The sequence below is a fragment of the Callorhinchus milii genome, unplaced genomic scaffold (genome assembly GCF_018977255.1).
Source record: "Callorhinchus milii isolate IMCB2004 unplaced genomic scaffold, IMCB_Cmil_1.0 Scaffold18, whole genome shotgun sequence".
Taxonomy (NCBI): Eukaryota; Metazoa; Chordata; class Chondrichthyes; order Chimaeriformes; family Callorhinchidae; genus Callorhinchus; species Callorhinchus milii.
Window position 1 is genome coordinate 10,363,125 of NW_024704759.1, and position 72,089 is coordinate 10,435,213.

At 41.6% G+C, this 72,089-nt stretch overlaps 1 protein-coding gene across 2 annotated transcripts; it reads left to right on the forward strand.

The window, feature by feature from the left end:
* Positions 1-10,197: 10,197 nt before the first annotated feature.
* LOC103190912 (ubiquitin-conjugating enzyme E2 variant 2) lies at positions 10,198-42,127 on the forward strand. Of its 2 annotated transcripts, XM_042341709.1 has the most exons (8): positions 10,198-10,249; positions 14,755-14,874; positions 20,714-20,805; positions 21,800-21,944; positions 24,421-24,633; positions 38,322-38,470; positions 39,229-39,354; positions 40,562-42,127. In XM_042341709.1, coding segments are annotated over exons 1-8 (993 nt in total). In that variant the 5' UTR covers positions 10,198-10,248; the 3' UTR covers positions 40,709-42,127. The 2 variants fall into 2 exon arrangements, with proteins under 2 accessions (XP_042197643.1, XP_042197642.1); XM_042341708.1 differs by lacking the exons at positions 10,198-10,249; positions 14,755-14,874; positions 20,714-20,805; positions 21,800-21,944; positions 24,421-24,633 and adding an exon at positions 30,021-30,106.
* The last annotated feature ends 29,962 nt before the right edge of the window (positions 42,128-72,089 follow it).

The window sequence follows — 72,089 nt, forward strand, 5'->3', positions numbered from 1 at the left end:
CAGAACAGTACATACTTTTACAATGTTGCTGTGTGTTTCCATTGTTTTTTACCCACTCTTATGAATCTTAAACTTGCCATAACAAATTTACTGAGCTTAAGACACCATATACTTTTGTGACGCTATTCTATAAACAGTCTCCCGTTGCCAGGCTTTGCAGCTGTTAAATACAAACTTCCAGTCGCGAAAGAAAATGTTTTAGGAGGAAATGCGTTCCCTTACTCACTCCGTTATAAAATGGCTTACGTTCAAAGAGAAGAAGTTCCCCAAACACTGTCCTTTAGGGGGAGACAATGATATTTTTCTAGTTCATATTATTGTTATGAATATTGTAATGATATCAATCAAAAATCGTAACATTGTGGTGCAGGCCCTCAGACTTCAAAAAGTGATGATTCCAGCTGGTGTAAATCCTTCAGACTTTCTGGCTGGATTTAATAAATAATCGAGTTTTACTGATATAACAAGTAAACACTAACAGCCGGTTTATAACTGAACAAACACACACAAAACATTGTGTGTTTATGAATGAAAATGAGAAAAATTAAGATGGTTGCATTCAAGCTTGTTTTCAAAGGATTTTGTTTGACAATCGAGATGATCGTGTAACAATACTAATAATAATCCTTGCATTTGATATGGAGTCTTTCTCTTCGGGAGGAAATCGCAAAGTGCATCACAGAATTTTACTGTAAAGTGTAGGCAGCGATAGCGGCAGCCAATTTGCGCACTGTCAAATGTCCCACCAACAGCCATGAAGTGAATGACCAATTTTATCTGGGAGGTTGTCGGCCAGGACACTGGGTGAAACTGTCTTTTCAAATAGTGCCAATGGGATCTTTAACATCCACCTGAACAGGCAAACAGGACTTCAGTTAAACGTCTCATCCGCCACCAACAATGGAGTACACCATCGCCACTGTATTGGAGTGTCAGCCGAGACCATGTGAGTTCGAAGCCCTGACGTGGGACTTGAACCCACAACCTTCTTTCTCGGAGGCAAGAGTGCTATCGGGCTTACACCTGTAGAAAAGCAAACTCACTCATTCATTTAAATGGATACATTAGTTCTCCCAACTCATTAAATTTAGAAAACTTAATTACCGTGACATGTTACAGTATAATATTTATCTGTCTCCCAACTCACACCTTTATTAAAAGATTGCAGCGTCTTGTAATTCTTCATAAACAACAAGATCCCAGAATTATTTGTGCAGTTATCCGTTTTACCCATATGTACGCTTGTGTATATTTGGCTATTTTGTATAGAACTATTTGTTGCCATAAATATTTGAAATGTTTAGACCCGAGCAGAACTGAAATATTGCTAAAACTAAGGCCAACCGTTCAAACGTACAGTTTTGTCTAAACCAAGCTGCAACCATCTTCTTGGATTTTATAACCGCTGACAAAGAGAAGTTTGCCCACGATTCAATGTATTAATAAGGAACTTAACTTTCAGGATACGAAGCGTGGGTTTGTAAACATTCATAGTCATACTGACATCTCTTGGTAATCTGCTGTCACTGCACAAAGCCAAAGGCAAGCTTGTACAGGCCTCGTCTCTTCTGCGGTGCCCAGCCCCCTTCTCAGTAAATACACAGAGCTTCAGGCTCGCGCTCAAGACTCGCACATGAATAGGAACATAAAAATTTGCTAGGAGAAAGAAGACCAGGATCCCATCCAGTTCACACGACGTGCTGTGCCCAAAGTATATATCGTAACCCGGCAGATTATTTCCTATAAGAATAATAGCCACTTGGATGAGACACCAGAAGGCAATGGCAGAGTTTTGACTCAAACTTGAATGTGAGCGATCGGAGTGCACTGCTGGATTCTAAACAAGTTTAGACAGCCCTGTAGGATTACGTTTTAGATTATCATAAATATGCAGTCAATTCACTTTGCAGTCTATTCTGTGAAGCGCTTTGAGACGTCTAGAAGATGTGAAAAGCGCTATATCAAATGCAAGGATTATTATTATTATTTTTATTATCAAATCAATTTACCAGAATATTGAAGCTAAATGACCGAAAGTGCGGTCAAAGAGGTACATTTTGAGACATGCCTTGCAAGGGGGCAGGGTGTGAGCGAGCGAGTGGGAGGGATTCAAGGATGAAATTACAGAGAACAGGGGTTAGATCAGCTGAAACCCTGCCTGCTGATGGTGGTGCGGATAGGATGAAGACAAGAAGTGGGCTGGTGCTCGCTGAGCAAAGGGAGTTGCTAGTTCAGTGGGATTAAAGGAGGTCACAGAGGTTGGGTGGTCCAAGACTGTGGAGGGATTTAAAGGTCACCAAAGCTATATACGTATAATAATAATATCAAATTGATGCTCCTTTTGATATAGTGCCTATAATCTTGAGAATAACTCAAGATGATATAGTGCGCTTCATAGAGTTTTTGTGAGGTGCAGTGGGAGCAATGATTAAAATAATATTGATAACATTTTTTAAAAAGAGTGGTTATGGCAGAGAGAGAGGTTGAAGGTTAGAAGTCATCTATCAGACGAGGCTTTTTATATCCTCTCCAGGAGAGCGAGAGCAATTCTAGAAGAGATTCCCAGATATGGGAAAAGTATTCCAGGCTTGGATGGACCTGAGAAGGAGTTAAGAATGGTTTAGGGAAAGAAACGTGCTTGGACCAAAAGAAAAAAACAAATTTGTTGGAGACAACTTTGGCAACAGAGATGCGAGCATTCAGATGAGAGATCCAAAGAGATAGTCAGGGCCCAGAATGGAGAATATCTAAAAGTGGAACACTAAAAACTGAGTGGTGATAGCTGTTCGCACATGTGGGCCACCTTTAGGGAGCATCACTAAGAGAATCACTTTGGACGCAAAGAATATAGTAAAGGGAACGCATTTGGCATTGCGATATGGTATTGACATCTCAGCCCTCCACAAAAATCATCTAAAATATTAAAGCACTGTAGAAATCAGCCGACCACCTGAAGAACTGATCCATTTTCGTACGTCAACAACTTTACAGAATGCTGTTCACGAAAGAAGAACATCTCGAAATGCTTAAGGAATATCAGGGACGCACTACAAATGCTTTCATATCATTGATAGGATGAGTAGACCGCCTACCCAATTTGCTATGTGTTTTGCAAAATCCGAGCTTGATTAGGATTTGAACCGTATTTTATTGATAAGATGGCTCCCTCACCAATCAAGTACCACATCCGGAATCCCGATGCTGGTTTGGGTACCAATACCACTTATGAACCTGAACGGACAGCCAGTGAGTCACAAACTCGTCAGGTTAGTTCCGCGTGAGGGTTCACAAATGGAATGTGTATATACGTGCACATCGACCAGCCAGCCGGCCTCGGGCGCTGCAGGCACCACTGATAGGATCTGCCACCTTATTCAGATTTTTAAGATCCTAAGAGATTGGTGATGTCTGAAGAATGTACAAAAAAAACAGGAACCGTGTAGAAGGCAGAGTCATATGATGTTATCTGGTTGAGTGACTACAGAGGAAGTGGTTCCACTAGTATTGAGAATTTTTTTTGTGGGGGGGGGGGGGGTGGGGGGTCATCATCGCTATTGCTGCAAAGTATTCTGTGGGAATAGTGGCTGCTTGATCAGCATGAGCTGTCGGACAGCAGTTGGACAATCTGTTTGTTCTGTTGCATGCTGACGATCTCATGGTGCTATCCGGAAAAAGAAGGGAATTTCTCCCGGTGTTCTGGTCATCAGTGCTTCGGAAAACGTTGGTCATTTGCTTCATGGCTATTTATGGGAGTTCGCTGTACGCAAATCGGTTGTGACATTCACTTAAAAATACAGACGCACAGTCACTGGACTTCACGGTACTGTGAAGTGCTTTGAGATTTATTTTTCGACATGATTTTAAGGCACTAAATCAAATCAAGGATTATTTATTTATTTATTTATTGCGGTTTTTATTGTGGAATGTAACGTTGGTAGTGATGTTACACTCGTGCCTAACGAGGGCCACTAAAATGCTGGACTGCAGGGCAAATGGTATACAGCACTTTCATGGATGACATTAATAATAATAATAATAATAATAACATTGGTAAATTGGATCATTTGCTTCAATTACGCACAGTGGCAGTCGCAGCCGGTAATGTCCAACCATGAAATAAACAGGCGTCCTTTGAACTAGAAATCATTTCCAATGCACATTGGCTGTACCAGGAATAATATCACGTTAAGAAAACAGTAGCATGATTCCTCTACACTATTTATCTATGAATGCCCCCTTGTGGATAAACTCCGGAACATTTTTAAAACAAAATTTTGCTGCGCACAGGACAAGGTGGAATATCGACAGGGTTAAGGCGTTGCAGGCTGGAGTTCTGTACACACATCCCCGATCCATTGCCATGAAAAGGAGGATATTATGCTCTCTCAGTGGTGGCTTCATTGATTTTCACAACAGTAAGCAATACCGCAAGAAAGAGAATTCTGCTCAGAAAAGAAAATGTTTTTATTTAATCTGTTGCACTTTATGCAACGACCAGGGATGTTTGATGCTCCAGCTAACTGATATAAAGTGGTGATATCGATAAAGATACATTGATATGAGAAATACACTGCTCAGTAAATACGCTGTTAGATTAAACAACAACAACAACCACAAGATTTCATTTATAGAGCGCCTTTCACGTCGGGAGGACGTCCCAAGGCGCTGGACAGTTGGGTCGGGACCCGAGCCGGGGGGAAATGGTCAGGGTGAGGGGAGGGAAGGGAGGGAGGGAGCGAGGAGGGGGTAGAGAGTCAAGAGGGGAGCTGAAGGCACGGTCGAAGAGAAATCCCTATTACAGAGAGCAACAAACAAACTGCATAAAACGAACTCTTTTTATCACGTTCTCGCTTCAGGCCAGCTGCATCCAAATTAGTGAATTGGTGCGAGATGGGTTTTATTATTGCCGTTATCTTGTATGCAGATTGATTTCTCTCTTCAAATGTCACCAGTGATCGCACTTGGGTCCCTGGAAAAGGTTTTTCCAGCTATTCCTTGAATTACTGCAGGGGACCACGGGGGAGCGCTCTCGTCGTGATTCAGGTTCATTCAGCACAGACTCGATTCACTTCACTGTGGGGGAAAAGAAATGTGACAACCACAAATATTAATTAATCCCACTGGAATCTTGCCCCCCCCCCCCCCCCCAACCCCCGAATGTATTTCCCTGGTTCAAAACAGATCTTGTCTCTCCTCCTACATGCAATTGTGCTCTCGACTCCTTATGTATTCAATGCTCATATAACAAGACCCTTTCCAATAAGGCACTTTCGGGCGAATAAATAAATAAATGACTTGTCACCGTCTTTAACAGTTTTATTAATCATCTTAACTATTTTCTCATATGCTGCAGATTTGTTGCGGGTGTTGAGTAAATGAAAAGAAGGTGTACTTGATGAAAGCCTTAAGTTACAGAGATACGATGATGACTGCTGTTCCCTTTGTTTCTTAAAATTAATCTGAGCCGAGTTAATCTGTAACACGATTGACAGTATTCTTGATTAAATGTGCAGGGTTTGTTATTAAGCCTCGTAGCTAAAACCCTGTCATATTCAAAGCACAGTTATTCGTGGCTGAGATGACTACGGCGGAGATTTATTATCATACATTTTCCTATTTCTTATCCCTGAGAGGATGTACAGATATCTGGGTGCTGCCGGCCCTCTTGAACTTCATGCGATCAACAACTTGGCGAGCCAGCCAGGAGGGCGTGCATCCCGCGTCATTGCGATCGGTTGATCAAGCCGGGAGCCCATCGGGTAAACCGCTCTAAGATAACCTGGACAAAGTTAACATTGGTCGGAGCACAGGTAAATTTGTCTGTTCCAGTATAGGTTTAAATGAGCAAACTAATCTGGTCGGAGAAAAATTGCTTTCAGTTCTGTGTGTGTGTGTATGTGTGTTAGATAATTTTTGCTGTTTTACTCTTCCCCAGTTCAAGTCTGGAAAAGTTATTGACTCGCCAGTTGCAAACTGAATTTTGCTAGGTCTCCGGTTCAAGTCTGGAAAAGTTTACCGTTCGTCATAAGTCCGAAGTTTGAGCCAGTTCAAGTCTGGAAACCTGCTGACTTGGTTTTTGTTTTATTGTTTTACTTCACTGTTATCTCTTATTGCTCACCAGTTCTGGTAGATACAAGTGTTTCATTTGTTGTGATTTCCTTAGTATTTATTGCCTGCCAGTTCAAGTCTGGGAGGTACATTAGTGTTTTTATTCATTATTATTATTATGTTATCATTGTATTGCTATTGTTTTTGCTGTTTGCTGTTTTATAAATATTGTTGTTGCATTGTGCATTGGATATTATTGTTTGTTTTCCTGATTATATTTGTGTCTGCTATAATAAATCTTGTACTGTGATCACTGTACCACAACCAAATTACTTACAAATTGGCTGTGTTTGCACCTACTGATCAAGTCCAAGTTACAATTGAATCCCCGGTAAAGCTAGTAGTGCAAACATTTTGAAGCAGTAGTACAAATAAATTACATTTCTATTCTCACTGCACGTGATGGTGAACTTTACTGCAATCATATTAATCAACTGAATTGTTTAAAGAAACGGGAGATTGTCTGTTCCAGTATTTCAGTGATGCTCCAAGCCAGCAGGCAAGGATAGAGGGAAAACCCACTGAAATATTGTTAAAAATTTCAGTGGCCAGTTTATGTTAATCAGGATATTACTGATTCACTCCACTCGGAGGCTCCGCTGTTGAGATTATCCGCGTGTGAGAGTGTGTGTGTCTCTCTCTCTCTATGTGTTTGCGAGTGTCTCTGTGTGAATATGTCTGCGTCTCTCTCTCTCTCTCTCTCTCTCCTCTGTATGTATGTGTTCTAAGCGCTCTGAGATGCCACCCGGCGTGGAGGGCGCTATATAAGTGCAAGTTGTTGTTGTGTGAGCGTGTTCTGTCTGTGTCTCTTTTATATATGTGTGTGGGTGTGGGTGTTTGAGTGTCTCTGTGTGAATGTGTATGTGTGTGTGTCTCTCTCTCCGAGAATGTGTGTCTCTTTGCGTCTGTGAGTGTGTGTGTGTGTCTCTGGGTCTCTGTATCATGTGGATTCGGGGTGACACAATGGTGGGGAGGTTACAGTGGTTATTTGAGTGGGGAGGTGGGGGTAGCACAAGCGGCTTCTAGAAAGTTTGGAGGGTGGTGCGAGCTGCGTCGCGCAGCCGTGAATCAGAGAGGTTTTGGCCTCTAAGCAGAGCTGCCCGAAAAATAAAAATTCTATAAAAAATGACAAATAATTTCACAGGGCTCTACACTTTGGTGATTCATTCAAAGCCTATTGGCTCCCCATCCCTCAGAGGATAGAATTCAAAATGCACTTTTGTAGTTGCTTTCGTTATTTGTACAAGTCACACAGTGTAATGCGAATGCTTAATATTTTGGGAGGAGAAAATGTTCAGAAGAAAAGTTCAGAAGTGTTACTCAGTCATAATACATCCGAGAAAATTATTTATAGACTTTAATTTGTAAGTCCTCGTCATTAAATGTGCCTCTGACTGTCTACTTCTGATTCCCGTGTCTGCTTCATGCCTAATTGAACACGTTGAAGGGCCTCAGGTGTAATAGAAGCAATAGAGTATCACAGGGCGATTGGGAATTCTGTACTTAATTTTACAGTCAATGTCACGTGGTGTTGATCCCAGTTCCCGGATTCGTGTTTTTATGTGGATTTTTAAATGAACGTATAGGAAATGATTTCAGACTTCGTTTTTAAAAGAAGCGTCTCGCACAGTTAACCAGCGTCGAGCGGGAAGAATTCCACTCCCAAGCAACAGGAGTGCTCCTCCGAATCGTGCTAATGAATTCGTAAACTTGGTCTGTCATGTTTGTTAAACACAGCCTTGGGGAGGTGCTGCAGACCTGGCTCAGGTACAATGGGTCTATTCAGACAACAACAGGATCAAAATAACCTTGCCAGGTGCGTCACCGCGGAGCCAACCGTGCCATGAGACTCCACTTACCACTCCCTTCCGCCGCATCAACCATCTCTACTCCCATCCAACGTTAAGCGCTGCCAAAACCTTTGGAGCGTCTTTGTCACTGCTGCTCGGTAAACAGAGGCGTGCGTGGAGTAAGGAAACCTGCCCAGCATTTCGCCCTGACCGGGAATCAAACCCAGGTCCTCTCGCTTGCGGGGCGAGCGCTCCAACCACTGAGCTCCAGGACTCCGCGAACCTGCTCGGCGATGGAAGACCAAGGTCCGTCCGGTTCGCCTTCCACCAACCCGGCAGCCGCTTGACACGTCGTGTCCCAAACGTTTACACCGTTTCCCCAAGATGAATAATTTTCCAGCGGAAATCCATCTAATGTGTGCTTGACACAGAGAACGTTTACCGCTTCCGCTGTCCGTCTCCCAGGGGTGGTGGGGGGGGGGGGGGGGGGACGCCGTAAATAATTTTAAGACCAACGAGTCAAAAAAAAGCCCAGCCCAGCTCCCGCTGACGCACCACTCACTGACTCGTGGAGTCCTGTCGCTCAGCGGTCAGAGCGCTCGCCTCGCAAGCGAGAGACCTGGGTTTGATTATAATAATAATAATAATAATAATAATCCTTGCATTTGATATAGCGCTTTTCACGTCGGGAGGACGTCCCAAAGCGCTTCACAGAGTACACTGTAAAGTGAATTGACTGTATATTTGTGGGCGAACGCGGCAGCCAATTGCGCACAGCAATGTCCCACAAACAGTCGTGGATTGAAAATGACCAATTTATTATTGTTTGTGGTTTTGGAGGGATTATTATTAGGCTCTGTGTGGAGTAAGGAAACTTGCCCGAGGTTTCGCCCTCTGCCTGGAATTGAACTCAGGTCTCTCGCTCGCAAAGCGAGTGCTCTAACCACTGAGCTACAGGACTCCACGGCAGAGCGAAACCTCGGGCAAATTTCCTTACTCCACACACGCGCCGGAGAGTGATCCCTCGGGGGGGGGAAAAAAACCACAATAATAAATCGGTCGCTTCAACCCGGACCTGTTTGCGGGGGACGCGGCTGTGGCTGCCGCGTTTCGCCCCGAAAATACAGTCAATTCGCTCTGCAGTATGTCCTGTGAAGCGCTTTGAGACGTCTCGAAGACCTGATGGGGCGCGATATCAAAGGCAATAATTATTATTATTATTATTATTATTATTATTATTATTCTCTTGAGAACCTGCCCAAGTTGGGCCCCGCCCACAACCCCGCACTGAGGCCCCGCCCACAGCCCCGCACTGAGGCCCCGCCCACAGCCCCGCACTGAGGCCCCACTCACAACCCCGCACTGAGGCCCCGCCCACAACCCCGCACTGAGGCCCCGCCCACAACCCCGCACTGAGGCCCCGCCCACAACCCCGCACTGAGGCCCCACTCACAACCCCGCACTGAGGCCCCGCCCACAGCCCCGCACTGAGGCCCCACTCACAACCCCGCACTGAGGCCCCGCCCACAACCCCGCACTGAGGCCCCGCCCACAACCCCGCACTGAGGCCCCACTCACAACCCCGCACTGAGGCCCCGCCCACAACCCCGCACTGAGGCCCCGCCCACAACCCCGCACTGAGGCCCCGTCCACAACCCCGCACTGAGGCCCCGCCCACAACCCCGCACTGAGGCCCCGCCCACAACCCCGCACCGAGGCCCCGCCCACAATCTCGCACTGAGGCCCCGCCCACAACCCCGCACTGAGGCCCCGCCCACAACCCCGCACTGAGGCCCCGCCCACAACCCCCGCACTGAGGTCCCGCCCACAACCCCCCCCACTCCGCACTGAGACCCCGCCCACAACCCAGCACCGAGGCCCCGCCCGCACGCCACGCACGGAGGCCCCGCCCCGTCAGCCTCCCGCCTTCTGATTGGTTGTTCTCTGCCTCGTGATTGGCTGCCGCGGCCTGAGCTTTCACCTGGCAACAGGCGGAGCCATTGTTCCGATTGGTCGGCGCCGAGCGCGGCCGCTGATTGGGCGGTGATGCCGGTGAGGCGAGGCGGGGCGGGAGGTTGGCCGGCGGGCGGTTGGCTTCGCGAGGCAGAAGATGGCGAGCGAGGAGCGGAGCGACTCCTGGCCCGCGGCCTCGGCTGCCGAGCAGCAACGGCGGCGGCGGCGGGAGGAGGAGGCGGCGGCGGCGTCGGCGGAGGAGCAGCAGCAGCAGGAGCACTGGGCAGGGCCTGGCCGGGCCGGGCAGGGCCTGCGGGACCCCGCCGAGGTGACGCCGGCGCCCCGCTGGGGAGCGCTGCACCCCGGCGCCAAGGAGCTGGCGCAGCTGTACTCCCCGAGTGAGTGAGTGAGTGCGCGGCACCGGCACAAGGTCAACCCGTCCCGCCTCGACCTGCTTGGCTTCCCCCCTCTGTACGTTCAAACCCTCTCTGCCGCCTCCTCCCCCCCCCCCCCTCCCCCCCCTCCGAGGCCTCGGCAACCGGGCGAGTCCGGAAAACTAACTGTGTGTCTGTCCCTGTCCCCGGCGGTGAGTGTCTGTGTCTTTTAAGCGTCTCAGGCCATGAGCGTCTGTCTGTCTGTGAGTATCTCTGTCTGTCTATGTGTGTCTGAGTGTCTATGAGTGTCTGTCTGTGTCTATGTATGTGTCTCTGTCTGTCTGTGTCTATGTATGTGTCTCTGTTTGTCTGTGTCTATGTATGTGTCTCTGTCTGTCTGTGTCTATGTATGTGTCTCTGTTTGTCTGTGTCTATGTATGTGTCTCTGTCTGTCTGTGTCTATGTATGTGTCTCTGTCTGTCTATGTATGTGTCTCTGTCTGTCTCTGTCTATGTATGTGTCTCTGTCTGTCTGTGTCTATGTATGTGTCTCTGTCTGTGTCTATGTATGTGTGTTTGTCTGTGTCTATGTATGTGTCTCTGTCTGTCTGTGTCTATGTATGTGTCTCTGTCTGTCTATGTATGTGTCTCTGTCTGTCTGTGTCTATGTATGTGTCTCTGTCTGTCTGTGTCTATGTATGTGTCTCTGTCTGTCTATGTATGTGTCTCTGTCTGTCTCTGTCTATGTATGTGTCTCTGTCTGTCTGTGTCTATGTATGTGTCTCTGTCTGTGTCTATGTATGTGTGTTTGTCTGTGTCTATGTATGTGTCTCTGTCTGTCTATGTATGTGTCTCTGTCTGTCTGTCTATGTATGTATCTCTGTCTGTCTGTCTATGTATGTGTGTCTGTCTGTCTATGTATGTGTCTCTGTCTGTGTCTATGTATGTGTCTCTGTCTGTCTGTGTCTATGTATGTGTCTCTGTCTGTCTGTGTCTATGTATGTGTCTCTGTCTGTCTGTGTCTATGTACGTGTGTCTGCCCCTGTCTGTGTGTATGTGTGTTAGTGTCTGTGTGTGTGTGTATGGAGATGCTTCTTCATTTTGCCCACAAAATGTACGGCTAATTCCTCTTTATTATAGTATATCCAGTGAAGCGCTTTGAGGCATCTCAATGGTGTGATAAGGCGCTCCCATCAAATGCAAGGATTATTGTTAGTATTAATATATACACGGCTGAGGACCATTACTGTCATCAAGTGATCCACCAAGTACAGGGTGACCAAAAAGTCACGATACCATTGGAATGTCTTAAAGAGATGGTGATAATTGTTAGTTATAATATTAGTATTATTCTAATTGTTAGTTATTAGTGAAATAAATGGTATCTCAACTATTTGATCACCCTGTATTTTTTTCAGGAATCTTATTTGAGAGATGAGAAAGAAGGAGGGGTGGGAGGAGGGAAGAAATATGCCGCTTCTCTTCAGCCCCTCGTCGCCACCCCCCCCCCCCCAAAAAAAAAAACCCTCAACAACCCAGGGTAAATTTTCTGAAATTTCCAAGACTCATTTTGAAGTGACGGCAGTTCAAGAAAGTGAGCCGAATGCTGCATAACAAAAAGAAACAAACAAAACTGTTGCATTATTTGACAAACACAACAGAGAGAGAGTTGGTTTAAATGAGACTCCTCCCCCCACCCCATTGTGGATAAACAAATTTTGCTGATAATTGGACATTATACAAAAGTACTACATGAGCTGCAGTGGACACTAAAAGAATTGTTCTATCGGAAATCTTACTGTCCCTTTAGTACTGCACTGTGCCAGCCTGTGTCTGCCTTTCTGTTCACTCGCTCTGTCTCCTTTTATGATTTTTTTCCTGTCTCTGCACACACACACAAATTGAGTACTAAAGGGTTGCTTTTGAACTCCAGCCAATAATTCTAATTGCGCATATGGGGCTGAGGTTACTACAGACGCTTAAATTGTGAGCTTAGCAACCCTGCATGTGCGCATTTATATTTGGGAAATATTTGGGAAGATCTGGTTAGAGTTAAGGACCAAAAAAGGAGCAGTTACGCTGGTAGGGGTATACTGAGACCACCAAATAGTGGGAAGGAAATAGGTGAGCAGATCTGCAAGCAGATCTCAGACAGATGCAAGGCCAATAGAGTCGTGATAATGGGGACTTTAATTATCCCAACATAGACTGGCAAAACAACAGCGCAAAGGGCAAGGAGGGGGAAATATTCCTAAAATGCATACAGGACAACATTCTTGATCAATACGTTTCACGACCAACAAGGAAGAAAGCAGTGCTGGATCTAGTTCTGGGAAATGAAGTAGGGCAAAGTGGAGCAGGTTTCATTGGGAGAGCATCTGGGTAATAGTGATCACAACATCATTAGATTCAGAGTGCCTATGGAAAGAGACAAGGAACCATCTAAGGTGCAGATATTCAACTGGAAGAGGGCACATTTCAGTGAGTTAAAAAGGGACCGAGCCAAGGTGGACTGGAAAGAAAGATTGGCAGGTAAAACAACTAAAGAGCAGTGGGAAGTCTTCAAGGATGAGATAGCTCGGGGACAGAATAAATACATTCCCACAAAAGGGAAAAGTAGGGCTTCCAAACCTCCCTGGATGATGAAGGTAATTGTATCTAGAAGGAAGCAGAAAAAGGAGGTGTATGACAAATGTCAAACCCAAGATACAGAAAAAACCAAATAGAATATAGGAAGTGCAGAAGAGGTTTGAAAAAGGAAATGAGAGGGACAAAAAGATTATACGAACAAAGGCCTGCGGGTGACATTAAAGGGAATTCTAAAATATTTTACAAACATATCAAGAAAAAAAGGCTCGTCAAAGGTAGGGTGGGGCCAATTAAGGACCAAGGGGGAAATCTTATTGTGGAGGCAGAAGGCATTGCTGATGTGCTGAATGAGTACTTTGCATCTGTCTTCACAAAAGAAGTGGATGCACCAAATGCCGCAGTATCGGGTAGAGGAAATGGATAGGATAAGTATAAACGGAGAGGAAGTACTGAAAAGGTTGACTGCGCTGAAGTCGCCCGGTCCGGACGGGATGCAGCCAAGGTTACTATGGGAGGCACGGGTACAAATAGCGGAGGCTTTGGCTACAATTTTTCAATCTTCATTGGACACAGGAGTGGTGCCAGACGACTGGAGAGTGGCCAATGTGACTCCCCTGCACAAAAAGGGACAGAAGTGCAAACTTGGGAACTACAGACCAGTCACACAATCACACTTTTGAGTAATGTTTGCCTTGAAACCAAAGGTTTGAGCAGTATATTGTATCTGAGCTTGCCTTGAAAATAAATTCCAGCAGTTTTGTTTTTAAAAATTGCTGGAGCGTTTCTGGTTGCCACCAACATTCATCCCTTTTTCCTTGCAAATTTTGTGGTGTGTAGTTGCACGCTCTACAAGTGGAAAGAAAATGGTATTTTCCAGGGTTACGATGATCTTGGTTGACATAAGTCAGGGGTTACTGCTAAGTAATACATTTGGTTTATAGATGGAAATAGCCATTACAGAAAGATAATCATAAAGATTAGTGGCAACCTATGTGATGACAAGACTTAAAATAGATTGAGGCTTCATATATTATAAAAGGGCAAGATTGGCCTTGAAATGTTGCACAGCTTCTGGTGTGTTCAGTCATCTGAAACCCAGGGATGAAGTTGCAGTCTTCAAGTTGCTTAGGGTACAACGTATGCACACGACATACAGTAAGTATATTGATATAGCGCTTTTCACGTCTTCTAGGCGTCTCAAAGCGCTTCACAGAATATACTTTAAAGTGAATTGACTGTATATTTGCGCACAGCAGTGTCTCACTAACAGTCGTGGACTGAAGTGACCAATTTTATTTTTTTCTTGAGGGGCAGACTATACAGACACACTGAGGACTTAATAGTTTTAACGCAACCACTCCAAGTGTACTTTGTAGTTTCCTGGGAAATTGTGTTGCAGTAACTACTCACTCACAATAAAGCTGTTCTCAAGATTGCTCTAAAAGCAAGAGAGCAAAGTACATCCTTGTTTGTACACATTCGGCTGACATAATAATGTAAGTTTCTTTTAGAGGGGCTCTGTCAGGAGTTGGCCTTGTGTCGTTGGTTACTTCAGTTACCTAATGTCACTTCAATTCTTTATATTTGTGTGTTTGCTAGATTTTTTTTAACAAGCATGACTAGAAGGTTATGCTTGAAGGCTTAGTTGAGGAAGGGCAGGAGGAGGCTCATGTGGAGCATAAACACCGACATAGACCAGTTGGGCCGAATGGCCTGTTTCTGTGCTGTATATTCTAATGTAAGTCTTTTTTTTGTTGTGTGAGATCTGAGTGTTTGGTTTGTCTTGTATGTCACTGTAAAAAGGTGTTAAAAAAAAGTCTGCTGATCAAGCAGACTGAAACTCAACCGCTAACAATGCTATGTAATCCAGTAAATTATGTTTTATTATTCAAATGATATACGACTACTTTCTAAATTAATTTTTTTTTAATGTCTCTGCAGTGAAAAGATTTCAGGAATGGGTGTGCGTTGTTGTTAGCATTATTCTGATGAATTGCAACTTCTATCACCTGGTTATAAATTTCAGCTGGGAGCACATCCATCTGATCCTCACTGGAATTAGTAAGTAAAAGTTTCAATATTTCACAAAATGCCTCATTTAATGATACGTTGTTTTTCATAGCATAGGTTCTGCGCTCGGTTCATAGGTTTTCCTTCTGTGCCTCTATTTCCTTTTCTGTATTTTTTTCTTCTTCCTCAAGCCTGAGCCAAAAGCACGACATGTCGTGCTGTGCTGCTGAGATCAGCTAAACAGACCAGGGATTGAACCTGGTATCTTAAGTGCCTTACCAGGTGGTGCAATTGCACATTGACTTCTTTTTTTTGCTGCATTTGCTACAACTGACTCTTTTTGCTTCTCGTCAGTTATCGAGGGAGGCTTTGTTGCAACCTTGATAATGTTAATCTAATCATATTCCTGAATGCACGGATGGACCCAATATTACTTTAAATCAGAAAACGTGCGCAATCAACTGTTCTAGCAAAGGTGTTGAGAAATACTCCAGGAAATTATAATGATATTCTGAGCTTTGGAGTCTCTTCGGGATAAAAATGTTAGGCCTTGTAATATTGTGTGTTTATGTTGGTTCTTCTACAGACAATTTTTTTGGGTGCTTTGTGGTGTAATAGTGATTGAAACCCAACATTAATGTTTTCTATTGCCATTAAGGGTCAACTAAGCTGGGTAAGAGAAGTATAAGTGACTCAGATTTTTTTATTGCCTCCTGCTTACTCATACTCGACTTACTAGAACTCCCTTAGCAACATAGGCACAAACAGAGGAACACAATTTCAAACTTTGATGTTTTTTTGCTCCAGTTGTCAGTAGTAAAACTTAACGAGAAGAATGTTGTTTTTTTTTTACTGGACCTGTAAATAGGGCTGATGTTATGCAATCGACTTTGGTAACCTGCATTTACATTTCAGGGTATTTTCTTTCACTGCTATTGCTTTTACTGCGATCCTGCGCTTGTCTTTGTAAAGAGTTGCGGTCAATAAATACAAGGTAACCCCGTAATAATGGTCTGCTATACATGCTTAGAATGCGAGTTTATTGTGGATCCCGCTCACTGGAAGTGGGTGACACCAGGCTTCCAACCCTTGACTAGCCAACTTCTCATACTAAAACATGGGTGACTTCAGAGTGGCCACTGATGTTACTTCACGCACAACAAATGTTGCTAACGTCACTCCCTGTACACTGCGGATTTGTGCAACATACAGAAAATAATGTCAGCTGAGACCTGAAGGCGAGGAAATCAAACTTTTTTTTAGCACTCAGCAGGTGAGAGACATTGAATCCAGCCAACAGCGCTATAATGAAGTTTTTCTCTTATGTTTCTGCTTAATCTTGTTCTTCAGAAACACTTGCATGTCCTTTAGAACCAATCAGCTGACATACTTTCCCCCTCTCCTTTGGAAACTGATATCTGGAAATAAAACCTTTTGTGAGGTGAAAGATTCAAATCTTGTTCATGAATGAAGATGTCCAGTCGCTGAAGATATTCAAATTAGTATTGGCAACCAGCCAACAATTGCATGAAAAACTGCTTTTTTAATTTAGCTGCTTTTTTAAATATGTAATATAATAATAATAATCCTTGCATTTGATACAGCATTTTCACGTCTTCTTGACGTCTCAAAGCGCTTCACAGAATAGACTGTAAAGTGAATTAACTGTATATTTGTGGGCAAAACGCAGCAGCCAATTGCGCACAGCAATGTCCCTCAAACAGTTGTGGATTGAAAATGACCAATTTATTATTGTTTTGTTTTGGGGGGATTATTATTAGACGTGTGAAGTAAGGAAACTTGCCCAAGGCCCTGCCTGGAATTGAACCCAGGTGTCTCGCTTGCAAGGCGAGTGCTCTAACCACTGAGCTACAGGACTCCACGAATTTATGTAGTGAATTTGCCAAAATTGTTTGAGTAATCCTTCATGACAGAAACACGTGATTTATTTAAATGTGATTATATTGTGTCTTTGACCTATGTGTCAGGCATTATTGCAACGATATTGGTATCATAAACTGGTAAAGCATCTATTTACTGATAACTGTATTTGAGATGTAGTAAATACTTACACATGATAATGTGCTTTAAATTACACAGATGGTTTTTTATTATGTCTTGATTGATGCTTGGAGAAATGCAGCTTAAATAAATGAACAGGTAGTCAGCTCTTTTCTGCTGGTCGTCTCTTTCATGCAAAGTAGATGATTTATCATCTGGAACAATATAAATTGTATTGTTTAGAGTAAGGTTGAATTTGATTTTAATTACTGTTAATGGTGCCTTTTAATGGAGTTGGATATATTTTCTGGTTGGGATTGAAAGTCAGAGCAAAGTCCTGCCCCCACCATATCATGCTTTCTGATTGATCCTCTCTTCCCTTCTCCTTCCCTTCAGATGAGTCAGCTTAACACTCCTAAATTGAATATATTTGGCAGTGATGAGTCCTAGTGATGACTTCTTTTTGTGACATCTATAGAAAGCCTCCCCTTTCCTCCCTTCTCCTTTTAACGTATTTCCTTACCAGCTATCCTCTGCTTCATCCCCTTCAAACATAGACACATCTTAAAGTGGGCTTGTTTATAACGTGGGTTTGTTGGCGTGTGGACCCTGACATTTGCCTTCCCAAATATCCAAAAAGCCGTCTAGAAGGCTGGAAGCCAAACTGACCAACTTTCATGTCGTCGAAGTCAGTTCATGCACAGTGAAAGCAGAAGTGCTGACCTGTGATCTGTTAAAACACAATTTGGGATTTTATGGACAATGCGCACACAATAACGAAATTACATTTGTATAACGCCTTTCGTGTTGGGAGGATGTCCCAAGGCGCTGGGCAATCAATGTTTCGGATCCGAGATTGGGGAGGGTGGAGGGCGGGGGGTAGTGAGGGTGATCGAAAGCACAGTCGAAGAGGAGGATCTTGAGATGGGTCTTGAAGGAAGGGAGGGAGCGAGGTGGAGGAACTGCGGGATGGAGTTCCAGAGGGTGGGTGCAGGGTGGCTGAAGGCCCATCCAATGGTTGGGTGGGCGAGGCGGGGATGTGAAGCAGGCCGGAGCCCGCTGAGCTCAGGGTTCGGGCAGATTGCTGGGGGCTTAGGAGGTCGCAGAGGTAGAGGGGAGCCCATGGAGGACTGTGTGAAGGCATTTATGAGGTGAAAATTCCAAACTCTGTATTCTCTGTGTGACGGGAATCCAGTGGAGTCAGGCGAAGATGGGGGTGATAGGGTCACGGAGCCCGGTGCGGGAGGAGACATGGGCTGCAGAGTTCTGGATGATCTGCAGCCTATGGAGGGAAGAGTTGGGGAGGCCTCCAAGCAGGGAGTTTTCATAGTCAAGCCTGAATGTTATGAATGTGTGTATAAGGGTTTCGGCGGCCTGCAGTGTGAGACGGTGGCGGAGCCGGGCGAAGGTTGGGGACAGCAGAGCGGGTCATGGCACGGATGTGGCGTAGAAAGGACACACACACTACTGTGTTCTAAAGGAGTTCCACTGTATTAATCATGTCCACTGCATTATTCATGTCCATGGATAGTTTGCAAAGGAATTTTGTGTGGGAAACACCGATTCCCTTTATCAGCCTGACTACTACCCCTTACCAGGATTGTTGCTATCAAATTAAGAGGTCACCCTTAGTTGCTCGGGTGGTTGTTTTGATAAGATTACGAAGCAGGAGTATTATTATTAGAAACTGCACGGATCTAAATGTAATTAGGTTCAGTGTACAGTGGAGTGATATCTCTTATGAACACTTAAATAGTTTATATTCTTAAATATCCCTTTGCTTCTTAGAAACTGGAAGCTTTTTCCCCTTCAGTTCTGGTTTTAAAGAACACGAGCAAAAACAACTATGAGCCTTTAAGCGTACGGCCACAACCGCTGACAATTGACAGGTCAGCAGTACAAATGGAAATTGCACTTGGGTGAAGAAGTTGCCCTTGAAGGTGGTGTCAAATTTCTAGTTACTCTTAAGATCGTTGGTTGATAATTGGAACTAATTTCCCAATGTAATAGTCATGTAGGTGACCACCTTTTTGTGAAGGTATCTTGTTGCATTTAAATCTTATCTACTCGTCTAACTGGTTGCTTTTGAAGCTGCTTTTTTTATTGTAGACGGGTCAGCACCAATGTCACAACATGAGAGATAATTGTGGCTAAGTTGCATTTGCAATGCAAATGACAGCCTTTGATTGATGGGATGGTTTACAGTCCAAGCAAATATATTTCTAAAGTGTAATATAACAGCTTATTGAAACCAGCAGTCTGTGGTGTTCCTGTTTCTTAGTAACTGTTTTTATAAAGTAAAGATAGATTCTACCCAGTGATTGGACTCTTTACCTCATTACGCTATTATATACGCGTTACCTTATCTGTACATCTCACTTGAATATGTAGGTAAATACTTGGATAGTAGAGATATTAAAGAGTATGGCAAAAGGGCAGGGCATTGGAATTAAAAGATCTGTTCAGATCTTAAAAAAAACAAGTGGAACTGGTGCAGTGGGCCTTCCTGTTCCTGATTTCTTGCACAACAACAGAGGACATAGTGACATTTGTTTGTGTGTCCTGATTTAATTTTCTTCTTCCTGGAAAGCTGAGTAAAGTCTACTCTGTTCGCAAACTGCTCTTACAGCTTTGGAATAGATCTGAAGGTTCAGAACTTTCAACGAGGTCTTATACATTTTACTTTTTTTTAAAAAAAAAGAACTTGTTTGATTTGCTTTTAAGGTAGATTTTATGGGTGGGGTTGGGGCTATTTCAAGGCTACTCAAGCCCCAGGTCAGTCTAAGATGATGACACTCCAGTGCAGTTTTGGGAGCAGCACTACGTTGTTAGAGCTGCCGACCCTTTCAGTACGATATTAAACTGAGCACCTATCTGTCTGTTTAGGTGGATGTTCGAGATACCATGATGGCGTTTGAAAATGGAGAGGGGTTTCTCCCCATATCCGGGGCAAAATTCCCCCAGATAAAAAAAAAAACATTTAATGCTGTGATAGTCGAGTGATATTATTGTCCATAAATTGGCTGCCACGTTTGCCTACCAATAATATAGTCACTATTTGAAGTGTCTTTTTAAAAAATCCTTTGAAGCACTTTGAGATGTTTCAACAATGTCATAAGGTACTGCTGTATTTCAATGCAAAGATGATTATTTATTTACAAGATTAATAAATTAAGCCATTTTTCCCTTGCTACTAGAATGATTGAACATGTATTTCGGGTATTGTTTGTTTATTTAGGAGAAATGTACTACTGTAAAAGTTTATTCCGTTCCCCCTAGCCTCCGCTGGAGGAATATTTTAGGTGGGGCGCGGTGAAGGAAGAAATTAGTCACTTATATCCATGTTGGTGTTTGACTCCTGGGGCTGCAGAGTGTTTTTAAACTGGCTAAATATGCTATCCTGGGTTTGACTGTCTCACAAAGATTAATCCCAATGAAGAACTGTACTTCATTTATTTATTCATTATTAATTAACTGCAAACGTTGCTGGGCTCAGTATGCACACAGCGACAATTTGACGTTAGTTGGTGGTGAACAATTTAGATGTAGACTGAGTGGCAATTTAATACTAAAATAGCCTCTAATCATTAGATTATTCCAATCTGTATCCAGGTCAATACTTGACACTCTCTTAAATTATATTTATAGCTAACCATGCACAAATCTGTGGTTGAAGAGATTTAAAAAGAACTTGCAGTTCCTGCATTTGCTGTTTATCTTTTAATCCCACCATGTCTACTGCTGAAACCTGTTAATTCCACCTGTCCATGCAATGCAACTGTAAGAACTCACATGGAAATGCAGCTCAGTACGTTAGGCAGAGCCGTAAGACTAATTCAGTTAGTTTTGAATTGTCATTTATTCTAACTTTATGCAATTTTTTTTCCAGTTGCAGGAATGATCACTGCTGACTTCGCTTCAGGATTGGTCCATTGGGGGGCAGACACGTGGGGGTCTGTTGATCTGCCTATATTTGGCAAGGTACGCGATGTGATGTTCCTGGGCTGTTCTAGATACTAAGGAAAAATGTTCTTGTACAAAACGGTTATTGGTCTAGAGACATACGCGGCAGTCAAACATTGCCACAGTTTTGCCAAGCTCTTGTTTTCCTCTGTGCATGAAGACCAGTTCTGTTCTCAAAATATTCCCTGAATCAGTGGCATGGTTACGCAGAGCTCTCTGCTGAATGACTGGAGCTTGATTCCTGGGGGTAGGGAGGTGGAGGGAAGAGTTGCAACTTTCAGGGTAAAGGGTCTTCCTGTTACTTACCCCTACCTTAAATTCTACCATTAAAAAGGTAAATGTATGTGTTTGTGTATTACGTACGGCAAATGTTGTCACGATGCCAGATTTGGTGTTCAGCCAGATGGGAAGATGTAATCACTCTCTGTTAGAACTTTAGTGGCTTATTCATCCTCAGACATCAAATAACTCCAGCTGCCTTGCTTGAACTGTTGTCACTAATAGCAACTGGGTGGTGCCTACAGGATGGAAGATGCTCTTCATTGAGCCTGTTACACGGAGTGTTTTCTCTTCCCAACATTTTTGGAGTTAATCAGTCCCAATAGTCCCTTTGTAGTATTTCTAGATGGTCTTCTTTCACGACAGCAGGATACAAGTGCCAAGTTGCTGCTGTACTGTTCTAAAGCAGGTATTCTTGGTATTTCTGGTAGCCTGTTAGCTACCTCATTATAATGCTATAAGAATGCTTAGCTCCCTCCACCCATCTAAGAAACAGCTGTTCTAAAAATCAGTTGAGCAAATAAAATCAAAACAACAACTATGTTTTGTTACCTTAATTCTCCCTCATTATATCCCTGGTGAGATTTTTGCTTTAAGCAGATTTGACTGAAGCTGGTGCCGCATTCTGTCCATTGCCTTTGGGAATACGGGCTAAAACAATGGCAATTTCTAAATGTGCTTATATTGATATTGTTTATTCCATAATAATTTAGAGTGCTTCTCTCCCTTGCAGGCTTTCATTAGACCGTTTAGAGAACATCATATTGACCCCACAGCTATAACTCGTCATGACTTCATAGAAACCAACGGGGACAACTGTATGCTTACTGTGATTCCCTTGGCCAACATGGCCTATAAGTTTGTTACTCTGTCCCCAGGTATGTTGAACTGATATGAGTTATTAGTTGATTATTTCTAATACTTGCATTTGATACAGCGCCTTATCACGTCTTAGAGACATTTCAAAGCGCTTCATAGAATTTAGTGGAAAGTGAATTGACTGTACACTTTGTGGACGAAACGTGGCAATCAATTGCACACAGCGATGTCACGCAAACAGTCGTGGATTGGATGACCCAATTTATTTATCTTGTATGCAATTAAAGCAAGGAACGAGAGAGAAATAAATAAATAAATGTGGAAAATGTGCCTTTGCTCGCCAAAAGAGTATGTTTTTCAGGAAAATAGATTTTCAAACTTGGGCAATTATTCTGGTAGCAATTGAAGCAAACTTTGTTTCCCATTTCCAATTCAGCAAAATTGGAAATACTCGTGTAGGCTTTTAAAGGACAGTTGCTAGGTGATGCACAGCATCTGCACAATTTGTGATCGCTAACAAGGAAATTTGCAGATCACTCAACTCTTGTCTATTTATGGGCACCTTAACAGCCAGAAGAATGAAACATTTTTAGAATAGCGACGGCAGTGTCTTTTCAGCACTTTAGAGAACAATGAAACTTTCACAAATGCACAGGGAGAAGTGAAAACTGAGGTGAACATCAGTTAGGCTCCCTGGAAGGGTTACCACGATCCTGTTCCAACTTAGTCTTGTGATGTAAATATCCCAGTTACAGAGTCTTGAGTTTAAGTCCTTAACCCCAAATTCTGGGGCCCTTAAAACCAAGTTCCCTGCTGCCTTCTGGCAGTGTCCAAGTCAACAATGTCGCGATTATCTCAAATTCATCTGTTGTGTCAGATTGACTTCTATAACTAAGTGAGGATAACGCTTTGCCAAAAGGCTGAGAAGTGAACGCCTCCAGAGATGGAGAAACCTTGTCAGCAGATTCCAGCTGCCAAATCTGCTGTTTTAGCAACTCGTATTACAATTTGTGCTCTCACCACCATACACACACACACACACACAATTTGATGCATGTGTGAATAATTAATCTCCCATTGCAAAACACCATTCTCACTTTAAAAAAAGTTTATTTTTTATCGTTGTAGTTCTTCTGTACCTTTTGTATTGATTTTGCAGCAGTGCTTTTGTTACGTCACACCCAAAAAGCAGGATAACCGTAGCCTTAATATTTACCACACCACACCACCAGTTTCTAAATATTAAGTATTATTTATCTAAGCATTACAAGCATTATTTATCTTCAAGCATTAAACGGTGCCCATGGATGCAATGAGTCTGTATGCATTCACCTGCTTTTTGTTATTCTATAGCACTGTGAGCAAGTAGAATGAGTGCAGTTCTCTGCCCCTTCTGGTTCTAAAATACTATCAGATGCACTAATTGACGCAGTGACTTCAGCATTAAACCAAACTTGTAGAATATCTGAGTAACTGCTGCTTTAGGAAAGTAATTGACTAACTATTCCAGCCGGAAAATTTTAGTATTGGTGTTTCATGAACTATTTAATTTGATGAATAGAGTGGTTATTGGAATAGAGATTAGACATATTCTCTGTATCTTCCTAATTGATCACATTGAGCAAAATGTATGGCATAGCACCACCCACAGGATTGTGGAGCAGTTTCAAGCCTGTGTGCTTTTGACATTTCGCAATGAATTTGGTTGGGTGGAATCTTACGCTCTAAGTATATTGGATACGTACTTTATTTTCGAAAAAAAATACCTGCTTTGTTCTCAACAACTGCATGCTGAAAATGCTTTGTAATATCCTAACACATTAATATAAAATTGATCTGTGTTTTGCCCCCAAATAATCCCAGGACAGGCAAACCCACAAGTTGATACAACATTAATCTCCTTTAAGCTACCCATTGTGCATTAACCACTGGTTAGGAAGACTTCCTCCCACCCCGACGAAATAATAAACATTTCTATTTTTCACAACAACCATCCTTTAAAGACTTCTGAGTTTGTTTCGCTCACAAACTGTACAGTCAATTCACTTTACAGTATATTCTGTGAAAAGCTTTTAGACATTTAGAAGACATTCGTCCCATATTATGAATCGGTATTATGTCTAATGGAGACTGTCCAGACTCCAGTGCATGTTTGCAAATCTTATCTAATCAGTTTAGAGACTAATCACAGATTATATCATCCAAACATCTGTGCCATGATGAGGAGGTTGATGTGCGGTGACTCAAATTTTGCATTCTCTATTCATAAAAGTACTGTACAAGAATTCAGAAGATTCACTTCTACCAACACTGATTTCATACCACCTCAGATTGGATTGGCAAACCCTAGAGGGAAGGTTTTTTATGTTGGTTTAATAGAAACTATTCAGACTGGTTGTGTAAAGAAAAATGAAATTTAGAAAAAAGTAAATGTTTTCATAATCTTGACAAATGTTCTACCGTAAAGGTGTATACTTAATAGGCAATGTCTACCTTCCAAGATGCTTCTTAATTTAAATGGACTTTTTTCTACAGGAGCCATCCGTGATACATATCCTTGGGAGTGCTACGTCTTTGCTCTTGTAATATTTGTGACTCTAACCAACCAGATTCATAAGTGGTCTCACACTTACTTTGGGCTTCCTTGGTGGGTCATCGTTTTACAAGATTGGCAGATCATTCTGCCACGAAAACATCACCGTATTCATCATGTATCTCCACACGAAACCTATTTTTGTATTACTACAGGTAAGGAATTAGAATCTGTTATCTATACAACCTGTGTTATACTGAATGCTTCTAGTTACAAAATTAATAACTATATAAACCAGATTATAATCAGCATTATGTAGCATTATGATCATATACCAATTGGTCTGCACAGTGGCTGATGTTTTGCTTCAGGTGATTTTTTTTCCCCCTGAAAAAAGGCCCAAGATCGCAAAGATTTTTCTCAAGATCACAAACTGCAATTAACGCAGCTCATCTGCTTCTGAATATTGCATTTTAGACCCCCGTTGTAAGTTCATATCACTGATGTGATTTAGTGTATGGAAATTTTCTCTATCAGAACATTGGTGTGCACATATTCTGGTCTTTATTGAATGTAGTTTGAACCTAAATCTGAAACGAACCGGCCATTTCAACTTTAGTTGAGTTTACTTTCATGTGTTGATTCCACTATGTTGAAAAACTAATTTATGAATTAAATAATTAAATGAAATATATATGTATATAATATATGAATGAGATTTCAATTAAATGGGATGATGTAGATGTAACGTTTTGAGAGCACCTTGTACATTGTTTTTTTTCTAAATGTTTCAGGTTGGTTAAACTATCCCCTGGAGAAAATACGATTCTGGAAAACTCTGGAGGACATTATCCAAGCAGTAACTGGGGAAAAACCCAGGGCCGATGATTTGAAGTGGGCTCATAAAACAAAGTAACTTTTTGCCAATGTTTTGACTTTATAAACTTCTTTTTGCCAACTAATTGCATCAGCCAAATCTACGAAACTGTACCAGAAGGGGATCTTTTGAAATATATATCACTTCAGAAGAGAAGAGAAGTTCTTATAAATCATAATGGGTGTTTCAAGGAACTTAAAAAGTACTTGAACAAATACCTTTTTGTTCAGCCATTTCTGTTTTCAAATTGTACAGTTTGCTGTTTGAACATTATTACATACAGCATAATATGAACCGCATAGAATGTCTGTTGCACTTAAACTTAAATTAACTAGGTCAATTGAAATGAATGATCCAACTCTATGGAAGTAAGTAATAGAATTTCATGTGTAAATCATGGAGTGTGAAAAGATACAAAATTGTGGTGTCCATATGGTGCTTGCGCTTGTACTATGATATTGATAAAGCCTTAAACTGTTTGTTTGCCAGAGATATTTTATGGTATTATTTTGAATGTATATATAGTTTAAAGGAAATACTATTCATACTATTTAGAGCTGACTTTAAAGTTATACTTTACAAGTGCTTGCGAATAGTGATAGACAATCAGGCCTGAGTTCACAAATGTTTTGCCGCTATTAACAATACAACAATAATTTAATTCTATACCACGGAAGTGGTTCAATACTAAAAAAAAATTAGTATGATTTGGTTAAACTGACTACTCACTTTTTCATAATGAGACACCAATGATGCACCTTTGGGGAAAAAAAAGTATAATTTACCTTGGAATATAAAGCACCTTCCACATTATCGACTGTTTAATTTTTGTTCTTCAGTATTCCGTGATTGGTAAGATGTCTTATAGCTTAAATTCTTATTGTTAACTTCTAAATTATTGAGATGTTCGAAATGCACTGTTTGTTAACTCACGCTCCAGAATTAAAGACTATTTCTATTAGTAAATCTACATAGTAAGATTTGCTTCTTTAGTGATTTAACTATCCATATCAAGTTAAACATAACTTAAACTGTTCTGTAAATAAAGCCTTGATGAACAGCTATATTGAACTCACAACCTGCCTCATTAGAAATGCAGTCATCATTTGCATTAATAAAAGTCAACAGAATCAGTAAAGTAGAAATATCAAATTAGTAAAATGTTGTGATCTTTGCATGTACCTCTGACCACAACTACAGGTCAATATTTGAAATCAGTGCCCAATAATTACTCAGCTCTATTTTTCAATGTGCACTGTTGAACAATGTTATTGTATTGAAACTAATTACAAGCTTCTCTCATTTCAAGTTGAGGAAATTGGTGATTTTTTTAAGCAAAAATGTTAAAAAATACTAATGGATTAGTTATAACAGGGTCCAAACTGATGTTTTGCATTGTATATCACTAGTTGTGAGATTGTGCTGAACTGCCTTTATTTTGCAAAGCAACTTATTTTTCTGGTGTAGGCCGGACTTGTATATATCTGAAAAAACAATGTTAACAGATTTTTGTTGTTGTTACTTTTGCTTCCAACCCTCTGTGAAAGTTTTACTGCTTTTTGTCAGCAACCCAACAGTCACTTTGTCTACCTGATCACTGACACGTTTGTTCATAAATTCCTTATTCCTAATAATGCAAGTTACTCAGTAGTAAATTCAAATAAATCCAATTCAGTTGAGTCCTGTATAGGGTTGGCAAGGCAGTGAGAAATAAACAAATCATTACAGTTGTTGGAAAGTACCCATTTGCAGAAGTTACTGATGCTTTTTGCATGTAATGCAATATATAGTCAACCTGTCAAAGTGATGTTGGAATTAAGTTTCACTGAATGTGTAAATTTGGGCTGAAGTGTTTCATTACAATGTTGTTTTGTTGGCATCAGGAAGGTTTTTTTTTACTAGCTGTGCAGAAACATGTAAACCAGCAAAATGTTCAGCCTCCAGCCGGTGTATTGGGAACATTGATTTTGTATAATTTATGGTTTTTAAATGGGGAGAGTTTGTTCTTTGTACAGTCACGCAGATGAATGCAGATCTTTCTTTAAAAAAAACAATATTTAAAGTCAATTGTAACAAAGCACTGGTCCTCAGAAGCCATTTCATGAAAAAGCTTCAGTACTCATCTGTTTGGTGTGAAGCTTTGTTACTGGGACCATTCCAGTTTCCTTTACCATAATCATGCTTGCATTGGCTCAGCACAGATGCCCAACGCATCGAAGCACATATCCAGTGCTTTGATTTTCATTCCCCACCCCCATTCAACAAGAAAGCTTTGTGGCAGCCTTTTAAAGGCTTCTGTTTTTAGGTTGTTTAAGACCTGTAACTCTGGATAATCTGATGCATTATGTTAATCGTTTATTTCAGAGTATACCATAAGTGTGTTACAGTAAAAAAAAAGCTTTCACCAGTACATGTTAAAGTATGGAAACATGTATTGTAATTTTATAACTTGCTCAAGTAAACGTATTTGAAATAAAAAAACATGAAATCACAATGTGTCCAGTGGTCTAACTCATATCTTGGACTACATATTTCACCTACAAAATATACAGCCAATATACTTTATATACTTTACACTATATTCTATGAAGTGCTTTGAGACGTCTCAAAGACATGATAAGGCGCAATATCAAATGCAAGGATTATTATATTATTTCCTTTGAAAACCATTCCATGCCCATTAGATTTTCAGCTAACTTTGTAATAACATTGAAAATTCTCTTTCATGTGAGCATTATTTTACTAAGAAATCTTTTCCTCCCAAAGCAAGAACTACCTTTTCACTGACTCAAAGGGCAAATTAGGTAAGAATTTTCTATCCTACAGTATTTTCTGCATGATTGTATTACATGGTTGTTTGTACATATATTGTGTTTCAGTAGTGTAGTGACTAGATAAGCAAAGGCATTTTTGTTGCCATAATTGAACCACGGTTGTTCACATATTTAAATTCATACAAAATCTAACAGTGTTCATTTCCATAGATTTACAAATTACTTTTTCTGGAATATCAGTCAGTTTCCAGTCGTCGTGCAGTTGCCTTCGCTTAAACAAAGGCAACAAATGGTGTCCACATTGAAGTGCTGCAAGGGTATCTGAACCTTCTGCATAAGCTCAAAACCTCTATAGGATACCAACAAAATTTAGGCATTTCTGGCGGCGGATTCTCTACCCAACAGTGTCAGTAGGAGTGTCAATGTCATCTGGAGTTCTGTCTTCTATATCCATAAACTCAAGTACAGAGTTAACCTTGGTTTGATGGACTGGCATTACAGGAGTGTGCTTTCGGCTGTGGGAAAATTAGGCTTTGCTAAGTAATAATATCTCCCTGCAACCATTTTGGATCAAAAATGTGACCCATCTGTCCATGTTAGCTTGATTCACTGCTATCATGCTTTCCTCTAGCACAGAATTGAATCTAAATTTAAGATGACATTTCAGCGCCCTGGGATGTCTTTCCGATGTGAAGGGCGTTATCCAAGTGTGATTTGTTGTTGCTGCTGCTGCTGCTGCTGCGATAAAGTTGTGCGGGTGAGATCTTAAATCCTAGTCTTGTCTCTATTTAGGTGGATAATAAAAATACACAGGCATTGTTTTATTACTGATATTTATTATTAAAAAAGGATTTCTAATAGTTTACCGGCCAATTATTGCTCATCCAATTCATTTTATCTCTCCCACCCCCTAAAATATACTACAACAGCAGATTAGGGTTTTTTTTTTTTACAATGTATAATAATAATAATCCTTTTGCATTTGATATATTCGAACGGTGGCATTAAATAAAGCCACTGAAGCACGTCACCGTGCGAAACGCGGCGGTGTGATTAAAACTGCAGAAGTTTGCAGATTACTGCTTGTGCCCAGCTCCTACGGCCAAACAAGCCGTGGCGTTTTGCCCACTGCAGTGCACAATCCAACTCGTTTTACGGTGTATCCTGCGAAGCGCTTTGTGCCACGTATCGAAGACGTGATAAGGCGCGATATACATCAAACGCAAGGCTGGGGCTGGTGGTGGTGGTGGTGGTTGTTGTTGTTGTTGTTGCTATCATCACGAAGCACTGATCGTGCACGGTCCCGGCGGGTTCGGGTCGGCCGGTCGGTCAGGAAGGAGTGGGCGGGTGGAACTTTGCAAAGCTCACAAGAACTTGGCATTGCAAAAGCGGCGGCGAGGGCTGCGGCGGAGTCGCCGGGACGGCCCTGGTGCAAATTGATAGCATTGCGGCGCGAGTGCAGTGTTTTCCTTCCACCCACGTTGGGGGGAGGGGAGGAGGAGGGGAGGAGGAGGGGGGGGGGGGGGGAGAGCTGCAGCAGCTGCAGTGCTTAAACCGCAGCAGCTGATCACTGGCTACACCCGAGGCAGCAGCCACGCCCCCCCCTCCCCCTCTCCCTTGCCTGACGCGCTGACGCACGCACGCAGCTGATCGCTGGCTACACCCGGGGCAGCAGCCACGCCCCCCCTCTCCCTTGCCTGACGCGCTGACGCACGCACGCAGCTGATCGCTGACTACACCCGGGGCAGCAGCCACGCCCCCCACCCCCTCCCCTCTCCCTTGCCTGACGCGCTGACGCACGCACGCACGCACGCTGAGTCCCTGGCTGCAGCAGCCCGGAGCAGCGGCGACGACGCTTCTCCCTCTCCCCCCACCGACGCGCTGACGCACGCGACGACGCACGCACGCACCCCCCCCCCACCCGAAGCCTCACCCACGCCCGCCCTGTTCCCGCGTTGAATGACGTCACTGCCGGAGCAGGTCAGCAGCAGCAGCGGCGGCGGTCGGGGCAGCGACACAAGATGGCGACCACCCAGAGTGAGTCGGGGGGCCACGGGGCTCGGGCTGGCGGCGGTGGTGGGGCGGGTGTGTGGGTGGGCGGTGCTTGTTCGGAACCACGTAAGATATAGAACGACAATCTACCTGTGTGTATAACTGTACTTAAAGCCTCTCCTCTCCTTCCCGCCGCCGCCGCCCTCGGCTTTTATCAGCTCGAGCGCGGCCTTCTGCCTCTGCCTCAACCTCAGGAGTCCCACTTGCTTTCCAGGCGAGAGAGAGGCAGGGAGAGGGGGGGAGGGAGGGAGGGAGAGGGGGGGAGAGGGAGGGATCCCGCCACAGCTTATTGGTTCCGAGCCTGAAATAATATTTTTGCTCGGCCACAGGGTTTCTCTTCCCCCCCCCCACACCCACCACCACCACCGCCACCACCGTCCGCGTGTAACTCGAGAGCTTCCCCTACTCCCTCCTCACCCATCAACCCCCCCCCCCCCTTCACCTTCTCACCCCTCCCTTTCCCCTCCAACCTCCCTTTCCCATCCACAGCCCTCACCCTCTGCCCCCTCCCTTCACCCCCCTCCCCCCCAGCTCCGCCCTTCCACCCCCCCTCCCACATCAGCCCCTCCCCCCATCAGCCACTCCTCCCCCCCCTTCCGCCCCCCCCCCCCCCCCCCCCCCCCGCCCTCAACCCCTCCCTTCCCCCCCCTCCCGCCCGCCCTCACCCCCTCCCCTTCTCCCGCCCTCACCCCCTCCCTTTCTCCCGCCCTCACCCCCTCCCCTTCTCCCGCCCTCACCCCCTCCCCTTCTCCCGCCCTCACCCCCTCCCCTTCTCCCGCCCTCACCCCCTCCCTTTCCCCCGCCCTCACCCCCGCCCTCTCTCCCGCCCTCATCACCTCCCTCTCTTTCCCCCTCCCCCCCCCTCTCTTTCCCCCTCCCCCGCCCTCTCTTTCCCCCTCCCCCCGCCCTCTCTTTCCCCTCCCCCCGCCCTCTCTTTCCCCCTCCCTCCGCCCTCTCTTTCCCCCTCCCTCCGCCCTCTCTTTCCCCCCTCCCCCCGCCCTCTCTTTCCCCCTCCCCCGCCCTCTCTTTCCCCCTCCCCCGCCCTCTCTTTCCCCCTCCCCCCGCCCTCTCTATCCCCCTCCCCCCGCCCTCTCTTTCCCCTCCCCCCGCCCTCTCTTTCCCCTCCCCCCGCCCTCTCTTTCCCCTCCCCCCGCCCTCTCTTGCCCCCTCCCCCCGCCCTCTCTTGCCCCCTCCCCCCGCCCTCTCTTGCCCCCTCCCCCGCCCTCTCTTGCCCCCTCCCCCTGCCCTCTCTTGCCCCCTCCCTTGCCCCCTCCCCCGCCCTCCCTTGCCCCCTCCCCCCGCCCTCCCTTGCCCCCTCCCCCCGCCCTCACCCCCTCCCTTCCCCCCGCCCTCCTGACCCCCCCGCCCTCAGCTCCTCCCTTTCCCCCCACCCTGCCCATCCACCTCCCCTCCTCAGCCCCTGCCCATCCACATTCCCCCTCAGCCCCTGCCCATCCACCCCCCCTCTCGGCCCCTGCCCATCCACCCCCCCTCAGCCCCTGCCCATCCACCCCCCCTTCAGTCCCTGCCCATCCACCCCCCCTCAGTCCCTGCCCATCCACCCCCCCTCAGCCCCTGCCCATCCACCCCCCCTCAGCCCCTGCCCATCCACCCCCCCTCAGCCCCTGCCCGTCCACCCCCCCTCAGCCGCTGCCCATCCACCCTCCCCTCAGCCCCTGCCCATACACCCCCCCACCTCAGTTCCTGATCATCCTCCTCTCCCCCTCCTTTTCCCCCTCCCTTCTCCCCCTCTTCCCCCAACCCCCCCACCTCCCTCTAACCCCACCTCTCCCTCTACCCCCCTCTCCCCCCGCCTTTGGTTTCGCTTTCATTCAGGAAGTCAAAAAATCTTATCACAAATCTTGTCTTTAATGAATGAGCGATCTGAGCTGAGCCCTGGCCTGTCCTGTCAGCTGGGCAACAAGAGAAAAATAAGTGTGGGGGGGGGGGGAAAGGAAAGAAAAAGGGAGGTATTTAGTGCTTTCTTCGTTGGAAAACTAACTTTGGCATGCATTTTTTTCCCCCGTAAACTCTCTCTCCCCCCACCCCCCATTTTTAAAAAAATATTAAAAGATTAGTAATGGCTTTGATGCGCTCAGCAGAGACAGGTCGTGTTAATACTCGTGCTGTAGCCTTGCTGCGGTTTGCCTTCTATGTACAGAGGGTGTGTCGTGTTCTCTCTCCTCTCTCTCCTCCCCCCCACCCGTTTTTTTTTCCAGTTGCCCGTAAATGAACGGGCCACGTACTCCACTTGCCTGTCTCTTCCACCCTTCTCTCTCTACCCTTTTCTCTCTCTACACCCCGTGGGGTGCCACACAAGTCACATACTGCAGCTTTTGTAACGCAGACGTCTATTTCTTCTAAATCTGTTCATGGCATTTTTAGAATTGACAGCTAGAAATGTGGCCCATCATTTTTTTTAATGAATGATGAATTCAGTTTTTGGTAGAAAAACTCTAGGTTTAAACACTGGATCCAGTCATTTGTTAAATCCTGTGTATGCCCAGCAATTAATTTGTGGAATCTAATTTCCAAAATATGGAAAGGATAGCTGGAACATTGCTGTTATTTTAGTGGTCGGGCACGATGTGATATGGTACCTTCTAGATGATTTTAAACTATGGGGCGTTGGGGGTGGGTAGGAAGTCAGCATGGTCTCTGTGCTGAGCTGGCAACAAGATGATGTGCTTGGCAATGGAAAATGGAATCTAGACAGTCCTTTATGGTGATCTTGGTTTGTCTGCAGTACTCCAAGGCATTTTGTGGACTGATCAATCAACCTAGTTTGTCTGCAGGACTTGGGAGGGACAGATCAATTGTTGGAGGCAGTGATACTCCTCACTTGCTCCAGTTAACCTTGCAGGCCAAAGCCTTAATGGGTACAGTGGTGAACCAGCAGCGAGATGCTTGGCAGATGGTGTTTTAAAACTCAGTTGTGTCTTCATATTTTCAAGCCCACAATCAGACCAGTTGAGTGAAATATTTATCAACAATTAAGTCTCTTAACTATCCAAAGGCAGTTTTATCATAGTTCTAATGTGATTAATTCCAAAATAAGTGCGCGTATAATTATTCAAGATGACCCATTTCAAATTCCTTATTTTTCTCTATTTCTCTTTTTCTCTAGTATTTCAAGGTTATGGTGTACACCAAAGGTGATTATCTATACTTACTAGTGGCAAAACATGCAAATTTGGTGGTTCACTTTCAATAAATAAAATCCAAAATAACTTTATTTTTTTCGGTATTTCAATAAGTATAAAATGCAGTTTTATGGTGTGTACAAGATGGTGAATAACATACTGCAAATAAAATCACCTTTCGTGAGTACAGTAATTTGCAGTACGGTATATACCAACAGGTGCAGTGATAGTATGGTAACAAGTGATAGCAAAACAATGAAATGACAATTAAAAGATATGTATTTAGTGGAAGAGGCACTCTGAACCCTTCTGATTGTATTGCAGTTTTGTAACCTACTCTGAGTCAGTCCTGTGACGAGCTAAAATTAGTTCCATGGGATCCTCAGTTAGGAGTTCTGGCAGGATCAGAAGAGCCAGAAATGTTTGTCGAAAGCATTACATATATTTTCCAGACCCCAGTTATGAGAGCTGAGCTTGTAGTTAAATTTAGATGGCCAGCAGAGGGTGCAACGTTCAGACTGAATTCAGTTTGTATGGTCCCCTTAATTTCAACACCTGACTAATATTTTAATCTGCTAATTTATCTTATGTTGTAGAATATCATACTCCAAGATGCATTATCAAATCTAAATTACATGCTAATTAAATAGAACATTGTAGTCTTCCACCACTGCTGGCGTATAAAATGAAGTTAGCTACGCTAATGATGCACTTGTGCTGTGTACTGAAAACTAATATCTGCAGAAGTGGCATTCCAGCTTAGGGATTTGGGTATTTTATCTAGTTTTCTAGTTTACATTCTATGCCTGAAATATGCAAAAAAAAAAGTATTTCTGTCCAACAAGCCGAATAAAAGTTCTCAAAGCACAGGTGTAAACTGAATGTCCAACATTCTGTTGATGTTATTATATGGATGTTATTACAGAACCCGCCCAACAGTGGGAGGGAAATATTCATACCCCATCAGCTGCTCTGGAATGATGTATGATAATGGAATTTAAAAGTAGGGGAAAAGGAAACAATGGGCTGTCTCACAGGTAATAGGACTGGATGAACTTTGATTTAAGTCGCAAAAATATGCACATTAATGAGACTTAACCATTGCTTTATATATACAACCTGAAAAATTGTTTCAGTTTACAGAATTCATAACGAAACTGGTTAAATTTGTTTCCTTTACAGTTGGAAAGACAGCTTTAATTTTTTTTCTTGTTTGGTACATCACGATATTAATCAGACTCCATAAACTATCCTTAAAAAAATCTATTTAACGACGCATTTGTATACATGAGCTTTTTTTTTTGCTCCAGAACGCGCTAGTGAGATTTTACACAATTTATATTGGGTGTATTTTTAGTTAGACAGTTTAGTTCATGGGCATGAAGGAAAAATACATTCCAGTTGGTAAATTATTGCTCCTTGGGTTGCAGGTATGATCTCATGCGTACTATAATGCGCCAGTTGGGCAACATTATACGCACAAGAGGTGAATAACTCATTGCTCTATCCTCTGTGCCACCTGTATTTGTATAAAATGTAGATGTTTAATATTCTGCTGCGTGCTTTATTTATTGTTTATCCTTAAAGGAGAGCTGATTGCACAAATTCAGTAAGATTGGTTGCAGCCCTACCCAAGATGAAAAGGGTAGTTGGAACTAAATGTATAGTTCAAACTCAGTCTAATTTCTTAACCCCTGTAAACATTCTACGTTTATAAATATGCTTATAAAATATATTCCACAGGATTGTCACCATTCCAAACGAGGGGAAATGGTCCTTAAAAGGATCAATTTGTCTTCAGTTTCTGCATCCACATGCCAGATTGAAGGTGAACCCATTGACAAAGTGTGCAATTCACCATTTCCTCCTTGGAATACAATAGAGAGTAAAGTGGTATGTGTCATTAGTGAAAGAAGCTTATGCACATTTCAGCTTTCTTAGAATCGAATTCAAATCTGACATAGGAATTGAAAAACAAAGGAAGTCTATTCCAATGCCCTTCATACATGAATATCATTGGTATTTCCCTTATTGATGGGGAGTTGACTAAAGAGAAATAAAAAGAACTTTCTATTGAAATGTTGGCAAAGTCCTTGATTCTCTGAGAATACATAATTGTTTTTTATTGGTAATTTAACAAAAATAACACATTTCACTATTTTTGTACCATACCTAGACTTGAATAGAGTTTTTGGTCAGTGCAAAGTTGGTTGAACTTTGTGCACAGAATGGTTGAAAGTTTCATAGTGCAACTCATACTTTCACATTCATATAACAAGATTACATTTGTATAGCGCCTTCCACGTCGGGAGGACGTCCCAAGGCACTGGACAGAGTACAGCATTTCAGACCTGAGCTGGGGTCGGGGGGGTGTGTGGCCGATGGCATGGTCAAAGAGGAGGGTCTTGAGGCAGGACTTGAAGGAGGCTGAGGAGGGGGTGAGGCGGAGTGACTGGGGGATGGAATCGCAGAGGTTGGGGGCAAAGTGGCTGAAAGCTCTCCCTCTACATATATACCTCTATATGGTAGCAGACTGAGCCTTGGAAATTTGTTTTTTAAAAAAATAAGACAGCTTCCAACTAATCTAAACAGAATACTAAAAACCTGCAGGGTTTTTATTTTTCATTCCCCCTCCCAACACATGTTACCACCATGGGGATTAGGGAAGTAATTATGGGGGGAAACTGGTAAGACATTTTGCTGTTATAGTGTTTGTAATCCTTTAGATTCATACGCGGTATGGGTTTATAGATTAAGTGAATTTGTCTGCAAGTTGCTTTAACCAAATGGTTCAGAAACGTAGCAAGATGCAACATCAGGGTAGGATATGGAGTGACAATAGTGAGAGCAATGCATTGGAAAGTGGAGATAGCAATATGACGAATTGTCCGTTTTCATGAAAAAATTATAATTAGTGCTAACCTTTCCTTGAAACAAATTATCGTCCCTCGTGTTTGGTATTGTGATAAAGAATGAAGCACCTGTTGTCTGTCTCTTCTCCGTTGCCAAGCCAGAAAGACTTTACCTCATTCCTTTCTCTATCCCTTTCCCCGTGCCCTGTATTCCCAAGAAAACCAATGACAACGTTCCACTGTTATTTCTGCTGTGGAATCACAGTGCAGGTGATACCTGGGTGGTTTGCCTCTGTTTTGTTTCTTCTCTTAGCCGTGGAGAAAGATACATCTAAACTTTGTGTTTCCAGATCACAGCATGTGTGAGATTGAAAGCTTGCTATATTGGAGATTAGGGGAGGAAGTTGGCCTCCTGCCGCTTCATATTACAGCATGTTGTAATTAATTGGGCGAGATCTAAGGGGGGCATATTAAGACATATTCTTAATGGTTCTTTCTGTTAAATATAAAGGAAACGCTGGTGCAGCTTTGCTTGGTGTGGCTACAGCAAGTTTTTCTGGGTTTAATATAGTTTGACTTGAGATTTTTGTGCATTTGTCAACTCCACGCACTTGGCACAGATGGTTGTAACAGCATTGCTATAAATGGAATTTACTTGTTTGCATGCTCCATCTGGCACAACCATGAACAATTTAACCAGCAGATTCAGTCTCCATTTGAGTGTATTCGTAGCAAAGCAGCACTGAATCTTATTCTGCCTGACTAAAATGTAAAAAGCTTGATTTGACATCAAGTTTCTGTTTTCATAGTGATTTAATTAACTGGTTACTATAGTTACTCAGCTTTTGGGAGGAGTTTAAGTTAACATTAGTTCAAATTTTATATTGCACGTTTTTGCATCTGTTTTCTTCTGATTGAACGATAAAAGTCAGAAAATCTATTTGCATTTCTGGGTTATAATTTACTGATTAGTTCTTTCGTTTGAACAAAGTGATAGTGGCATTCTTAATTATTTTTGTCATTATATTAGTTACATTAACACCATTAGAGTCATTAAACTTTGCTAAAAGATTCAAATTTCTCTTAAGTTTAATGATGCAAGATTTTTAAAAAGTATTCAGGTTTGTAATATTTTCATCGTATCCAAACTGTGTTTTCTGATCTTATTGTCCCTTCAATAGATCATATAGCTCTGCATTCTAGGAATGTTGCAGTAACAAAGACCTCAGTCTTCATATTATTGCTGATTCGGAGCATTTGCACACTTTAAAAAGTTGTATTTTCAAGTTGAATTTAGAAAATCATGCATAGATAAGACAGCTTAAAAATGTGCGAAAATACCAATGAATGTGCCCTACCCATACTAGAATCCACTCTAACACCAGAGCTGTCTGGTGTCTCACTCTTTACCCAAAATTATGGCAATGAGTAGAAGTTTATAGTTTGGAAGATGGACCTCCCATGTTTATGCCTGGAACACACAAGCTGCTGCAGATACACGTCAGTATTGGTCAATTCAGAAACGTCTGCACAAAATACAATAATGCATTCACATGTGCTGCTCTCCCAGACATTGTTACCTGAATACGCATGTGTTCAGAGATAGTCAGGTCCCAGCCATTGGCAGAAGCAATGGGTAGGCAACAAAATCTGACATACAATCGTCTAACAAATGATGCTTAGAAACACCATACTGAATTTGGCGTTCAATATGGGTGATGTTATTTGCTGGACGTTTAGTAATTTGGCATAATTTAGTCCTGTGGAGATTTATTTGATATCCTTCAAATTAACTGTTAGAAGTGGTTGAAGTTCAGAATATGGAATCATAGAATTGTATGGAGCTGGAACAGCATATTCGACCAATTACCTGCTATTTTTCCTTCATGGAAGCTAACAATATCTCATTGACCTGCTCGCTCTTAATAGATCTCTTAATAGGTAAGTGGGTAGGACTGTATTATACACCCAAGATCCTTACTCCATTTAAAATCTTGCCATTTGAGGTGTACTTTCTCCCACTATTCTTATGAACAACATTTACGAGTTCAAATTTTTCAGCATTGAACTGCATCTGCTACTTATCCGCCTTCCCTGTCTTCTGCAGCCACAGAAATTCTATAACAATTTTTCATGCCATTTTATATATATATACAATTGCTAAATATTAATTGTAGTTAAATGCTTTGTTTCCACTTGTTCTAGGTATAAAAGTTCCACGCAATTTCCGGCTTTTGGAAGAGCTTGAAGAAGGACAGAAGGGAGTTGGTGATGGTACAGTAAGTTGGGGTCTTGAAGATGATGATGATATGTCACTCACAAGGTGGAACGGGATGATTATTGGACCTGCAAGAGTAAGTCTAGTATAAAACTTAAATTATTGCAGTTATGTTAATGTGGGATTTGGTTCAGAATAATGTAATATGCCTGCAATTAGAGGTGGCTTTCATGGAAATGCAAAATTTGAAGCAGCGTTGAAAGAATGGGTACGGTTTAGCAAAACAACCGTTGGTATTATGTGCGGGGAGGCATGATCTTTTGAAAAAGAAGCAAAGTCTCAGCTGATAATATAAGTTTATACCACTTTATAGTAGTAAATGAACATTGTTCTAAGTCTATACTGTGCCTAGTTCAAACACTTCAAACATATTCTTCATTATAAAAATTGAAAAAAGAAGGGATTATTCCCTAAAGAGAGTATCCAAACCATGCAAGTTGTTTCGGGACATGAATGATAATGTAGTTACCATTGAAGCTTGTGAGAGCTAGATTTGCCATTTTGGATCTGGAAAGTAACTGCCTGAGCAGTAGAGTCGCGACTAAAACATGTTGTCTTTTCAGGAGTGTCCTAAGAGTTGATGAAACCTTGGTTATGTATTATTGGTGAAAACACTTTAAATATTGCTTTGTATGTATGTTTTCATTTTTGGCAGTATTTTTGTTGAGTGGTCAAATAAAATACAGTTTAACTCTTTTATATACAAACGTTTTAACTGGATTTTTTGTGAAGTTCACAATTGGCTACATGAAAATCAAAAATATTTATTTTCAATGTACTCTTATTTAATTCGTATAAATAGTAAAACTGAGGCAGATTACTTTTCTTTTACAGACAAATTACGAAAATCGAATGTACAGCCTTAAAATAGACTGTGGTCCTAAATATCCAGAATCAGCTCCAACTGTTAGGTTTCTAACAAAAATAAATATGAATGGAGTACATAGTTCCAATGGAGTGGTAAGTTTATTTACTGTTGTAAAATGTTCTGTATGAAAATTCTGGCTCGCTGGACTGGATCTCTTTCCCCTCTAATCCCCACCACCATTTGTTCAAACGGCTGGGGTTTAAGTGTATTTTACAATTATCAATTTGATGAATCTCTTTGCTAGATACCTGTGTGCGTGCAATCAGGTTTGTGAGACCAGCACAGGGTGACCTTGTCTTCTTGGTCTTGGAGTTTTCCTCCTCGTGGTGAATTTGGACTCTTTTTGACAACATTGCTGTGAGATTAATCACAGGCATGAATCTAGATCAATCCTAATATGTGGAATAATTTGTGCATTGTTCAGAAAAGTACTATGTTTTGTACTATGCAGTTATCCAAACTAATTAAATAGGTGCAAATGAAATTGACTGGCTCTCTTTCCTGTAATTAAGTGAATTATGTAATTATCTGATATGCAATTAAGTGAAGTGCACTGCATTATATTTAGAAGCACAAGAAGCAAATGGTAAGTATCCCAACAGCCAAGTTACAAATATGCCTTCTACTCACCTAACTTGGAGAATGATCCATGGAGAGCTCCATAGTTTGAACAACCTAGCCTTCAAAGTAGCGTATGCTAACTGAAGGTAATTATGGTAATAATAAAACATTTCAGTTTGTATTTCCTCATAAAAACAGAGGAACTTTGGCTTTGCTAACCTTTGAGTGCTACCATATCTCAATGTGCTGGTCATTTTAAGTTGTTTCATTTGAATTTTGTGTTTTAGGAGTTGCTTGGTAGGTGGCTTCCATCATTGGTGTCACATAGTGTTTTATAGCATATTTGCCTGAGCAAATGAGAATTTTATTCCACATCTTGTTTCTGGTCCTTTGAAAAACATCTGGATAATTGTTACAAAAAATGGTCTTTGGATCCTAGGTCACAATTGTTATGGCCATAATTACAGTGTTGATTGTTTTTATTTTGTAAAGGCAATTTTATTTTTTATTTTTTGAAAAGGCATTAAGAAAACATTGTGTGACCTGATCCAGTCAATTTCAGTGCCCTGTAGAGTCATTTGTATTTATATTTATACAGATAAGATTTTGTAATCTATCCAAACAAATGTATCACACTTTGTGTGTGGGCATATTGCAGTAATGTGATCTGTAGAATGTGAACTGTAGTAAATAACTGGTAGTTATTAATTGTTGTATATTTTTGTTTATCTGCTACAGGTGGATTCAAAAATGATACCAGTTCTAGCAAAATGGCAGCATTCATATAGCATCAAAATTATTCTGCAGGAGCTTCGGCGTCAAATGATGACTAAAGATAATATAAAACTTGCTCAACCCCCTGAAGGACAATGTTACAGCAATTAATCTGGAATATCCCTCTTTGAATTCGAGCTTACTTCATTCTCCACTGTAGTAATTTTTTAGATGCATCTTGTAGACTTCAAAGTACTGGAAAAAGAATAATTCCCATTAAAAAAACAATTAATCTTAATACTGTAAATGTAAGCCAATACTAATTATCGTTTTTGTTGGACATGAAAGTTGTACGATAACACAAATAATCTTGTGTGTAACCACTGTCTACACAGTCAAATCTTTGTTGTCAGGAATTATCTATTGAAATTAGTACTGTTGAGACCAGTGTGGCACATTTAGCTAAAGCTGTGAATATGCACATCACACAGACACTTGCTGCAGGTTTGGCCTTTAAATTCTTGTCCTTTTGCAATAGTATTAAAGCTCAGGGCTATTTATTAGAGTCCAAGCACAAAGGTTGGAGCTATCAGACAGTATTGTTTTCTGGGCTCCACATGCCAATGGGATTTATCTTGCTCTCAGAGCTACCCTTGTGCTGTCTCTAGTAAATGCTGAACATGGCTGATGTATTTTGGACCACTAACTTTAGTTTGCTGTAATGTGGATGCAAGCTACATGTATAACTTTGGTGTGTCCAGGATTTTGACATTCATATGTTTGTACAAAGCCACATTTTAAAGCAGCGGATATCACCACAACTCTTAAAAAAGAACCATCGATTCCATGAAAAGCATATTTTGTTGAAAAATGTTTAAGATAATAGGTGTACCAATATAACAAGTCTCTGAAATTAAAGAATTTAACATAAGCTAAATGGTATTCTATTAGAAGCCTTTTACTGTATCAATCTGTTGCCTGATTATAAGATATTAAAATTGTGCATTGTGGGGTAAATACATGGGTTGTATTTGAGGTAAAATGTAAGAAATTGCACAGTAGATTTATGATTGAATATGAAATGTACAGGCATATAAAATGCAAGAAAAAGTTCCCTTTAACTTCTTAAAGCTTTCCTGTGTAACTCATTTCGGTGCAGAGTTCCACAGTGTATTGTACTGTTCAGTGCATATTTTCTCATTGCGATTGCACTGAGTTCTCAAGAATATTTATAATGGAAATGAGGGCATCTAAAAGTATGCATTTGGATTTTTCTGACTGGTCCCTTTCTATGTATGTGGGAGTATATTGGTGGCGGCTGTGACATATTTAAAATATTTAAGGCTGCCTTATGCCCATGAGACGAGGTGGAGCAGTGGTTTAGAGCAACCTTTCTTTTTATCTTTAGGATCTGGGTTTGAATCCAGCTGTACTTCATGGTGATCTAAAGTTCAAGCTGCTACACTGTAAAAAGAACAATCTGAAAATGTACATGACTGCTGGCAGCAATATGTGGCTGTTTGAGGGGAATGCACAGTGATTGTTTTAGGATATTTTGAGTGATAGAGGATTAAATTGAATTTTACTGCCTCTGCTTAATCTTTGAAAGTCTCGGTGTGTGTCTGAAATCAAACTCATGTTACTTTTGGTTCCTAATATAAGTTAATAATCCCCCTCTCCCCCCCCCCCCTTGCCTGAAACAATTAGACTTTGCATTGCTGGCCTAGGGAGGAGGGGGGGGGGAAATAATTAGTCAGGATTCCTGATCCAGATTGCTGTTGTAAGGCACCCCTTTAATTGTGGACGTCAAGAGATAATAGAACTGAGTTTGGCTATGATGCTCTCCAAGGACAAATTACGTGCTGATGTTCACTCTCTAGGCTTGTCTTGAAGAATGGCCAAGTAGATGATGCAACAGCGGGATAATAACACTTAAGAAACTTCTACAACAATATGCTCCCTTTGGGAGAAAAGGGGAGTCATTTAGCAAAAATCCTGGTTTGCACACAAGAACCACATTCCGTCATGGTCAAAGACAACATCTTCAGTGGTGGAAAGGGGAAAGAAAACGGACGTTTCAATCGCTTTTTTGGGATCGTCAGCCTTTTTTTTTAAGGTATTATTTATTCGTGCACTGATCACAGGGGTAGCATCACTGGACTCGCTGCTTACTCACAATAAGATGCATCTGATTCAGAAGCTATCACGTCAGGAAGACATCTCGAAGTACAACCGTATTATAAAGTGAAGTAACTATTTTGTAGGTGAAATACTGCAGGCAATTTGCACACAGCAATGTTCACAAACAGTTATGAAGTGAATGACCAGTTTTATGAGGGGAGGGGTCGTTGTTGGGCAGGATATTGGGAGAAACTGTCCTAGAACACTACTATTTAGAATATAATAATCCTTGCATTTGATATAGCACATCTTCGAGACGTCTCAAAGCGCTTCACAGAATATACTGTAAAGTGAACTGACTATTTTGTGGGTGAAGTGCAGCAGCCAATTGCGCGCAGTGTCACACAAATAGTTATGGATTAAATGACTTTTATAGTTTGAAGGGATTATTACCACCGGAAAAGTGATCTGCCAAGTGACTTAATAACCTGGTCCTGACTTACTGCTAGATAAAGAGGCATGTGGAGTAAGCAAACTTACCCTTCCCAGAATCGAACCCAAGTCCTCTCGCTTGGGAGGCGAGTGGTCTAACCACCGAGGACTCTGCAATACGGGTGAAATTTGGGCTTCAAATATGCCTTTACCTGAGAATGCTCAGGGCTATTGCGTATCTCATGTTTTACTCTCTCTCCCACCTTGCTGAGCGCAAAAGTTCACCGCAAATGTAAATTGTAAAAGAAATGGCAATTCTCCAAACAAACAAAATTAAATCCCAAGGATTAATGAATGGTTTGTGGCTTTTCAAACCGTACACTGATGTTCTCCGGAGCACCAGCATGTGGCATCACAGAGCTTCAAGATCAGGGATTTCCTTTGCTGAGTTGGCAGCCTCAAGTGGTGTCACCACTGTTAAGTGCTGAGTACAGGGAAAGATATCAGCTGGTTCAACCGGCAAACACAGACATCTGGGAACAACCATCCTCTTTGTCCCTCAGAGTGCTGTACCTTCCTTTCTTCCAGAAAAGGGAAACGAATGGTGCCTCTTTTTTTTAAAAAAAAAGTCCCTGATACTTGAATTTAGTCATCAATGTTGCAGACCCTAGAAATGAAGGCTACAAATGGTCCTAGATTCTGCTCGTTGCTTAGAATTTTTCTTGTTTGCTTTAAGATTAGTTGCAATGCACGTATGTGTTAAAATGCTAAGAAAGTCCAATTATAATAAATAATTACATTTATACAGCACCTTTCAACGGCAGGAGGACGTCTCGAAGCCCTTTAAACAGCTGCCTGGATGCCCTAAGAAGTGAAAGCGTTGCATTTGCTCCAATATCTTAATTTACCTCATTTTAGATGTGATTGTTGTTAGGGATTAGATAGGGGGCAATAAGGCACGCTTGGTATTCTTGATTGTTATGATTCTGCTTAAAGATTGGATTTGGCTGATCTCTTGTAAATTAATAGGAAGCTGATGGTGCTTAAGTCTGCACATGAACACTGGATACTTGACCGAGGTATTGAAGGTGAGTTCCTTTAGGAGGGTCTAAGGAATGGGGAAACCTCTATAAAACCTGGTCGGGGGGGGGGGGGTGGGGGATCATATATGTATAAAAATGATTGGCAGAATTACTTTTTACAATTTGCCTCTCTGTCTAACCAGCTAATATGGAACAAATGACCAAAAATATGGGACATCTGTTTTTGACTACAGAAGATTCTTGAATCTTCAAAACTATTGTGCAGAGAGGATCTGTGTGTTGAAATGGTTTATTGTGACTGGTTTGGCTCACGGCATGTGTAGGCACCAGGGGGAGCTGCTGCCTTTGTACTGTCTGAAATAGGCTCTATCTCCTCTTCCGGAATTTGTAAATCAGAAATTTTGCTTTTATGCACCATTTAGACCTTCCAAAACAAAAAACAATAATAAATAATAAAAAATAATAAATTGGTCATTTTCAATCTACGACTGTTTGTGGGACATTGCTGTGCGCAATTGGCTGCCGCGTTCGCCCACAAATATACAGTCAATTCACTCTACAGTCTATTCTGTGAAGCGCTTTGGGACGTCCTCCTGACGTGAAAAGCGCTATATCAAATGCAAGGATTATTATTATTATTATTATTTATCGTGAGTTGACGAGATTATGTATGCCATTACTTTTGATGCTCGCAGAACCGAAAGGCATTTAGTGTGAAAAGCATTCACAGTTGCCGATTACTACGCCTAACAATAATTCCTGAAACCACTTTATGAGACATTTCACAGTTATAGGTGCTATATCAATTGCAAGATTTATTATTGACATATCCACCTACGTTTTAAGAAATTAAGGTATCGGTCAAGAGGTTGTATAGTGCGTAAGAGAGCCAAATAGCATTTGGACCCTTTTTTTAAAAAAAACAATAGAATCAGCTTCTAAGGAGTTTTCTCTCATAAGTGCGAATCACTGAATGGTTATAAATTTGGTTATTGCTGCCTCGTAGCATTCTTTCAGAGAGTAAAAAAACCTGCAATTAACTGTACTTAATAGTCTTTTATATGGAGCTTAAGTGCTCTGTGTAGTAGCGCCATTAAAACATTTTACCAACCCAACAAGTACTGTACTACCCTCAACCCTTGGAATCCACAGTAACTAATTCTAATTATGCAAATCTCAACCTGTAAATAGGGTGAACATTAAATGATTCTAAAATTAATTGCTTAGTAATCTGTACAGTGTAAAAACAAACTCCTCCCTTACGATTCCGAGACAACAAGGCTAAGTTACCTAGGGACGTATTTTGGTCACTTGGGTGTCCGACACATACGGACGGACCTGTCTCATTAGGTTGAGTCCCCGGATTCAGTCACCGAGAACTCAGAAAAGTAGTTTCGTTTGCCAGTTTTGGTTCTGGAAATGGATTTCTCTCTCACACACTCACTCTCTTTGGGAGTAGAACGACGACGACGACAACAACAACAAAATTACATTTGTATAGCGCCTTTCAAGTCGGGAGGACATCCCAGACATCTCTGTCCAGAGAACACAAGTGCCGGTTGTCAGAAGCTAAAGCATTTGTGATCCCAATAGCGCATTTTTAATAGCGCATCTTATTAAAGTGATGACCTGGACCCTACAGTTTTTACACATACACATTTCAAATCATACATACAGCATCTATGTTTAACTGGTTACTTATTTACTCCATATTTTCGGAATGCAGAGGTGAAATGTCACTGCATTTCGTTTAATTCTCATAACTTCTCTCAGATTTGTATTAAAAATACTGTATATAATAATTATAATACTGCATATAAATCAGTAATTATCTACGTTGCTTATTAGTCCTGTGCAAGATATAATGCACCTGACTGCTTTATTTTCTTCAACGAAATCAGATCAAACACCGGAAACTAAGATTGGAAAAATAGAACCACAGAACTGTTCAGAGACCAAATAGGCTACTTAGCCCAACTCGTCAGTGCCAGTATTTATGATCCCCTCTCCCTACCACACCCTCCCATTCCCCTCTTCTCTCTCTTTTGTGTTTAATTTGGAATGAAACTGGATTTTAAAAATAGTAACATTGGTAGATGTGCTTTAGTGTAACACTAAGGTGGTAAATTGCAATTCATCAGCCATAGATTTCTTCTCTCAAGAGACAGGTAAGTGTAAACAGACAGTTGTGCCAATTTTGTTTCCCCACTATTATTTACCTGTCTGGCTGTAGAGTTGCCAACAAATTGATTCTTACTGCCTGTTATATGTAGTCAAAGCTGCACCCGTAAGAAATGGATTGAGAAGAATTGTGCAATGTCAGAGAACTATTACTTAATTATGTTCCTTACTGCCCCCAGCACACTTTCAGAGGGTAGAAACTGCTCCGAGAACACCAGAGCAAGTGAATTTAATCCAGCCTGGTGTTAGAACCAGCATCCTACACTTGAAACAATAAGGGATGTGACAAGTTACAGAAGATTTCATTGCATTTATAAAACTTGCCTAACGCACATTAAAAGCATTTTGTAGAGAAGGCTCCAAAATGAGTTATCATTTTCATTATTCTATGGTTTGGAATCCAGTTGTTTGAAATAATAATAATAATTCTTGCATCTGATATAGCGCTTTTCAAATCAGGAGGACATCCCAAAGTACTTCATTGGCTATACTGTAAAGTGCAGTGACTGTGTATTTTGGTGGCAAATGCTATGGGCTGCGTTCTAAGCAGAAGTTGAGAGGATAGATGATGACCAACATAATCTTAGTTCATTCTAACGGTAAGGAGTATCTTACGGTTTTACTTAGTTTTGTCTTGTAGAATATTGTCAGTTTCATGGCAGTAAGTATAGACAGTCACTGAACTATTGGTCTGACCAACAGCCACAGTAATCCGTGTAATACTCTTCAGGTTTTATAGCCCTTAAAGAGGCTTAATGAAGTACTTAACTAACAATGATGGTTCTTTGAGAAGAGAAGTGAAAAACTCTTGGTGACCAGATTAAGTGAAATTTATTATGTTGTTTCAGGTTGTATGCCAGATGTGCCCTGGATGCTTTTTAGGCTGTTTGATTAACACCGAGCAGGGTTTAAAAACAAAACGTGTGTGATAGCAGCTCAACAATAATACCACTGTTTGGAGATCCAGTCTTCACCAAATTATTCGAGATATATCGCGGCCACCGGCAGCTATGTTATTTTGCAAAAAAAAAGGATAATGGCACACCTCGTAGGCCAGGGTTGGTTTGCCACCTGCTAATGCAGTGTAGGATCATTCCTCCCCCTTGTTTCTCTGGCGCCAGAGCAGTGTGGTCTCTGCAATGTGATTATTTGTGTTAGCAGATAATTTAGCCCAGCAGACACATGTGCCAAAGTTCCCTTTACCTCGTAATGCTCTTCAACAAAAGCTACTTTTATGGCTCCCTCCTCTCCATTTCTTTCCAAATTGTGTTCACATTTTGTACGAAAAGATTATTTTTTTTTTGTCTGTTGCTATGAGTGACTGTAGTGTTTATACAAGTCTTTAAGGGGATAACAGATTGATTCAATCAATTCAGTAGGCTTCTGACATTTCTTACAGAGGGTTTACACTTCCTGTTTGGTTATAATTATGTGAAAGTTAAGTTTGATATCAATTCTCCTGCATTACGAGCCTCATAGAAAAATATATCTTGAGGTAGGGAGCAAAGAGCCAGAATAGACTATTCTACAGTGTAAGCCAATATACATAATTCCAAGGGAAAAAAATGATAGCTTTCAGCTGATATTGTCCCAGTAACTTTAGATCGTAGACCTCTATTTAAAACCTTTACACACTCAAGCTAAGAAACAGCAGCCTAAATTAGAAAAACATTTACTATGGAAGGAAGACAAGTTGTGGGAACAAATCTGACCCGCTCGAAATGGATTTTACATTTTTGTCGACTTACCCAAACCTTCGTTGATTAATTCTAAGATGTCTTATATCCCTTAGTTACTCTCATTAAAACACATTCTCATTCAGCCTGGAGTGTGCCCATGTTATTCATGTCCCATTTCAGAGCCCTGGCATGTTTTAAGGTATCCAGGTAGAGAAACACATCTGCAAACCACTCATGTTTGTTAGCTGTGTTTATGTACAGTATGTGGCGCAGTTTTCATATCCTTTTGTCTTCTTGACAGTTTATTAACCATTTGAGTTTTCAGTGTTATATAATAATAATATAATAATAATAATCCTTGCATTTGATATAGCACTTTTCACGTTGGGAGGACGTCCCAAAGCGCTTCACAGAACACACTGTAAAGTGAATTGACTGTATATTTGTGGGCGAACGCGGCAGCCAATTGCGCACAGCAATGTCCCACAAACAGTCGTAGATTGAAAATGACCAATTTAATTATTGTTTTTGGTTTTTTGGAGGGATTATTATTAGGCGTTCCCATCACGAGAGCACCGATTAAAGCATTTTCTCATCACCTGAACTAATCTCATCAACTATTCTAAGTGCTAAATTGGTAATGATATAAAATGCAAAAAAAAAACAAGGTCAGGCAACAGATTCTTCTTTACAACATTTGAGCAATCAGAACATTATTTTATTTTATTCTAAGTACTGGGAGAGCAAAGAGGAATAGAACTGAACTCGGCAAATGAACTTTTTTAAAAAAAAGCACTGCTTATTTTGTTGTGACAATAGCTTTGGACACATGTAGTGTTGCTTTATATTTGCTGACTGAGTACACAGGAAAATCCCTGGGTTAGGCATTACTGCACCACCCTCCAATTCCCTTTACAAACGTGCTTTACGCAGACTGTGCAGGTGTAAGAATTGATTTTCACACTACGTATTGTAGGTGGCGCCATGGCTGTGTTCTGACTTTTGGTCTGCTGCCATTCTGGCTCAGTGACTGCAATAAAGTCACAGTGTGTAAACGACACCCCAGTGACAACACAGTGACAGCAAAGAATTTTTAGCCTCCAGTCAGGCACGCTCCCTTATGTCTTGATCATGTTGTTCATCCATTTCAACTCTAGTGGAATTTAACAATTATGCTGCAAACTGTGCCTTTTTTATTTATAAACTTGAATTATTCTGCTGCATTTGGCAGTGTTGGTGGGGCGTGGGAACCTTATATTTATAATTTGTGAAGTTTTATTAAAACATTTTAAAAATTGTGCATAGTTGTTAATTGCACATTGCAACTCTTTAATAAGATAATGCCTCTAATGTGGTATAACTTCATTATTCCTTTGCAAAAAGCCTCATAAAATCGACTATCATTGTTCTTTGAGGTTTATTTGGCCTTCATTCTAAAGCCTTAGGGCAGAATAATGCCCCAGAATAAATAGCTATGTCATACCCCAAAGACAAATTAAATTGGTTTAATGGTTTCCTAAGTAAATAAGCAGCATTTATTTAAGCAATGTTTACACATTGCAAAGGAGACAAGTGACAGTGTGCAACAATCATTCTCCGTTAATTAGAATGATCCCAGTCATTGGGAACACTGATTGTCCAGCGCTTTGAGATGTCCTCCCGACGTGAAAGGCACTATAAAATGTTGTTGTTGTCTATCATGGAGTGGAGTCCTGTAGCTCAGTGGTTAGAGCGCTCGCTTTGCAAGTGAGAGACCTGAGGTCAATTCCAGGCAGAGGGCGAAACCTTGGGCAAGTTTCCTTACTCCACACAGAGCCTAATAATAATCCCTCCAAAAACCAAAAACAATAATAAATTGGTCATTTTCAATCCACGACTGTTTGTGGGACATTGCTGTGCGCAATTGGCTGCCGCGTTCGCCCACAAATATACGGTCAATTCACTTTACAGTGTGTTCTGTGAAGCGCTTTGGGACGTCCTCCCGACGTGAAAAGCGCTATATCAAAATGCAAGGATTATTATTATTATTATCATTGTGTAACAATTATCACTGCACAACACTGGATAGTACAGAGGTTAAGGGACGAACGTGTCTTCAATGTTTTTTTTAAACTGTGGACTTTAAAACTGCGTATTCCCACCAAAACCTTTTTACTTTTTTTTATATAAGTTTCTGATGCTTTTGTGGGCAACTGTACACATGGTGGGGAAGTCAGCAAAAGAGAATAGGTAGACCACAAGTTTGTTCCCCTGACAGTGTTATGGTAACTGCTACCTGTTGGATGGTCAGGCAATGTTAACCTCAGCATCTAAACCAGGGAGAGGAAAAAAATCACTGATCGCTTCACCAACAAACCCCACTGGAACTGCATGTAAACAGATATTGTGGAGTCCTTTAATGTGGTTAGAGCACACGCCTGGCCAGCGAGAGACCTGGGTTCGATTCCTGGCAGGGCGGATTTTTGGGCAAGTTTCCTTACGCCACACGCCTCTGTTTCCTTAGCAATAAGTAGGAACCCGGTTGTTAGTCGATTGGCGAATCCCTTTTCTGAAGGTAATAATTCCATCAAAAAAAAAATAATAAATTGGTCACTTCAATCCACGACTGTTTGTGGGACACTGCTGTGCACAATTGGCTGCTGCGTTTGGCCCACAAAATATACAGTCAATTCACTTTAGTAATTTGGACTATTGACTATAAGGTAATGCTTTCAGGAAAGAAGAATTAATGGAAAAATGAAAGGAGAAGAAACGAAGAAAATAATAATGAATGAATATGGCCCTCAAAGATTGTGAGGAAATGTTTACATGTTGTCTGAGTGTGACTCTTAATTGCCTCGAGTAGGAACGTAAGCACTTTGTCTCCCAAGTCATGTCTTTTATGCAGGTGTTCAGTCCATTAATATGGCCAGGATAAATGCAATACATTGACCTTTAAATGGACGGGACTTGGTTGTGTTAGCTTGGTAGACTCTCATCTTTGGGTCACAAGGTTGGGTTCAAGCCAGTCATCACGACTGAACTCATAATCTATCCAGGCTCTCCACTACAAACCTGGGGAAGCACTTTGTTGACAGAGGTGCCATTTTTCAGATGAGCTTTTAAACTGATGTCCCGTCTGCACGTTCAAGTGGGTGTTACGGATTCCATGACATTTTTCAAATAGAGAAGGAAGTTTTTCCCAGTGTCCCAGGCCAACAATCCTCCAAAGTAATTGTTAGCACAAATTGTTGACATGTTTGTCTACAGAAATATTCATTCCACTTGACAGTATTTGTAAATGCTTGCATATAAATGCAAGTTGTTATTGTTGGCGAGACATTTTGATGTGGTTAAAGCACTATAGAAATGTACATGTTGCTGTTTATTCTGCAGGCTAAGAATAGTTTTTAACTGATGCTTTTGGCATGCTTGTTAAGCAAAGGAGGTTTGGGGGTTTGATAGGGGAGTGATTTGTGTAATGACTTTACAAGTTAAAATGAGAGTGAGACCACAAGACGTTGTGGTTTGGAAGAACTGTGAGCATTTGAGGAAGGGAATGAGGGACCAAAGAGAGTTTGTTCTAATGAAAAACGCATAGCCCCTTTCAGTAAGACAGTTACAGTGCAGTGTCATCTTGAAACTAAAGGCATTTATCCCAGGAATCATTCTAGTCGGATTAGGAGTTGACGTACTTTCCAGTTTAAGTACATTTTCCTGAAGTAGCACCACAATTTGTAGAGGAAATGGAAATTTAAGATAAACCGAGACTTAAAAGTAGTATTAAAAGTAGTATTGCAGAATTCTGAGCAATTTCTCAATGCATTGAGAAATGAATTGGCACGGTATTTTTGTTTTAAATAAAACATCGTCGCACGTATGAAGTTAATACCGATAGGTATATACGTTAGCTTAGCCGAAACACTGTAGTGGAATTTTTCCAGTTTAAACGCCGCACAATGCCAGCTCTGTCCTGAGTCCTGCTGAGCTGATTAGCCTCTGGTCTGCCCTAAGACACTGCCTGTGGTGAGCCAGAAAGGGAAGAGAACATGGACCCTTGATGCTGTGGAATTTGTTAATCCTGTTGATTGTCATATGATTTGTAGAGACACTTGAGTTTTTAACCCTTTAAGTTTTGAGTTTATACATGGTGACATCTTCACAACACACAATGAGGGACATCGATTTTAATACCTGGCTCTGGATTGAAGACTATTTGTCAGCCTTTTAACTTTCTTTTGCCAAACCTCACTCTAGATTACAATTACCATGATAATACAGGGCGCATGAGTTGTACTGTCTAAGTGAATCATTACACACAGACACTTTTCCTGGGAATTGACCTTTTCGTACTTCGAAGGTAGAAGTGACACAGAGAAATGAGACGCAAACCGGGACCACCTAACAGTGAGAAATACTATCCAAAATATTATAATCATTACCAAACGAATAAAATAAATGGCATGTTTACAAATATTACATACACACCCAAAAAAAAATTTGGTCACTCAATCCATGACTGTCTGTAGGACACTGACCCGTTTCACCCACAAAAGATATAGTCAATTCACTTTGCAGTATATCCTGTGAAGCTCTTGAAGAGGTGATAAGGCGCTATATCAAATGCAAGGATTATTACCATCATATAAAAACATTACGTTTATTCTATCATCCTTCACTTCTTGTCTCAATGTCTTGATCAGCGTTACATTGTTAGATCTTGTATTGCCATTGCTGAAATCAAATCAGTCACATCATCTTCTTGTCCTGTGATATTCTGAATCCACCATACAATACAGCAGTCAGTTATTATATCGGTAAAGTTGCTTTTATCGAATGAAAGCAGGAATTATGATGTCAGGGCCCTTCTAATAGGGATGAAAGTTCTGTTGACCATTTCTCATTTTTTATAACGGTGCTCATGTTAACAAGAAATTGTTAAAGTCTGTAGTTTTGCTGTAGTGTGCAATAAATACATAATAGTCAAAGGATTAACTTCAAACTGTGTCACTGATTGTACAAAGTGCTAGGTCTGATCACCAGGACAGCAGCTTGTCTCCTGGTTTCCTACTGAGCTAGTGTTGAGGTCGTTGACCTTACAACAAATTAAAGGACAAAATGCTTTTTATCCAGACCCCCAAACTGGTGGCAGCTCTTTGAACAGAGTCCTTTCAAGAGCAGTAACTGAATAATGTTTTAGTGCTGTCGGGAATGACATTAGAACCCTTCCAGTCTATTGGACGCGTACATGCTGCTGCAGACAAACCGTCTGTGTGCACAGAACTTTGATTACATTTCACAGACTTTTCAAATTCCACTGATATTTTAGTGGGTTTGTTCCAAAGTAAATACAGTATCTCAAGTCATTCAGAAGCACAAGTTGAATCCAAGATGTTGCTTCTGATAATGCAATAATTACCGCTGTCCTTACATGCCAGCAGTGGGCTGATGAATTCTGTCAATTTCTGCAGGCTTCTCTGTCCTGTTTTATTTATATACTGTGTGCATGTGCGAGCGTGTATTTAAGTTATTTAAATTAATGTACAAATAAAATCGATGGAAACACATATAACCAAGGACATGGGGTAACATTTTGCAGTATTTCTTAAATATTCCTTAAGTTAGCACCAACTAAGTTAATTAAAGATTTAAGAAAACCTGTAAATTTTACCCCAGTTTTACACTAATTACACTTCATGCACTTCATATCATTATCACTGCTGAGTATCACTTCTTTTAGGTCCATTTATAAACGGACATATTACCAAACACGTCTTGTTATTTACACAGTGTAATTTTTTTTGTTTAAAGATTTGATGCCTGAGTGTACTGTGAGTAATTCTGTCACCATTCTTTCTCTCTGAATGAGGCAGGTGGCTTTCATCCCTAGTTTGGATTAAAACCTCTGCCCGAGACATGAAAGATCACAAGAGAGGTAGGCTATTTGAATCATTTGATCTCATCTTTCCACAATACTAATTTTATCACCTTCCCATTAAATCATCAAACTGTTTATAAATGGGTAGAGTGACACGGGTAACATGTTAGTTAGCTCACTGAAGAATTGAAGTACTTAAATATTATAATCTGGGAATAAATAGTGTAAACGTGTTGACGTAGCCGACAAAATACGCAGTCGCTACACTTTACAGTCTATCACGTGAAGCGCTTTGAGACGTCCTCCATGTGTGAAAGGCGCTATAACTAACGCAAGGAATGGTATTTTTTTATCATGTTACTCGCTACCAGCTAGGCAGAGGTGATTCCATAACTACAGTGTGAACCATTGACCAAGAAAATACAAGTTTCTGGATGTTGAACTCTTTTCTCACCACCTGTTGTGTATCCTTGATCTGGTGGTGTTGGATGCAGACCTGTGTTAAGTGTATACAAAGTAGTCATTGGCCTGAGAATTAAAAATTGTTCTTCTGACTTGAGACAGCTACTCCAGTGGAGATGTATCCTGCCTCATTTGTCAGAATGTGTGACAAGTAGGAGCAAGATGCTGGGGTAACATGCAGCTGATGAATGATGTCCTGTGATGAGATGGCAATCAGAGGTCAATGCTTACAGCATGATGTATCTGTGTGACCTCCCCTGAGATAAGGCTTTCAGAAAGGTCATTAGATTGTGATACCCCTGTACGCATTTCTCTTCTGGTAGCAGGAGCTAGAGAACTGTGGACAAAAGAATGCGACAGCTTATTTTTTATTTCAAGGGGTTTTGTGAAGTGGGCATCTCTTTGGAACAAGATGTTTTGTGCATTGTGAGCGGCTATACGTTAAAGGAAATTCTGGAGGACTGCAGCTTTAGAGACCTATTACAGTACTGGAGAGCTGCACTGGCACAAGTCCTGTCTTTCAGACAATTTGCTAAGCCAAGCTTACCTCTGCCTGTAGCAGATCGACACTAAGGGTCCTGTGACACCATCGGAAAAAGAGCAGGGAGTTTCTACTTGTGTCCTGTCCCCAGATAAACCGATTGATTAACTCGTAGCTGTTTGTGGGATCTTGCAAGTCACAGTCACTGCAGTTAACAGTAATTACTCATGAAGTGCTATAAATCTGCAAGTTCTCTGTAACGTTCATTCTCTTTTCTTCATTGGTATCCAATGAGTTAAAACAAGAAAACACCATTTAGAGGGGAGACATTGATATCAAGTGGCTATGCTAAGCTTTGATTGAGTTATCATTCTGTGGCATTGCCCCTTACATAATAATAATAATCCTTGCATTTGATATAGCGCTTTTCACGTCGGGAGGACGTCCCAAAGCGCTTCACAGAACAAACTGTAAAGTGAATTGACTGTATATTTGTGGGCAACGCCTCTCCTTGGAAAATGTCCAGAGTGGTGAAATGACTGAATCAAAAATCGAAAGGTGCAGAATGGCCCATCAAGTTGTGTTCACAAACACTTGAAGGGGTGTTTTACATGGTTCTTGAATTACAAGATGGGTATTTTTTTTAAGCTTTACCACGCAGTATATCTGCTCTTTATAGCTAATCAGTGGAATGTTTACAGCACAATTCAAAAAGAATGATTATTGTATAGCTATGAGCTGAGGTGATTTGAGGCTATTCGTTATTGCCAATCTGGTAAAAATTATACGATTGTATAGCGCCTTTCACGGCGGGAGGACGTCCCAAAATAATCCCCTGGCTATAATCCCCTGGATTTAGATAGCTGGTCATAGGTATACAAATTGAGAATTTTACAACCAATTGACAGTAAAGTTGGCATTAAAGCCGGTTGTTGTTGTTGTTTGCTGCCATTTTACTTGGGAATAGAAACCCTCACCTGCTTCTGATGTTTCAAGGGAAACTGAGATTGGAAACGTATTAAAGAAATGGTGCAAATCCTAATCCCAGTACCTGTCTGTCTTGGAGAAAGTCAGAATTGGTGCTTTTGGCTAGAAGTCAGGATGTGTCCAACCAGGCTGACCTACAATGTAGTAGAGATGTTTACACATATTTGAGTGCTGAATGTTGTGCAACAAGCCAAAGGAACCAGTACTAAAAAACAACGGGCATACATTAGGAAGCCCTGCAGATTTGTTACACAGCAATAAAGGGGAAATCCTTTTGGATGCGAATCCACAGCACAAGCTCCTGACAATCTGGCACCAGTTTGTGAACACAGTGAGAGGCCAAAAGGATGCCTGTGGTAAATGATACAAGGGGGGTTGCTTTTGTGAGTTGGCATTTAGGCACGTTATTGACATTGAGTACATTTTAGCTTCATGAGAAGCAACCTTATCGACCAGCGCTAAAATTAGGTCATAGCATTACTTGGAGTGTAAATGCTGAGAGTCACATGAACTTGATTCACACTGAACACGACCTCTATGTGTAAACAGGAAGAGTAGGAATCAACTCTATGTAAACTGGGAAACCTGCAAAATCGAGAAATTCTAAGAAAACGTTGTGGAGAAAATAAGTAAAGTAGCCGTCTTGAGAGACTCTAATAAATCTATAAGTTGAAAGATTACCACTATTTACATTATTTCTTAAAGTATAGAAATTGAAAAAATATATTCTATCCATCATTTCTGCTTTAATAAAAACCACAAATTCCATGCACAACCAAAATAATGGTTCTTTCTGGAATGTATTTCTTGATCTTCAGAAGATACCATCATTCAGAAGGAATGCACTTCATGCTTGTTTGCACTTTGGCTATATTCTGGAGAGAGCTGGCCTGTTATCAATGAGTAGTATAGAGCACAGGATAAATTAATTTGCGTGAGCAATGCCTTACATAGAGGATCAGGCAGTTCTTTGATAGGAATCTGAAACCCCTGTCCTCTGACGCATCTCATCTTCTTCTGTGGGTATCACTTTGCTCTGATGGCAAAGCTGACAAGGAGATTGAGAGGCTGAATGAGTTGGAAGGGCTGATCCCTTGGATAGCCATGCAGCTTATGTCTAACTTACATGCTTCGTTGAATTCCCTCAGGTGGCAATTCACTGCCATCGGCAACAGCGATGTTAAGGCTGAAATCTTCGGGCCAACTACTGTTCCAGTGTTGGCAGGTGGGTATACCAGTTCTCATTGAGGGCATCAGCTCACTACAGGTAGTATCCTAGCTCTCCTCCCCCCACCTAAAAATGACCTGTGGTCTAAAAATGCCCCTAAAAACAGCTGTTATTCACTGATTCTTGCTGGAAAGTGCATAGGTATGGATGGGGATTGGATCAGTTTTGGCTTTAATGCCTGCCTCCTCCCCACTCAGCACCTCAAATAATCCGATGATGCTCACCATAGGAAGAATGACCAACAAGGTGGGTACCACAGCAGTCAGCACCCTCACTGGATGGGGAAGCAATTGTTTTTAGAGTTTGAAAACATTGCGACGTTATTTGAGCATAGAGCGCTTTCAAAACACAGAGCAGAAACATAGCATCTCTATGAACAAATAAACAAAGTAGCTAATTGTGAATTCAAGACCTTTGTCACCAATAACAACAACAAAACGTGCATTTAATACAGCGCCATTCAAATGCGAGGTAGCATCCCGGAACATTAATAGACTAAAAGCATCCTGAAATGCACGTAGACTGATTGAACTGTTGGGGATTTTCATATCTGACTGTGGGTAACAAGGGAAAGTTATGGACCCCCACAGTTAGGGATCACGACAATCTATCAGAGACCCGGATACTATGAAAATAAATTGGTTCCCACAAAGGATGAATGTGTTTGACCCTCAAAGTAGTGCAATGGAAAATATTTTCCTTAGCCGTGAACTGAAATAGGTAGCGTGAGAGGCTGACCTGGGCTCGTTTTTCTCTGTGTTTTTATTTCTCTTTTCTTTTTTTTTTGCTGACTGGAGAAATAATCACAGGGATGTTGTGCGTGATCCCACTTTACGATATTTTCTGCCTTTAAATAGCCTTGAGGAAGCTGAACGTTTTACATGTGATTTCACTTACTGCACCTTAAGGCTCTCTCGGTTCCACGCTGAAAGATAATAATAATCGTCATCATAATAATCCTTGCATTTGATATAGCGCTTTTCACGTCTTGGAGACGTCTCAAAGCACTTCACAGAATATACTGTAAAGAAAATTGACCGGATATTTGTGGGCGAAACGCGGCAGCCAATTGCGCACAGCAGCGTCCCACAAACAGTCGTAGATTGAAATGACCAATTTTATTATTGTTCTTTTTTCTTGAGGGATTATTATCAATTTATTCTTTATTTTTCTGTGTTTTTATTTCTTTTTTTGCTGACGGGAGAAATGATCGCAGGGATGTTGTGCGTGATCCCACTTTATGATATTTTCTGACATCGAATAGCCTTGAGAAAGCTGAACTTTAAACTTTAAAGGAATATAACTTTAAACTTGCTGAATTTCCATCGCTCACTCCTGCGAGGAGGGAGAGTGTAAATAATTTTGGAACAGTAGAAAATGTCAAGAAGCAGAACATTTGGAGAACGTAGTTGGCCACGGATAATATCCCCAGTGTTTACTGCTGGAGCACCGATTCAACAAACAGCATTTAGTGTCTCGAATTCAAGATCCTCGTCCTCACCTTTGAGGCCATCCATGGCCTTGCCCCCTCCTACCTCTCTGACCTGCTGACTCCCTACCAACCTGCCCGCTCCCTCCGTTCAGGGGGCTCCGGTCTGCTTCATGTCTCCCGCCCTACCATCGGTGGCCGGGCTTTCAGCCTCTCTGCCCCCACACTCTGGAACTCCATCCCACAGTCCCTTCGCCTCGCTTCCTCCCTCGCCTCCTTCAAGGCTGGTCTCAAGACCCTCCTCTTCGATAGTGCCTTCGGTCGCTCTCCCACCTCTCTGCCTTCCCTCACCCCTACACCATTCCCCCCCCCCCCCCCCATGCTCGGGCCCCGACCCCTGACTATCCAGTGCTTTGGGATGTCCTCCCAACCTGAAAGGCGCTCTATAAATGTAATTTTGTTGTTGTTGTTAGTACATTTTGATGGCTCATCTGTAAATGGGACTGAAAGGATGGCTCTTACAAGAGCCAACATAGACTCTTATGGGCCGAACCACCTTCTTCTGTGCTGTAAATTTCTATAGGCCTGACTCGCACCTGGAGTCTCCAGTGCACACACATCCCAACATCGGCTGTCATTTGAACTCCCAATTCCCCCGGTTTGGTTGCCCGCCGCCATTCCGGTCATTTAAATCGCTTTTGTTATTATTTTTGCTTTATTGTTTCAATAATCTTTCCGTATTACGTGGAGCCGTTTGTCCAGAAATCTTATTTGTAAGAGGTTTTCGTCTGTTGGGAAAGCAGAGCTCAGTACTCGAGCCTCTTCCCGGCACCTGCTCTGCTCATTGCGGGTTTTATAGCTGGTGAAAGTTAGCAACACCAGTGGGTGAGCATCCCCAGTTTTAGCTGAAACTGGAGAGCAGCAGAGTAGTCCTTTAGTCCTTTCCAACTACTTTTAAACACTGCTCCTGGTGAACGAACCAAGCTGTCGCGTTGATAGAGTCTTAGAAACTGCTACTTTATTGCAGGGTTTCCCTGGGGATAATATTTCAGCTTTTAGCCTTTTTTTTAAATATGAGTGGTGCTATGTCATGTTGGTGGAATGGAGGCAGAGGGATATTGATAACAGCAATGAATAGCCCCTGAGCCCTGAACGCCATTAGGGAAATGTAAAGCTGGTAGCCAACATTTTACGGTAGAGATAGCTTTCGAGCGGGTTCTGATGGTGCAGGGCTGCGGAGTGTTAACACTCGCTGCCACCAAACTGTACGCTTCTCCTTCGGCTGCGTTTTCCCGGCCAATGCATTGCTGATCTGAGTTGGGCCACTAGGAGGACACCCCCAAGTGTTAGAGCAGGTCCTTCCTGTCGAGAGGCAGAGACATTCTGAGGCTGATTAAACTCTTAAGCTATGTTGTGCACTTTCCATTTCAAAGCTACCAAGGCTGGTTAAAGAGCATCCGGCTCGCCCCGTAAGCCATGCAATACAGCAGTGTGTATGTGTAGTTTCTGTGGTGCCTGTAAGAAAGGGGGAGAAAATGACTGAAAGGAAATGTAACTGCACATTTCCATTCCTTTACAATTGACATTTTTAAAAAATAAAAATAAATCTATCTTTGACACACAGTCAGTTGGAGTTTCTCACTTGCAAGGCACTGATTCCAGAGGGAATGCAAGGCTTAGTATTATTATTATTATTCAAGAGGATGCCCTTCACGAGTGTTTCATTCAGCAAATGGATTCCCATCGATTCTTTTGAATGATGTGTCCGCTCGTTCCCCCGCAATGAAGGCATTAAAGCCCAAACCGGTTTGCATTTTGTGAGATGGGACAAATTTTTATCCCAGTTTCACTTTGTTCACCTATGCCGGGTGCAATTTTATCATCTCACTCTGTAGGGACACTTGCACACCTGAGTGTAACATTATTAGTTTAGATGCATCTGTGAGGAGACCGTTTTCACATTTAATTGCACGGATTAGCCCCCAGCTGTCTCCTGAAGCTGGGGACCACAATTTAGACACTGTGACCGGGTTACCAATAGCACAGGAAAGTCCTCAAGTCACACCAGTTAAGTTGTTTATTCAGAAAACCTGTCTCAACATTGCTTAGTGCCCTGTCAGGACACAAGCCTCTTTCTGTGTGTGGGTGTGTTGTTACCCTTTTCAACAGAAAATAATTGACACAGAACAGCGACTGTGCAGGGGAAAAGAAACGCCTTTGAAAAGCTCGCGGAACTCTTTTGTTTCACATCTTCACCAGTTCCAAACCACCTTTGGGCCGAGTACTGGAGTCGCCACAATATTCCTTCATAAAATAACGATACTATTTAAAACGACATGCCAGGAAAATAAAAGCACTGAAAGACCTGGCTGAACAATCGGTGTAAAGTTCTTTTCTTCCCGAATCAATTTTACTGAGCTGACGTCTTCTGTGGTCTATGACACTGTTGTTCTACTCATAAACAATTGGGAATTCAAACAACCTTAGATTTGATACAACGCTTTCGTTAACCTGTAGTTGTACTTACAAAAGGAAAGCAACTTGCTTCCTACAAGTAACGCAGTCACAGCATTTTACAGCGATCCCCCGGGAAAGGGCTTTGAGATGTTTGGATGCTGTTACCGAATTTCAAGGCACACGTAATGCAATCCTAAAATGTGTCATGGAAACTTTAGTTAGGCTGGATTTAATGCGTAAAGGTCAATCTCTAAAATGTGGTCATTTCTCTCTCGATTTTTGTGTTGATTTCAGGCACTTGTGCTTCACAGTAAATGGGCACAAGGCCAACTCGTGTGCTTGCGTTCAGATGTTGGTTCTTATGCAAGGTATGGTTTGAGGACACTCACCCACTATTCTTCCCTCCCTCCCTCCCTCCCTCCCTCCTTGTGCATTGGAACTCTTTCTGGTGATTTGGTGACGAGATCAGATGCGATTAGTGCAACGAATATCAAAAAAGCCAACAATACAGCTGGACTGTCTGGGTGGCAAATAAAGATGTGGAGCGGTTACAGTGTAACTGACAAACTGACTAAGTTAGCATAAATCTGCAGAACTAATAAATCCTGGTGCAGTGAGATGTTGGGCTCAATAGTAGAAGCACTGTTGGATCCTTTTGCTGTAGAAGAAAGCTGCATCATCCTTTTATTATGGTTATTAATAATAATAATCCTTGCATTTGTTATAACCCCTCCCAAGTCGGCAAGACATCTCAAAGCTTAACAGGATTTACTATTTTGTAGGCGAAATATGGCAGCCAAGTTGCACCCAAAACCGTGTCCCAAAAACAGCCATGAAGTGAATGACGAATTTTATCTGAGCAAAGGTTGGGAAGAAACTCCTTTCTCTTGTCCAAGAGTTCCATGGGATTTTTACATTTGGTGAAGGGTTTCGTCGATTCTGAAAGACATAAATTAAACATAATAGCGTACGTAGAGAGATAGGTCCTGAAGTTGCATAATATCATGTGACAGCTAACAATTCTTTCCTCCCAGCAGTTTATACAGAGTAATAATACAAGAAGAATAATAGTTGAGTTTCAGGAAAGTAATTAAATCGAGGGGCACTGACTACCTTATAAACTGCAAGAGTAAAACTCAAGCAGATTATAAACTCCAGCAAAATATTAAAATTGGATTACTGCCATAAACCCACTGCCAGCTATGTTATTCTTTAAAATATATATTCTGGAATTTTTCTTTTTTTAAGCTCAGTGTGTGCAGTGAACGTGTGAAGTCATGGAACAAAACCTTCTGCAAAAATCCATCCATTTCGTTTTGCAAATTGGAAATAATCAGGGATTATTGATTGAGCAAATCACTCCATACTGTTCCGTTCTCCAAAATTCAGCATTGCGAATACGTAGAAAACCTTTCAACAGATAACGTAGGTGACTGAAAATTCCTGGTCTGAACTGGGAAAGGGATTCAGTATTCAAGGGGTTAACAGGGTTTTTTTTAATCAGCAAACTCACCAAGAGAAAACCATGACAGACAATTAAAAAGTAATTTGAAAAGTTTGTGCAGAAAAGATGTCGAAAAGCTTGAAAAATAACCTTTGTCTCGGTTACAAACTTCTCCTTTACACGACTGCAATATCTTTCTGCTTCAGCGTCGCATGCTGTTACACATAACACTAATCATGTGAAATGCACTCAAGTATGTGAACAACTAGAGTGCTGTGTGATTTACAGACGTTTCAGTTTAAGCCAGGCAATAAATGTGACATTTATTCCATGAGAATTTCACAGTGCTTACCAACAGCACTGTAAGCCCTGAGACTGAATATCTGTGCTCCTTCCTGTATCCTGGCCCAGGAGCACTACTGTGGCGTTCTACCCCACGGATTGATGAGCCCTGGGATGCCAGTTCACTGCGCTTTGCAGCCATTCTGGAGCCAGCTCACATCTGGAGCGCAGTAAATGTACCCAGAAGCAAAAAGCAGCTCTGTAAGGGTCATCAGTAGAGAGAGCGGCTGCTGACAAGAAGGCGCCACCCCAAACCCACATGCATTTCCTTATGTAAACACATGTGGCCAAAAGGCATCCTTGGTCACCCTTTCCTAACTGAGTTTATATGAAACAGTTAGCACAGCTAGAAACAATGTCACCATTATTGTTCAAACATTCCTTCGATCAAACTTTTTTTTAATATATCTCTCACACCCACCCCCACCCCCACCCCCCCCTCCCAACCATACACACACACACACACACACATACAGACGCATAGCCCCAAACTGTTCTTTAAAAAGAAAACGATTGCAGTTCACTGTACATCATGAGGTCAATTAAAAATAAAATGCAGCGACACCATGTTTTACACTTAGGGAATAAGGTTTCGCGATTTATTTTCAAGGAAAATGCTCGAATAAGAAGTTTACTTCTTTCTCGTTTTCATTTCTCTCTCCTTTCATTCTCTCCCTCTCGCTCTTGGCTTTTCGCTGGAGAGAGCTATAATTATATGTTTATGATAACTGTCCAGGAAATAATTTTTTCACACAAACCACTGACTAAATTGGCCGTCTCCAGGGTACAGCTGGCAAACACTTGAAGGACATGCTTGTGGTGGTGTGTGCAGTTTGACACACCACCATAACCGTTTCAAACTCCTTATAAGGGTCTGTCCATGTCTTTATGTGTTTTTTATTGGCCGCAGGAGAAAAGCCTGTCTGATCACCATAAATCAACAAAACATAAAATGAACTCTAAATGCAAAATTTTAACAATGCAAGCAATTTATTGGAATTACAGAACAGTGGCGCATAAATTCTCGCCTAAACTATATGCTTTTTGTAAAGAAAAAAAAGCTGTGGGACCTTGGGAAGCTTATAATGGAATCACTTATGGTCACAAGTGGAGTGTATTAATGTACACTTCTTTGTTTTACCTTTCATTTTATTTCGACTTATAATGCTTCAATTCAGTGGCTATTCTAAAGAAAATTAACATGAGGTTTCTAATAAGCGATTTTAACCCCTTAGATGGCAATGGAGTGTTTTTTTTAAGGATTCCAGGATTTTATTTAAACACGACTTTGTGGACTTATTCTACGATGCTCTTTTGCCTCGTCGGCGAATCTTCTGTTTTACAAACGGTTGTTAATCTTTCAAACGCTTTGAACAACAAAAAGGTAAAAAAAAGTTTGAATGAACACGATTGCAACAAAATAAAATCTCTTTGTCAATCAGCAGCAAAACCACTTGGATTCATTTATCACTTTTTGTCCAACGCTTTGAATTTGACTCTAAATCTTTTCGTTTGGATATTATTTTTCTCCAGTATTATTTTTTTCATACTCGAAGCACAAGGCTGGTTTGAATGTCCTAACAGGACATTTAGTTAATGGTCCTAATGAGTTATTCCAGGCCTGTGTGTTGCACAGAGCATTTCCTGTGGAACAATGGGCAGTAATGTTACAGGAACATCACTGAATTGCTTCTGACTGCCAGCGTTCATAGTTCCTACAACACAGCAAGGACACTCAAACTGCAAGTCTATTTGGGAAAAAAAACTAAATGTGTCTTAGGAGACGGGGGATTTATTGAGAGTGGAGTCCATTTCTTTCGAGTTTGTTCTTTTACAATCGTTTTAAGGGTATGAAATCTCATTGTGAACCATTGCCACAAACGGGTTAATGAAGCAGCCACAAACCTCACTTAAACAGAATTGTAACTTGCATTGATTGATTTTAAAGGGCTGATGTAATCTATTTCAAACTGTAAAGTTTTTCTATTTTTTGTCCAATGATACTAACAATCCTTGCATTTGATACAGAGCCTATATAATGTTTCAGAGTTTCACAAAGTTTCTGTGAAGTGCTGTGACTGTATTCGCAGGCAAATGTATAGAGATTTTATTTCCGTCGAGATCTCTCAATACCTGGTTGCGTGTAGCTACTCAGAGTTCTATCATTCTGGATGGTTGAGTTTTATCGTTTCAGATGAAGATATGATTTACCCTCTCCAAAAGACCTGTGGGATGAAGACTGATCAGTCTTGTTTGAACTTTTTCACTAGAGCACAGGTCTGAAGCCCCCCTTTTGTTTGCTTTGTGACCTTCTGGTTTTCAGTGGGTATAGTCTCTCTCGCATTGCGTCTGCTTAATATATTTTCTTCAAAGAACAGAAATATGTAATTATTAGTTAGAACTAATCCGGACTTCCTGTTCACACAATTCCGTCCGTGTGTATCTGTAAATGAGACTGATGGTGATCCTGTTAACTCATCTACATTGATTTTATTTGACAAAGGGTTAAACAATCACAGCAATAAATCTATTACTAAATTACGTTTCATTCCCCCTCTCTCCCACTCTCCCATCCTACTATTTATCTTGCTCTCCTAAATGTCTGCAGCTGAAACGGAAACAAGTTACTTGCACCCTCCATTTTTGAGAGGCGCAGGGTACAACCTCAACAACTCAACCATTCAAAATATATGCTTGCCACACCGTGCATGAGAAGTGTGTGGGTGTTGAAGTGTTTTGAGACGTCCTTCCATCGTGAAAGACACTGCACCAAATGTAGGGATTATTATTATTTAAGTTTTTCCTTATCCAGCGGGTAATGAACGATTGGATCAGGTTGTCAGGAAGGGTGGTTGAGGCCAAGACACTCGACTTGTTAACAAAAAACACAGCTTGATGCTGTGAATGGGAGGACATTAGCGTGGGTGTTCTGTAAGGTTCAGATCAGATGTGTCGAAGGCTCTTTTTCACCTGAAATAATGTTATTATTGTGTGAGCGTCAAAATCCACATTCATTTGAAGTGGGTTTCAATACAATACGAAATTACATTTGTACAGCGCCTTTCACATTGGGAGGACGTCCCAAGGTTCTGGACAGTCAGGGATTTGGAACCAAGGTGGGTGGGGGGGGGGGGGGGGAGTTGGGATCAGAGAGGGTGTAGGGCAGGGAGGGTAGAAGGGTGGCCAAAGGCACGGTCGAAGAGGAAGCTCTTGAGACGGTCGAAGAGGAGGGTCTTGAGACATGCCTTGAAGGAGGCAAGGGATGGAGCGAGGGGATGAGTTTCAACACTCGTCTTTCAAAGAAAAATCACCAGTAAATGGTAGGAGACTTGTCCCTCTAGCATAACTCTGACTGTTCATTCCATTTGGTCCACATTCTCCACCCTGGCTGGGCAGGGCATGTGCACTCGCACGCCAACAGGAACCAGGATTTCAAGCATAAAATTCCCGTTTGCTGCAGATGGCAAATTTCAACCTTTTTTCAATTTTCTCTTCCTTCTCTCCCGAAGGCACTGGCTCATGCTGGGGGCACATTTCCAAAGAGACTGGCAGCCGCCTGGCATCTGGCCCATTTTTTTCTTTTGTGAGTCAAAGCCCTGAATTGTTGAGCGAACCGGTTGACCACGGTGGGGCATCGCAGTTGAATGCAATCCTGTCGTTTGCCCAGGAGTCGCTGGGGAGAGACGAGGAACAGAAAATGCTGGCTAATAGTTTCCCTTTCTACAGCCTGGAATAACTGACGGCATTCGAGGGCCTATCCGCCATCGCCCTCGCTGAGATCAGCTCACGCAACACATACCAGCGACTGCACCTGGGACCATTTTGTTGTGTATGGCTCAGTATCACGCCACACTTAGTTTGAATTTAAATAAATTGGTTACACTTTCCAACACGAAGAAACCCCAGCAGAAATCCAGATTTATTTTTCTTGGTTATAAATCTTTGTGCGCGGTGATTGGGCTATTTTGATATTTCAACCCTCAATTGTTCCACACCCGCTTCCAGCTTTGTGAAATCAGCTGTAGTTTATTCTGTCAAATGATTAAACCCACAAAAACCATGTAACGGACTATCCTTTCCCACGGTGTTTTATAATTAGTCACACGTCATATTTTAGGGTGGTACTTTTTGTATTGTTTCTTGCATATTCTGTAGATGTCCCACAGTAAAGTTTCCAGGTTTTGTAAATAAATGGGTTATCACGTTCCTTAGGCAAACATCGCAGAGAATTGCAATGATCTTAACTGTATGGTATGATCTTCTGTACATCTTCTGAGAAGTCTTGCAAATCAGGGACAACATCCCGTGAACTTTGCAAGTTAACGTTTATATTAACTACGGCATTTGTTATCGCTGCTTTCATCAGCTCATTCGTTGGAATTGCAGTGTGCATCATCTGGATACATCAAAAAAAATAATTTGAGTTAATCCCAAATTTTTTTTCATCCAAACACAAGTAATATCGACATGTAGTACCTGGCATTGTACAAGGCGCTGTGCTGAATAGAATGAGCTATAAGTGACCCTAAATTGGATTTCACTTGCAAATCTTATGGTCTGCCACTTTGCTTTAAAATTGCTGTTGTGAAAATCGTGAGATTCGGAATAAAGACCACTTTATGATGCTGTCTCCTGAGACCACCATGAGAAGGTAGATCACAACACTGTAACGTAGATGCAGGCCGGTGGGAATCCGTTTGGCCCCCACTCAAAAAATGGTCCCTTAAACACCCAAGGGTACGTAGAATGTCAAAGTCAATCAAACCCAACAAGATTTTTAAAGGACCATCTTCGTATTATTAAAGAGTTTGTCATGCAATCTGTTCTTTAATAACATCAATGGTTAGCAAAATGCTGGTCATACGATTGCAAAACTCTCACCAGTCCTCGTGAGAGCGAGAAATTGAAATCCCGTTGCCTGCTCTATAACCCTCTCAACTTTACTAATGAATTCCAATTTCCCAGTGTCACATTATGATATCACCAGCTGAACGTCATATAATCCATTCCATGTTGGTTTGCCAAAATATCACATAACGCTTGATTGAAATAGTTTCTTAATAGGTTTTACTGTTAGCTCTCCATCCCAGATAGAGGACTGTTCAATGAATGACAGTGTGTATTGTAAGTGTCAAGAGCCAATTAGTGATGTACAGGCCTAAAATGTGATGATTTGAACTCTGTAGAGCAGCCAGGAAGGCACACTCTAAAACCTCTGCTTTGCTGACCACCAGGAAAATCTCCAACCATTGTTATATCTACTGCAGAATGACCTTTAATTTGTGTTTTTTAAAGTTGGAACATGTAAACATACAAAAGCACTTTGAAAAAAAAGCACTTTTTTTAACAACTTTGATAGCAACGTCCTTTTAACCAAGTCCAGAGATTTCTAGCAAAATATGGTATATATGTAACGGACATCTAAAGACGAGTCTTTATTTGTTATACTTCCAACTTTGCAAATCCAATATCCCTGAGTGTTAATCGTTAAGAACTTCAGTTTCACAAATCCACTCGTGTTCTTGCTTAGGATGGCAGCAGCATTCTAAATATATTCACTGGGTCAAGTGACTTGTCTATTTGTGCCAATTTATTTCAGCAAGTAAACATTCGTGATCATTACTATTTATTTCTGTGTTTTCACCAAGTTTGTGCAAGTTGAATTCTTCATTTAGCCAGTTAGATATTAAAATTTACTTTATTTTCAAGCCTATAGTTCTGTTACAGGGTTCTGCAACCACTTACTGCAATTGCAATATTTTTTTGAAAAAGAAGGCTGTTTAAGAATTGTTGAATAAATCAGTTTTCGGATTTGTTTCTGCACAGAAATCGGAGAGCACTGCGAGGTGGAATTTCTGCAACAGACAGTGCTGGAGAGCTGAAACTTTTAGAAATCTGTCCCGGTAATGCTTCAAACTGATTCAGAACCCAGTTAGGTCACAAATGCGTGTGAGAGGGGAACTAAACCTCTCCTTTGGGCAAACGGAAAAAGTGAACTCGCTTTGCCGCAAAAACCGTGCAAAATAAACAGCCCTGAGATGGTGTGAGGTGTGTTTACATCCTGCGTGCTTAGCCCTCTCTACTCGAGAGTTAATTGTTTTGCGTGAGTTGCGGGGGGTGGGGAGGGAGGGAGGGAGGGCGAGAGAGTGGTGGTGGGGGTGGGAAGGAAGGGGGGAAGGAAAGGGAGGGGGTGGACACTTAGATTTCAGAGCAATCCATGGCCTGTTCTCCACCTGTTGTTGTTCTGGTCTGGCCCAATCAACCTGCTCGCCAGTCTGGAGCCAACGGCCATCTGGAAAAACTGCACTGTTTATGAAATTGACATGGAGAGGCACCCCAGGGCCCTGACCTCCCACACAAATCTGGAAATGATTAAAATGAACTGGCTACCTAGCCACAGAGAGCTCCATGCTGAGAAAGTACCCACTGAGAAGACTTGGAGTTTCTTGTTAGGCTTGTTGTAAATTAAATGCCTCTGATTTGCTGAGTGACTCAGTCCTTCTGGGAAATGTTATTTTTTTATTTTATGTATATATATATATATATATACAATATATACATACGTTATTGGCCTAGTGTTCCTAACGTTCCCGTTTCTCTTTTTGCATTTGCTAAATACTCGCGCTCATTCTTTTCCCAAGTCCACTGTTATGACAATTACTCCAGCAGCTCAACGTCAATTATATCTAATATTCTCTAAGGCAATGCAAAATATAACGAGTGGGGAAGAAAAGCTCCATTAGTTTTCTTTATTTCAATGAACATTAACCCTTTTGGATTTAACTTTGAATTTGAGTGAGTTTATCAAAGTTTCAAAAACAATTTATTTCTGGTATGTTTTTAAGTTTCTTTTGTTTCTGGGACTTTTTTTGGGAGGGGGAAACATTTCGGTGGAAGGTCACTCTATCCACGACTGCCTGTGGGACACTGCTGTGTGCAATTGGCTGCCGTGTTTCACCCACAAAATACACAATGAATCCACCTTACAGTATATTCCGTGAAGTGCTTTGAGACGTTTCAAGGGCTGATAAGGCGTTACATGAAATACAAGCAATATTATCATTACTATGGAAGGGTTCCACTTTGGCACTTCCAAGTAATTTATACCTTGAAATTAACAAGATGAAGGAATGAATTATATTAGTATGCCACTCATTTCTGCAAAATTACCAAACAATGCAGACTGAATGATCTCCTTCTGTGCTGTAATATTCTATGATTCTATGATGCAGCATTTGCTCTTATTTAATGGATATCTAATGTTCCTGGGGACCAGTTAGAATGAAGTGAACCTGCATTCAGGAGATGTTAAATATGCTGGGTAACGGTACTGTTACATTGATGCAGTGTGACAGGGCATTAAGAAATAAACTTGCGCCTTATCATGTTGAAGCATCTCAACGCGCCTCCCAGCTCCTTTCTGTCAAATGTAGTCTATTTTTGTAGGCAAACATGGCAGCTATTTGTGCCAATTCGGTTCCACAAACAGCCACAAAGTAAATGCCCAATTAATATGGAAGCCTGTTGGCAAGCAGTCTGGGAGAAAACTCCCTTCTCTTTTCGATAATAATATCAGACAGGTTTTTAACATCTACCTGAACAGGCAGTAAAATCCACAGTGCGATGTGCAGGAAGTAGATAAATCAAACAGAACAGCAGTATAATCACGCTCTTAAACTTACAGGCAGGACTTGCCATATGGTGCCAAAATGTATCGTCGAGCCTTTTTTTTTTGGAATCAAAATTTATTAGAATTAAAAAGTTCATTGTTTCTAAAAAGGCAAAAAAAAAAACTAGCGAGGTGGTTTCCATGGTGAGAACTGGAGCCTGTTCTGCTCGGGCAGTAAACGGTCTCAAAGGAGTAAATGGATCGTGGATTGGAGCCCACACGGAGCTGTTTTAACAAGAAGCAGAACCATCAATTAAATCAGGCCATAGTATCCTACAGTCTACATTTCTATTTTGCAGTTACACAGTGTGTACATGTATTCACCTTTATTTCTCAATCACTGTTTTAAGTTGCTGTTTATGATTCTCTGGTGCACTACCTTGTGAATGACTGCTTCCTTCCAGTGTGGAGTTCTGTAACCCGTTTCAAACCGTTCCTGTGATGCCACTACAATGCTGCTTTCCGCTGTCGGTATAAAAGTGCAGTGTCATGCGTAATGCGACGTGAATCCAAAAAAAATGAGCTGTTCTTCGGTACCTTATCAAAGTGGCTATTCCTCAGATGTGAATGTGGGAGCGGGGAGTGTTGGTACATTATGTGTTGCCTGAAAGGGCGGTGATTCAATAATAACTTTCCAAAGGGAATTAGATATTAACTTGAAAAGAAAAAAAAATTGCAAGGCTACGGGGGAAAAGAGCGAGGGGGAGTGGGAACTAATCGGATAGCTCTTTCAAAAAGCCAGCACAGGCACCATGGGTCGAATGGCCTCTTTTTGTGCTGTAGGATTCTATGATTCTAAATGACCATGAGGTGTAGGGGGGCACAAGAGCAGAGCTCAATTCCGTCCACATATGCACACTTTCCAGAAAGGATTGATGAAAGCCACTCTAGAAGGTTTTTTTTTTTGTTTGCCTCCTCCGGTCCAAAGCTACTGCGGGCAATTCTACCAGTGCTGCCACTTTGCCGACTGAGATCAGTGAATCGAGCACAGAGTCTGGACCCTTCCAGGCCTTTCTGGCTCCATTTTACGTCAGTCAATGGCTTTTCCAACCCAACCCTCTGGGAGATGCGAGTTGTTTCTTTGTTTGCTGAATGCCGGGCAGTTGAAGAAGTAATTCATACAAAAACATATTGTGTTGCTGTGCTAATATTATGGTGCTGATGCATGACGTCATCCTGCAGTGGAAAATGATGTAGCTTTTCTCCCTCTCAGACACAGTGGAAACTGCATCCCATCTCGCTCAAGCGTAGCGGCATTTACAGTGCTTTTACCATTTCAAATTGAAATCCTGAACGTCACTGCACTTAGCAGCAAGGGATATGTCTCGCCCGGACTGCCTATAAAATGCATCTTAAGTCCTTTAGCGGATTTCGAAAGGAGGTCAGTATGTCCCTGGTTATCATACTGCCTCTTTCATGTGGGGGGGGGGGGTGTTGACTGATCTTCAGATTCCAAGACTAGAAAATAAGGAAAGAAATAGAAAAATCCTGGTTGAAATTAGACATTTGTTTCAGACAATGAGTCAGATTACAAAGGCTTTCCTGGCTGTGCCTTTCTTTGGTGTAAATTAAAGACGTTAATAATAATAATCCTTGCATTTAATATAGCACCTTATCAGGTCATTTAGACGTCTGAAAGCGCTACATGGAATATATTATACAGTGGATTAACTGTATTTTGTGGGCGAAATGCGGCAGCCAATTGCAATGGAATGAGTGACCAAATTTTTTTAATAGAGA

Coding starts and splice junctions, on each gene's coding strand:
- LOC103190912 (XM_042341709.1), top strand. Junction 21,945..24,420: donor GTTTGTTACTCTGTCCCCAG/GTATGTTGAACT, acceptor TTTTTTCTACAG/GAGCCATCCGTGATACATAT. Junction 24,634..38,321: donor CTATTTTTGTATTACTACAG/GTAAGGAATTAG, acceptor CACTTGTTCTAG/GTATAAAAGTTCCACGCAAT.